Consider the following 60,948-nt stretch of genomic DNA (forward strand, 5'->3'; position numbering starts at 1 on the left):
CCAATGGTCATATGACCATGTTCTGACCAGTGGGATATGATCAGAAGTGATGTGTGCTACTTCTGGATCATTTCCTTAAACAGAAGTTGCTTTCTCTTTTTTTTCTTCTTCTATATCCCCTTTCCTCCTTCCTGGGGACTGCTGCCAATGAGCTAACTTTGGCAGTAGGAAACAAGAAACAACAAAATATAAGGAACCTCAAATTCTGATTGATCTTAGAGGCCACTGTATATTTAATTCTTTGTTGTAGCTGTTTAGTCTATTTGATGCATCATTTTTTATGATGTGGTTAATTAGTACAATGTAATATGCAAAAAAGATTTTAGATGTCATATTATTTTGTCTGGTAACAGTCTGTTCGTTATTTTCAATCCGTGTGGTTCAGGTAGGGAATACCTCATCACCAACCTTTCCTACAGGGATACCAAAAATCCAGCTCTGATCACTCAGGGCATTGCATCGTGCTGACCAGCATGAATGTTTCATGGCTGGATACATGGCCTGCATCAGGCCCACAAAATCTCTCCCCGCTTTTTTTTTTTTAAACTATCAGCAAAAAGATCCATCTTCTCCTTCAGAGTTTAAAAGCACTAAGTACTAAGCAAGTTTGGATTATTGATGCTCTCTTGGCCACCCAAGTGGGGAAAATGTGCTTAGAAATAAATGCAACACTAAGAAAGCCAAGAGAGGAAGAAACAGGGGGATCTTGATATTATTTAAGCTCCTGCATCCAGCTGTGCTAAAGCTACATGCATTCTGGGCTTCCTACTTTTCTGGGCCAATAAATTCCCCCTTATCATTAAAACTAATTAAAGTTGGATTTTTTATAATTTGCAATTAAATAACTCTAGTCATAGCTGTTAATTATAGTCATTTTAATTGACAGAAAATATCAAGTCTTTTCATCTAAAAATAGTTCTTAATTTCAAAGTCATCCCCATGTTCCCAAGAATATCAGTAGGAGATTGTTGCTAGTCGTCTTATTTTACACAATCATTCTGGCTTATTAAAAGCTAAATCTGTGACATTTTCAACCTGATGACACCAACTCTGATTTGCAGTTTCAGCCTATTCTCTGCTGTCATCCAGACATACAAATACTCTCTAACACATAATGCCATAAACAAATAATTATAGTAGATAGAATATAATTTAATAATATTATCATTTGAATTATACTTCTTTTGGTAATATGTAGTACTTCTATCCCTCATTTTAGGTAATGAAAGAGATATGAGATATATTTGGAAGAGAATTTTCAAACTAAATTATATAAACATAAATACATAATTGGAACCTATTTTTGTCCCAGTCTATATGGAGTGAACAAATAATATATAAATTCAAATAGGCTTTATTACAAATTGGCAACACAAATTCGTTCCACTAAGTTAAGATTTGCAAGTCTTGGCTACCTCTAATCACTGACAATTCATTCAAGAGAAAGTATTTGAGCACTACTCCAGGCAGCGTTCCAAGCATTCAGAATACTGCACTGAAGAAAACAGTCAAGTTCTTACTTCTTAAGTGGTGAATTGAGTTTTCTTACATGTATTGAATCTCCTTACACCATCTGATGAGAGGGTTCTCTTCAGGATTCATCCAATCACAGTCAACATTGACTTGAATGCCTTTCTATATCATGAATCCTGAGAAAGAACTAGTGCTTGCTTGGACACATATACTAAAATTGGAATGATACTGAGGAAGAACTAGAGTTACAGATAGTTGGCCTCGTTGGACCACTCATACCACCTGAGGCCTCTGCCAGTCTCTACTTAGAACCTTCAAACCTGGGGACATTAATCCCATTGTCACTGTTTATCCAGTCTAGCATAACATTCACACCCTTTACTGACCTTTCCTTTCATCTGATACCTACCTCAACACTTCTTCAATTTAACTGCCAATGCTTTTGTCTTTCCCAATGCTTTCCTTTATACACGCTGGAATTCTTTTTTATTGTTTTGTTTTGTTTTGTTTTGTTTTGTTTATGTAACAATGAATATTATTTATGGCAGAAGGCAGTGTTAAGCATGGATTTAAGTCTTTGTTGTTTTACTGAGCAAAACTGGTTGCATAACAATGTGGTATAGGACAGATGGGAATGGAAGTTTTGATATTAGCAATATAACTCAACTATTTGCACTTCTTTCAAGTTTATGCCAAAAATCACATGGTGATCTATTATCAAAAAGTATATTTTAATGATCTATTAACTTCTTCAATTGTTTTGAAAGCAAAGAATTAGAAATGCCTTGACTTTCAAAAGCATTTGTTTTTGAGCCATTAGAGACATTCTCTTTCTTATCATCAATACAAATTTTCTTTTTGTTTGGTGTTCCAGGAACTTTCACACCCCGGGATGATGAATACCAGATTGGATATAAGGTATGATTTTGTTTTCTAAAATGAGAGAAGTTTGGGGCTCCTGGGTGGCTCAGTTGGTTAAGCGACTGCCTTCGGCTCAGGTCATGATCCTGGAGTCCCGGGATCGAGTCCCGCATCGGGCTACCTGCTCAGCAGGGAGTCTGCTTCTCCCTCTCCCACTCCCCCCTCTTGTGCTCTCTCTCTCTCTCACTCTCTCTCTCAAATAAATAAATAAAATCTTTAAAAAATAAAAATAAAAAAATAAAAAATAAATAAAATGAGAGAAGTTTGATTACAAAAGGAAAGTGGGAAAAAAAGACATGCATGATGTTTTAACTGAAGTTCTCAGGCCGATTAATATTAGGAAACAGTAAGTATGGGAGTTGAGTATGTGGACATTGAATCTCTTAAAATTCTATGCCCATGAACTTTGTAAAGTTTTTGTGGACTTCAAGAGTGCATACATCAGTTTGAAGATTGCTGATCCACTGCCCCATAAGTCCCACGTTTAAGTCAGCTGGCTTTAGCAAACACTGAGTAACATGTTCTCTTGCTCCCCTTTTTTTAATATCCATAGTGCATCAGAATGTAGTCCACAGTCTGTATTCACTATCTTCACTTTCTTACCTCCTACTTATTTCTCAGCCTACAGTAAGTATAGACAGTAATTCATTCACATAGCTCCACTGAACTAGCTCATGTAAGAGTCACAGACAATTTCCTAATTTACAAATCCATCTACTTCTTTTATTGCTCAAATGGCTGGACTTACTTGCAGTATTTGACCTTAATGACCACTCCATTTTTCTTGAAATTCACTACTCTCTGGGCCTGCTGCTTTCTTCCTCCTTTTCCAGCCTGTTTTCCAAGACCCTGTTATACTGTTGGTCCTAAAATATTGTTCTGCAAGGTTTCTGCTTTTTCTTTCATTGAACAGCTCCACCTGGATGACCTAGTTTACCTCTCTGGCCCCTCCTACACCATAACTTCTGTATCTCCAGCTCAAACTTTTCCACCAAATGCATCTGTTTTACAGCCAGTGCTTGTCTGACAGCTTCACTTTGCTGTCTGCTACACTGCCTCAAAATGGTAAAATCTGAATTCATTATCCTTCCTGCCAAATTTGTGCCTCTTCCTGGAGTCTCAAACTTTAATGAATGCCACCACCAAGGCTTCTAAAGCCTTAGAAAACCCCAAGAGTTCTTCTCAATTCTTCACACTTTACTTCCATGAGTGACCAAGTCTTATTGATCAAATCTCTTACACATGTATCTTCTCTATTCACATCTATTAATTTGTCCTTTTAACAAGCATTTATTACACACCTATTATGTTCTAGGTACTATTTTAAACATAATGAGCAGAATGTAATGTACATTCATTCTGTAATGTACAGAATGTTCCTTGTATTTTTAGATGTGTGTGTGTATATATACACATACATATACATATGTATATATGTATACATATCCTCCACTTTAGATTTGTAACATATAAAATTTCTTTAATCTAAATTTTTAAGATTATTTTGCCAAAAAAATAAAAAATAAAACAGATCAATGAAACCAGGAGCTGATTCTTTGAAAAAAAATTAATAAAATTGATAAACCCCTAGCCAGACTTATCAAAAAGAAAAGAAAAAGGACCCAAATAAATAAAATCACAAATGAGAGAGGATAAATCACAATCAATACCACAGAAATACAAAAAATTATATAAGAGAGTATTATGAAAAATTATATGCCAACAAATTGTACAACTTGGAAGAAATGGATAAATTCCTAGAACCATACAAACTACCAAAAGTGAAACAGGAAGAAATAGAAAACTTAAATAGATTAATAACCAGCAAAGAAATTGAATCAGTAATCAAAAATCTCCCAATAAACAAAAGTCCAGGACCATATGACTTCATAGGAGAATTCTACTACATTCATAGTGTGTTTTTTTTAAAGATTTTATTTATTTATTTGACAGAGAGTAGTGAGAGCAGGAACACAAGCAAGGGGAATAGGAGAAGGAGAAGCAGGCTTCCTGCCGAACAGGGAGCCAGACGTGGGGCTCAATCCCAGGACCCTGGATCACGACCTGAGTGGAAGGCAGACGCTTAACAACTGAGCCACCCACGCGCCCCTCTACTAAACATTTAAAGAAGAGTTAATACCTATTCTTCTCAAACTATTCCAAAAAAGTAGAAATGGAAGGAAAACTTCCAAATTCATTTGATGAGGCCAGCATCACTATGATACCAAAACCAGACAAAGACTCCACTAAAAAGAGAACTACAGGCCAATATCCCTGATAAACATGAACACAAAAATTCTCAAATACTAGCAAATCAAATCCAACAGTACATTAAAAGAATCATTCAACACAATCAAGTGGGATTTATTCCTAGATGGCAAGGGTGGCTCAATATTGGCAAATCAATCAACATGATACACCACACTAATAAAAGAAAGGCTAAGAACCATATGATCCTTTCAATAGATGCAGAAAAAGCATTTGACAAAATACAACATCCATTCATGATAAAAACCCTCAACAAAGTAGGTTTAGAGGGAACATACCTCAACATAATAAAGGTTATATGTGAAAAACCCACAGAAACCATCATCCTCAATTGGGAAAAAAGAGAGCCTTTTCCCCAAAGTCGGGAACAAGACAAAATGTCCACTCTCACCACTTTTACTCAACATAGTACTGGAAGTCCTAGCCACAACAATCAGACAACAAAAATAAAGCATTGAAATTGGCAAGGAAGAAGTCAAACTTTCACTATTTACAGATGACATGATACTCTATATTGAAAACCTGGAAGACTCCACCAAAAAATTGTTAGAACTGATACACAAATTTAGTAAAATCACAGGATGTAAAACCAATGTACAGAAATCTGTTGCGTTTCTATGCACCAATAATGAAGCAGCAGAAAGAGAATTCAAGGAATCAATCCCATTTACAATTGCACCCAAACCATAAGATACCTATGAATAAACCTAACCAAAGAGGTAAAAGTTCTGTACTCTGAAAACAATAAAACATGAAAGAAATTGAAGATGACACAAGGAAATGGAAAGATATTCCATGCTCATAGATTGGAAGAACAAATATTGTTAAAATGTCTATATTACCCAAAACAATCTACACATTGAATGTAATCCTATCAAAATACCACCAGCATTTTTCACAGAACTAGAACAATCTTAAAATTTGTATAGAACCACAAAAGACCCCGAATAGCCAAAACAATCTTGGAAAAGAAAAGCAAAGCTGGAGGCATCACGATTCCAGACTTCAAGCCATATTAAAAAGGTGTAGTGATCAAAACAGTATGGTACTGACACAAAAACAGACACATAGATCAATGGAACAGAATAGAAAACCCAGAAATGAACCTACAACTATATGAGCAATTAATCTTAGACAAAGCAGGAAAGAATATCCAATGGAAAAAGATAGTGTCTTCAACAAATGATATTGGGAAAACTGGAGAGCAACATGCATAAGAATGAAACTAGACCACTTTCTTGCACAATGCACAAAAATAAATTCAAAATGGATGAAAGACCTAAATGTGAGATAGGAAAACATCCAAATCCTATAGGAAAACCCAGGCAGTAACCTCTTTGACATCAGCTGTAGCAACTTCTTACTAGATATGTCTCCTGAGGCAGGGAAACAAAAGCAAAAATAAATTCTCGGGATTTCATCAAGATAAAAAGCTTCTGCACAGTGATGGAAACAATCAACAAAACTAAAAGGCAACCTATGGAATGGGAGAAGATATTTGCAAATGACATATCTGATAAAGGATTAGTATCCAAAATATATAAAGAACTTATAAAACTCAACACCAAAAAAGCAACCCAGTTAAAAAATGGGCAGAAGATATGAATTGACATGTTCCCAAAGAAGACATCCAGATAGCTAACAAACATATGAAAAGGTGCTCAGCATCGCTCATCATTAGGGAAATGCAAATCAAACTACGAGATATCACCTCACACCTGTCAGAGTGGCTAAAATTAACAACACAGGAAGCAACAGGTGTTGTCATGGATGCAGAGAAAAGGGAACTGTCTTACACTGTTTTTTGAATGCAAACTGATGCAGCCATTCTGGAAAACAGTATGGCCTTTCCTCAAAAAGTTAAAAATAGAGCTACCCTGCAATCCAGCAATTGTACTACTAAGTATTTACTGATTTGAAGGGATACAGGCACCCCAATGTTTATAGCAGCATTATTAACAATAGCCAAATTATGGAAAGAGCCCAAATGTCCATCAACTAATGAAAGGATAAAGAAGAAGCGGTATATAATGAAATGTTACTCAGCCATCAAAAGAATGAAATCTTGCCATTTGCAACAACGTGGATGGAGCCATAGGGTATTATGCTAAGTGAAATAAGTCAGAGAAAGACAAATACCATAAGATTTCATTAATATGTGGAATTTAAAAACTGAAACAGATGATCATAGTGGGGGAAAAAAGAGAGAGGCAAACCGTAAAACAGACTCTTAACTATAGAGAACAAACTGAGGGTTGCTGGAGAGGAGGTGGGTGGGGGATGGGTTAAATAGGTGATAGGTATTAAGGAGGGCACTTGTGATGAGCCCTGGGTTTTTTATGTATGTAATGAATCACTAAATTCTATACCTGAAACCAATGTTACATTGTATGGTAGCTAACTGGAATTTAAATAAAAACTTGGAAAAAAGAGATTATTTTGCCAAAAATAGGAGGGCTTTAATATTATCAATTCACCTAAAATGTCTCTGGTCTCTTTCTGTACACTATGGAACAATTTAATATCCCTAAATTTCTATAGTTTGTATTGTTGGGTATTGACTTTTTATTATGTGATTAATATCATGAGTAAATTGACACTGAAAGTAAGTCTTTTATTATGAAGAAATAGCATGAACAAGTGGAATTTCCTGTGAATTTTGAGGAAAATTTTCAAAGAAAAATTTCAGATTATAACTGAAAATTACTTAGTGAGAGACTCATAATACTTCATTAAAGTCAAAATACATTGCCAATGAGTATCTCCCTATTGCTTGTGGCTAAAAACTTATTAAAATATTGACCACGTTACAAACTACTCAAAATGGCACACTTAAAACATTTTTATGTACTGTAATTTGAAAAATACTTCAACATGTCATTTTTTCCTTTAAAATGTTAACTTTTGTGGGGTGCCTGGGTGGTGCAGTCAGTTAAGCATGGGACTCTTGGTTTCAGCTCAAGTAGTGATCTCAGGGTCATGAGATGGAGCCCCCCATTGGGGTTGGGCTCTGCACTCAGTGAGGAATCGGCTTGGGATTCTCTCTCCTGCTGCCCCTGCCCCCCATGCGCTCTCTCTCTCTCTCTCAATCTCTCTCGTGCTCTCTCACATGTGCTCACTCTCTCTAAAATAAATAAATCTTTTTTTAAAATGTTAACAGTTGTGGGACACCTGGCTGGCTCAGTCAGTAGAGCATGAGACTCTTGATCTCGGCGTGGAACGTACTTAAAAAAAAAAAAAAAATTGTAAAATGTTAACAGTTCTATTAAGCAAAAAATTTTTGCATACTAAGGAAAATAGAACTCATATGAAATAACTTTCATGAATATTCATGTTTTTACTATTTAATATAAGATGAAGCTTATGTTCTAACAAATCAGGGTCATGCCAACACAAAGCCAAAGCCTCTGATGCTACATTGGGTAGTCAGAGAGGGAAAAATAAGTTAAAAATATCTAACTTATGAATTACCCAACACGTTCTCTTAATAAGAAAGCTTATCAGTCAACATGGTACTAAGCTAGTCAATTACTGCTCATATCCTTTAAAGCATATTTATAAACTAGATAACACAAGGGGGAAATGTTATACTTTTGATCTTTCTATTGGCTGAATGTCTTTCATAACTTACTGACTGAAAACCCAAAATACAATGCAGGAAATACACTCATTGCTATCATTCCTGTGTGTGATTGTTTTCTTTTTCTATTCTCTTGATGTAGATTAGCACCAAAGCTTAACTAATTTAATCAGCTGACATTAATTTGAATAGGTACAATAAAAATGAACATTTGGGTAGACAGTAATTCTTATAATACACAAGAGATTATTAAATCTAAATGTCACATCATCATCCTTGGAAAGATAAATAAAAATAGGTTTGAACAAGCAAGGATTTAATCCTTGGTCACCCAACAACGTTCAAATTCACAGTGTTATGCTGACATCTAGTGGAATGAAAACAAGATCCAAGTGCTGCTGAGCTCTTCACTCTGATTTTTATACTTAACTTAACCTATAGAATAAATAATACAAATACACACGATACACATATTCTAAATATATGACAAAAGACAATATAGCTTTGGGGCCAATTTGGTAAGAAGTTACTTAAAAGCAATCAGATGCTATTAGATCTCAAGTAATAAAATTTCACCAAATTCTATGAGAATTAAATTGTTTAAAAGTAGCCATGGAGTTTATTTTATTTTGACCCACGTTTTTTTACACACCAACCACATTTTAAACTTTTATTTGCATATTTTAAAAACTGTGCATTCCAACAATTAAAATCATCTGAAGAAAAAAAATGGCACTCTGATTAAACCACATTGTAGAGCCTGCCTGACACCTTGGACCAATTTAGTTTTTACTGGTCATCCCCACCCAGCTTCTTCCTTCACCAGATTCTATTCCTTCCCCGCCAGCCAGACAGGCAGACGGGAGAGGAGACTCCGTGTTTATGGTCAGTAGTTCAGATTCTTTGATGAGAAAAGGGGCAATAGCCGTTTAACTTGATCTACGCTCTTCTCATCTCACACAGTTAAACAGCTCACAGAAGTAAAGTAAGAAGGCGATGTTTGTGGAAGGTACAGCACATATTGGCGGCCTCATTACGATTCGCCTGCTTGCTTCTCTGGTTCAGCCGTTTCTTTTGAAGGCGTTTCTGTCTTCCTCAATTACGATTTATTGAATTTCTCAGTCTCAGCCATATCGTGTTCATCAGACATGGTTGCAGAGGAAGCGAAGTCTCGTCTGCATAGTAGAGGCTGCAAGTCTTTATAAGAGCTTTAAACGAACATAGTTTAAAGAATCGATGCTTGTTAAGACGAAAGTGGCCCGTGGACCCTCTACACCCATTCTCCTTCCCCCGCAGCAAATAATTTAAAGTATTTTGGTTGATTTTTTTGTGTCTATTTTTTTTTTTTTATCTTCAAACAACTTCTTAATTTTTCATTTACTTCCCACAATGGAAGCTAAGGATTTAACTTTTTCTCACCTCTACCTCACCACACACGGTCACCCTTCCCATTCTCTCATTTTCCCAAACCAGTTCCATCGTGCTTTCAGTTAGGTCACTATTCGGTGTGTTAAAATGTCATCAGTAGGTAAACACCAATCAGAGTAATGCTATGATTAAATTTCAAATTTCTGTACAGTATTTTTATTCCTAGAACTGATAATTGTTGAGGAAGTATTTGTTTGCCCCTAAGCCTGGGTTCCCTAGAAAAGAGTACCTAAGGTAAAACTTGCATGCCAGTCTTTTACTGGGGGGTGAAAACCTTAGAGACACAGGAATAAAGGGAAGGAGAGAGGGGCAGGAAAATATGAGGGGCAGGAAAATAGTGCAAGCGTATATGAGGGAGTGAATAACTGAATCAGTCTCCATCTGATATCAGGTGCAGCTGATTGCTCCATCTTGCGGGACCATCTTCAGAGTCTGTATTTCAGAAGGACTAGAGTGGGGGCAGGGAGGCAAATTATCCACCAGTTCTGGCCTCCCATTAGTCTTCCCAGGGATGTTAAAGTCCCAGCATTTCCAAGCCCTAGTTGTAATGGTTTGCCTGTGGTTTTACCGGGTTTAATATTGAAAATCCCACCTGCCAGAAATCCTGCCTCAGTTCTGGGGGAGCCAGGATGGTTGGTCACCCAAAGGACTCACACCTAACAGCAACAGATCAGCCTGAGGAATGGAAGGCTTTGGCTGAGGTGCTGGCAGGTTGGACCCACGTTAGGAAAAAATGCCCAATGGCCACCAAAAAGAGTTGTGACCAAGATAACCTGAGATGGTTATATTAAAGGTCTGTGACAGATTATTTCTTAATTTTCTGTCCCTTAGGATTCATTCACCTAGAAACTCTGAATATCATGCCAAAAATATCTTAAAACTTTTAGGCACATCACATATTCATTCTATCAATTTCATTTTCTTGAAGAAACAAATCTGCTGGAGTTGTCTGAACTGCTCCAGTCTGGACTATTTTTCTTCTTCTTTTTATCCTGAAGATTCCTTTCACCTATATCTTCTGTTAGATTTCCTGTGTAGTGTAGCTCGTGTCTCTTTGTTTACTTCTGTATTTTGGTAGAGCACATACTCCAGTAGCTTCCTGAGGAGGGACAGATTTGATGGAAAGTAAGTATTTTAAAACCTTGTATGTCTGAAAATGTTTTTATCCTATCTGCATACTAACTTTGGCTAGGGATGGAACTCTAGGTTTGGTATCACTTTTCCTAGAATTTTTAACACATTGCTCCATGCCTTAGAGCTTCAGTGTTGGTGAGAAGTAAAAAGCAATTCTGATTCCAGATCCTTTAGTGTCTCTATCTCTCCCCACCCCTATCCAAACATACAATATAGAAAATTCTTCTGTCCCAATGATGATGAAATTTCACATTTCTGAGCCTTAGTGCTAGGCACTCAGGGACACCACATAAAAGCATACAGATGTGCTTTGCACAACTCCACCTATGTATACAGGGTGCCCCCTTGGAGTGGTTCAATGCCCAACCATTACACCTACCTTAGCAGATTGGTTACATTTGATGAGCCCTTTCCAGTTGGTTAATTCATGCCTTTCAGTTCCAGAAAAATTTTTTGGAATTATTTCTTTAATGTTTTCTTCTCCTTTCTTTGATCTATTTCTGGAACTTCTTTTAATTAGATATTAGACCTCTTGTACTATGTCTTAAGGTTATCGTCTCACTTAAACACAATCTGTTTCTTGGTGGTGGTGGTGGTTGTGACTTAGGTTTTGTTGTGTTTTTACTGTGTTTGTTTTATTTAGGGAGAGATTTCTTCTGCTCTTATAGTCCTCTTGAGTTTTCTTCTGTCTTATTTTGAATAACTAAAAGCTCTTTTTTGTCTTCTTACTATTTCTGTATTGTAGCTTTTTGTTCTTTTTTATTATTTCAATAGACTTAACTCTCTAAAAAGTTTATGTGAAATGTTTTATGTTTTCTTCCCCCTGCAGAGTCTCTGTTTCTTCCTCAAAGTTTTTTTGCTTTTGGCTGTTTGATTTCTATTTTTATGTTAAAGACCTCCCTTAGGTTTCCTATTTTATGTTCATATTTACCAATTCATTATTGAGTGGGTGATGGAAAACCTTAGTTCAAAACTCTGAGTATGTAAGTGGGGCTTGTTGACTCTATCACTACAAGTGATCTAACCAGGCCATGTCATTGTCATCGGGAAGCCCGTATTGTATTGTATTGTATTGTATTGTATTGTATTGTATTGTATTGTATTGTGTTTAGGTCTTTTATCTAGGGCTGAGCAGATTCCCTAGAAAAGATTCATCCTTTTTTCTTCTTCAAAAGTAAATGCCTGACAACCAGTGATCTAGTTGTGGATAGAGTAAGGCACTGGGATTCAGCCTCTAATGTTCATATGTTTACTTAATACCTGTTTTCAGTATGATGCAAACATCCTTGATTATGCTCAGGGTTCCCCAATGTAGAGCCCTTCATGTAACCTCCTCCAGAGACTAAATGTCTGCTGATTACCTGGGTGGAGTTATCTAAGTGTTCATAAAGAGGAAGTAGAACTGGGTCTATAACTCCCTCCTAAGCAGGTTTCAATCAAATTTTTGTTTATAATTTTAGAGTATCATCCCACTGCACCTTCCAACTGCCAGAGGTAGTTGAGCCTAAATCCTTAGTCTCTTGCAATTCTTCAAAGTAAACTGGACTAATTCTCACCTTTTACAACACAAGCTCGGTATACAGCTTTTATCAGTTTGCTACAATGTCTGCCACTCATTGGTCATTTCATTTTCCAAAATTATGTTGCTGTTGTCTCCACTTTCATCTTTTGTATTTGTGAGTTCGTGTCTTTTAAAATATTCACTTCCTATAGCCCACTGGAGTTTTGGAAGGTAATTAGATTTGTATCTTTAATTCACCAAACAGCAAACTTATATATCTGTACAGTTAATAGATTTTTTTTTTTTACCACTTAGGTCACTAAGAAGAAAAGCCCAAATATAATACAGATACGGGTTTATAACTGTTTTAATGCACAGAACCAAAATATTATATCTAGAGTCCCGCTGTCCACCTCCACAACCAAATTATCTGGGAGACATTATAAGTTCATGATTGATTCCTCAAGTTTGTGCCTCCAGAAACACAATTTTATTGCTAGCTCATAATTTCTCAGTCCTATAGCAACTAGCTCATACTAATTAAAAAATGACAAAGGACTACTGCATTAAAAAGCATCATAATTTATTAAGTTAAAATAAGAAACATACTATCAATTGAATGAAATATTCAAATTTTATGAATTGCAATTCTATGATCAAAGTGCAGAAGGCCAAAATAACAATAATGAGGTTATTTTAAAAGAATTAAACATTAAGTGGTGCCTGGGTGGCTCAGTTGTTAAGCGTCTGCCTTCGGCTCAGGTCATGATCCCAGGGTCCTGGGATCGAGCCCCGCATCGGGCTCCCTGCTCCGCGGGAAGCCTGCTTCTCCCTCTCCCACTCCCCCTGCTTGTGTTCCCTCTCTCGCTGTGTCTCTCTCTGTCAAATAAATCAATAAAAATCTAAAAAAAAAAGAATTAAACATTATTAATGGTATGATGCTATATTGATGTACTCTTACTATGTCAATTTGCCAGTTAAACCATTGTCAAAATTCTTAATTATAAATAATTCAATATAAAAGAAATTTAATAGCAAATAAGGCTATGGGGGGGAGGCATTGCATTAAGACACGTCCAAACTGATATATCCAACTGTTTAGTATGTATCTCTATTAAAAGTCCAACTGTGTTGCCTATCCCAGTGGGTTGAGATTCATCTTTAAGTCTTCCCTCTATTATCCAAATCCTATTGGTTTCTAAGACATTTTGATTCTATACCTGAGACCCATCATTTCTTTTATATCTCCTCAACCATTAGGTTAATGCAGAACCTGATTTTAGTTACTCATCTGGTCACAAAAAAAGCAGAGACTCACTGAAGCTAATTCAAACAAGAGGATTTATTATAGTGAGTGTTAAAAGATAAACTGAAGCACACCAAAATTTTCAAGAGTTTATTTGAGCATACATTGATTTGAATCAGGCAGCACGAAACCAAAGGTGCTTAGGAGTGCTCTGCCTGTGGGAGCTAGGAGAAAAGATTTTATAGAGAAGACATAGAAGCAAAGCAAGGAAATTATTTGATTGGCTATAGCTTAAGTAGTTACTTTATTTGGGAAAGCTTCGTTAACTGTGATTGGTTGTTCTTAAGTTTCATTTTCTCAGATTTGAGTGGATTGACTCTGCCTTAGGTTTTGGTTTGTATAATGGCCTCCTTGTTTAACTACTTTGACATTAGTGAGTGGGGAATGACAATAATCTGGAAGGAGGGACTATAACAGGGATGGTCCTTGGTGAGATTAGGGCTAGAGAGTAATTTAGATTCATAATAGCTCTGAAGACTTTGGCAACGGGAGTCCACAAAGCTTTACTCTAGTATTCTGCCATTAGTGTAACTATGCAGCACCCTACAGATCTGCTTATTACGATCTTCTCCAGAAACTTCCCTTTGAGTAGTAGCTCAGTTTCCAAAGAGGGAAGCCTAGATCATCTTCATGAACCAGGCCACTAAGTCAGACTTGTCTATGAACCCTTGCTGAATGCAGTGTCCACTCCTGTCCAAATAGCTGTAAATAGGGGTACAGTGATGCATGCTACCCCCATTCATTGGATACTGTAGACAGGAGAATCACTGGGGGGTAGACGTGAATGTACAGTAAAGCCTTCCCTTTTTTTCTTTTTGCCTTATTCATGCTAATATTGCCTAGAGTTATCTAGAACTACACAGTGGAGTTCAGGAAACAACTTTTGGGAATCAAAAGATGGGAAAATATTCACATGACTATTTCCTCCAGGGCATCGTCTCACATTAAGATTTTCCACATGGTTTAGATCAAAGTATCATTTTTTTTTCTGACTATGAAAACACACACACACACACACACACCCCACATTTCATTCATTTTGCTTAGAAATGTAATATTTTTCTATTTATAAAATTCTTATGGCTTTACTCTGAGAATGTCAGGTGTTGTCATTTGTTACAAAGGCAATTTCCAATAACATATTCAAATTATAGATCAGCTGAATTCAGTTCCTGTTATGCAGTTAAGAATAGTGCCAAAATGACATCAGAAAAATTACCATCTGGAGGGTAAAGAGAAGAGACAGACTGAATGTATTTTCCAAGTCAACAATGAAACAATTAAGACAAAAAAAGACACTTTAAAAATGTTAATTTAATTTTTTTATTTACATAGACCCTAATGTCAAATATTTAACCTGGTAATATACAGCCTATGAGGTCCACAAGAAATATTCGCCAATGAATAAGATACTTATATTTATACATCAAATATTCAAAGTTGGGTATATGTTTAGAGAATTCTCAAAATATTTTCATGTTGACTTTCTTTTAGTATGATAACTAAGGTAATATTTCCATTCTCATATTTATAGGAAAGATTCATGCATGCTACTGAAAATTGTATAATAAATCTTAAATTAGACATGGTTTCTATAAGCAAGTGAACAGTGAGAGGCAACTAGCTCAAATAAGCTTTAAAACAACATTAATCTAATAATTACAGACTCTAAGAAAGCAAAAATGTCCCCTAAAGGATCCTTAGAATAATCTTTCACTTCTGCAAGAAAACCTTCTGCGGTATTCCTAGAATATGCCAATTCAGTATGCCTTTAATTGTTTTCTGTGATGGGAATCTTCAAACATAAAAGATCCATTTCATTTTTGGACAGCTAAAATTATCCAAATGTTCCTTCTCATAAGGAGCCAGTCTGCGTCTCTAAAACATCAAGCGCTCTAGAATGACATAGATCAAAGTGATACCTTTCATATGTGTGCCTTTAAAAAGTGTTTCTTCTTAGTGTTCTAAGAACCTCTCATTAGATGTAGTGCCTTAAGACTTCCAGATGCAGTTAGTAACTAAAACAAAGGCATCTGACACTTTTTGACTCCTTTATAGCATAAAGATTAAATAAATGCAAAACAGTAAAAGAAAATCTGGAACACTGATCTGCACTATTTGCAGAGAATTATACCAGAGGAACCAGGGAGATACACATGTAGACTACATTGCTAACCAAAAAACTAGTCTATAAAAATCAATGGCTCTCACCCTGACTACATGAGCTGTAGCAACAGTAAGGAGAACAAAATGATTTCAAGAACAGCTGTTTCAGGAGACCAGAAACAAAGAAAACACACAAAATAAATTATTAGTTGCATTAACATGGAGTTTCTTTCTTTAATATCAAGGTTCTTTGATGCCATGGGGAATAAACTTAGAAAGGAGCTTAGACCATAATGGGTAAAGCCCCTACAAATTGTTTCACAAAACATGAGGGAAAAAAAACCTCACAGAGAGAAGTGCCCAAGTGATATTGACCACAGTCTTAGCTTCTTCCTTAGTTATTCCTGGATCAATGAACCATAAACCACCCCACTGGCCTAAAATGTTAACAGAAGGATTTTAACAAATCCAAGTAGATATTGAGGCAAAACAAGAAGACTCCATGTGTCCCCTGCTAGAGGCAAATACTAAGACTATAAGAAATTACCTCTATCAAGGATGAATAAAAAGAAGAGGGCAACTTAGAAAAGATTCTGTAAGAACAATAAAAAAGGCACACCTTTCAAAAGACATGCTTTTAAAAAGGAAAGTGTAAATAGCAGTGTCTGTTTTAATGCTTGGTAAAATTCACTAAAACATGTTCTCATGTTTTATAAAAAAAAAATTTAAAAAAAGGGTGATAAGATGTCTGCAATCAAAGGAGAAGTGGCTGAGACAAAAGAAAAACTGTATGAAAAATTGGCAGAAATAACAAATGAACTAGAATTTTCTAAACATTGTGAAATAAACATTCAATGACGTAATTTTTAAATGCATTAGGATGAAGAGGGAAAATATGAAAAGCTCTCACAGACCAAGATGACAAGACAGGTTGTTCCTGACTTCATTTCCCCTCACAAGAAATAAAGCTCACAACTCTTCAAGAACAAGAAACCATTGAGAGAATCCTGGAACATGGGGATGAAGCTGAAGCAGCCCCTGCACCACAGAGACAAAGACAGATTGCATTAGAGGGATTAGAAAAGCAGCTACCGGTTGATCACACTGCTCCTCCCTTAGGCCAGCATAGCACCACACAGAGAGGTCTCCACTAAGCCTCCATTCCCCTGGTGGGAAAAGAGAACCCAGCAACCCCCAGCATTGTGGGTTGCACTGTGGGAGCTTCTACTCTGATTTCACACCATGGGGATTGCAGGGGAATCTGTTCAACCAATGGGAATATGACTGTGACAGAAAAAGGAGGAGGGACTTGGAACAACCAGTCTGTAATCTTGGCAGACTGAGTTCATATCTGCATTGCCCAAGTACTGATCCCAATCAGAGGTATTGCTCATCTGCAGAACCAAGCTAGGGGCACACTGATCTGCCTGATTCAGAGGCAGTTTTGCTAGCCCTAGAGCCCAGTTTGCCCACACCCACGCAAGAAGCAGAATCACAGCCCCACCCTCAGTGGAGAGTGTCTTCCAGCCCCACCTGCCCAGAAAGGCTGGTGAAAATTCCTGGAAGCAGTGCAGCCCAGCAATGCTTGAGCCAAGAGGCAGGCAGGCAAGCAGAGCTCATCACCCCTACAAGTAAAGCCAGTACTGAGTGTGGAGCATTTCCATCCTATGCATAGGCGGGGTGGGGGGATTAACTCATGGCCTAGGCTGAGGGTAGTTCTTGGGCCCCCGACCTGGAGAGCCTGTTTGAGAAATTAAGTAGCCTGGAGCAGCCCTCCCCCTTCCTCCCAAAGGAACTGAGACATAGCCCTACCTGCTGTGGAAAGTGTCTCTGGCCCCATCTGACTAGAAAGGCTGGAGACAACTCCTGGAGCTGAGAGGCATGTAGGCAGAGCCAATAGTTTACAAAACATGTCATTGGCTCTGTTCAGTCAGGGAATTTGTGGTGTAGGTTAGCTTGAGTTAAGACAACAAACAAAGAGCCTTACTAACTATAGAGCTGCTTCTCCCACAGCACCTGGGCAGGGAATCTAATTTATAGCCCCACTCATACTGAACACAGCCTTCAGCCTGTTTGACCAGAGCACCCAGCACACAGGAAGCTGCAACGTCCATCCAACAGCACTAGATACAGTGGCACTTGAACAGAATGTACAGCCCCTGGTTTCCCCTGTTTGCAGAACAGAACTAGTGGCCTCACCTAACCAGGGAATTCAGTGCATACTCTGGCCTAATTCAGACCCACAAACAATGATCTATATAGGCCTTGGGTCCTGTCCTGCTGCCCTGCCAGGCAAGGAAGATAATTCATAGCCCGGTCTACCACTGAATATAGTACCCAGTCCTGATCATCTAGTAAGCCTGACCAGAGAATCCAGGCAACCACAGAGCCCATCCTTCAACCTCACTTAGGAAGGGAACAAAGCCAGCAGTCCTTTCCAACTCCTTTGAACCCAGTGGCACACCTATCCCATCCATCTTCTCAGAACTCAAACGGTTGCCTCACCCAAAAACAGACCATAATAGCAGGCCCCACCTGCTCAAGGATGTTATCAATAAACACACGCAGAAACCCAAACTGAGCTGACTGGTGAAGAACTATCTCTGTCAAAACCTGTAAAGTTTGGAAGAAGAGCCTGATTACTCAAAGGGAGATACTAACATAAGGAATCAAGGATCACAAATAAATCAGGTAAATGTGGCACCACCAAAGGAAACTAATAAAACTCCAACAACTGACCCGAAAGAAATGGAGATCTACGAACTGTCAGATGAAAAATTCAGAATAATGCTCCTAAAGAAGTTTAGTGTACAAAAAAATACAGACAGACAACTAAATGAATTTAGGAAAACAATGCATGAACAAAAAGAGAAATACAAGGAAATAGAAACCATAAAAAAAAAATCAAACAAATCCTATAGTTGAAAAATAGTTGAAAAAAGAATTGAACTGAAAAATTCAATAGAGAGTTTAAAAAGTAGAAAGAAGAAAGAAGAAAGAATGAACTGTCTGGAGGACAGGACATTGGAAATTACATGGTCAGAGATGCAAAAAAGGAATAAAAAGTGAAGAAAGCCTGTGGAAGTTATGGGACACAATGAAAAAATAATATTTGCATTATTGGAATTCCAGAAGGAGAAGTGGGAAAGGGACAGCAATTATATTTAAAGCAATAATGGCTGAAAACTTTTTGAACCTAGAGAGAGAAATGGACGTCCACATCCCTGAGGCCCAAAAAACCTCAAATAGGTTGAATCAGATAGGGCTAACCTGAGACACATTATAATTAAATTGTCAAAAGTCAAAGAAAGAATTTTAAGAGCAGCAAGAGAAAAGAGAAAAGCTATATACAAGAAAAACCCTCATAAGACTAGTGCATTTCTCAACAGAAAATTTTTCAGGGCAGGAGAGAATGGGATGAGATATTCAAAATACTGGAAGACGATAACTGTTAACCAAGAATTCTAAACCTAGTAAAGCTGTCCTTCAGAAACTGAGAGATAAATACTTGCCTAAACAAACAAATACTGAGGGAGTTCATTACCACCAGACTGCCTTATAAGAAATGCTAAAGAGGGTTCTCCCTTACAAGAAATGCTGAAGACAGTTCTTTGAGTGGTAAGTAAAAGAACTCTAATTAACATCATGAAGTGGTAAGTAAAAGAATTCTAATTAACATCATAAAAGCTCAAAAAGGTAGCATTAATCTATAATCTAATAGTAAATATATAATCATAGTTAGATTCTACAATATGATAATAGTGATGCATCATTCATTTACAACTCTAGTTTAAAAAGAAAACAAACCATAACTATAATAATCTGTTATTAGTTACACAATAAAAACATGTAAATTATAACAGCAATAACCTAAAATGTGAGGGGGAGGAGAAGTAAAAGTATAAAGTTTACAAATTCTATTGAAGTTATCAGTTTTAAGATAGGATGTTATAAGTTTAAGATATGTTCTGTAAGCCTATCAACCACAAGAAAAAAAATCCTGTAGTAATTACATAAAAGAACATGATAAAGAAGTCAAACATACTTAATAACAAAAGAAACCAAAACACACACAAAAAAGACAGCAGGATAAGAAACAGGGAAAAACAGATCTACAAAACAACCAGAAAACAATTAACAAAATGGCAATAGTAAGTTCTTACCTATCAATAAATACTCTAAAGCAAATTAAATTCTTCAATTAGAAGATATAGAATGGCTGAATGGATAAAAAGAAAATCCAACAATATGCTGCCTTTACGAAACTCATTTTAGGGGTGGGTGGCTCATTCAGTTAAGCATCTAACTCTTGATCTCAGCTCAGGTCTTGATCTCAGGGTCATGAGATCAAGCCCCGTGTTTACTAATAAAAATAAAAATAAAAATAAAAATAAAAATAAACACACTTTAGCCTTAAAGACATATAGACTGAGAGTGAAGGATGGAAAAAGATACTTCAGGCAAATGGTAATTAAAAAAAAAAAAAAAGCAGGGGTAGCTATGTTTATACCAGATAAAATAGACTTCAATTTAAAAGTGGTAAAAAAAAAAGTCATTATATAATGATAAATGGGTGAATACATCAAAAAGGTATAACAATTTTAAATATTTATGCACCCAACATCAGAACACCTGAATATATAAATCAAAAATTAACAGAACTAAAAGGAGAAATAAATAATAATACAATAATAGTTGGGGACTTTAATACCCCACACTCAACAATGGATAGCTCATTCAGAGAATCAATAAGGAAATAGTGGATTTGAACAACACCATAGACCAAACGGACCTAACTGACATATACAGAACATTCTATCCAACAACAGCATAATACATATTCTTCTCAAGCACACATGAAAGATTTTCTAGGATGTTAGGCCTGTTTTCTATGATATTAAGCCATGTTTCTAGGATATGTTTGGCCACAAAACAAGTCTCAGAAAATTCAAAAAGATTGAAATCATACAAGTATCTTCTCTGAACACAATGGCATGAAACTAGAAATCAATAAGAAGAGGATAACTGGAAAATTCATGGACAGATGGAAATGGAAAACTCATGAAATGATCCTGGTTGAAGTCTTAATTATAAAGATTTGTTTAAATACATAAAGAATAAAAAATTAGACTGGTCTCAGAGTTATACCCTCTATATCATGGATCACCTGCAAAATATATAGCAATATTTTTAGGGTTAAATGAGAAAGATTTTTATCCAAGTATTTTATAGCCAGCCAAATTGTCATTCACCTGTGAACGCAGTTTTAAGACAATTTAGGTTATTCAAGATTACATCAAGCATGTAACTCACATTCTCTTCCTGTAAAAAGTATTCAAGAAATTATTCAAACCAATCAAGGAATGAACCAACTAAATAAAGAAAACAGAAAAGCTATGTCATAAAAGGACAGGTGTTGATAAATAAGAACCATTTAAACATAAAATTAAACAAAAAATAATAATAAACATAAAATTAAAATGACCCTGATTTTTCTGGTATATATCTTCTAGTTCCGTACTCATTAATCATGCATGGGAGATAAGCTTCTGAGTCCTACTTAGCTAAATATAAACGCAAACAAAAAAGTTGATGCTTATCTAATTTTTGCCTCTTTGTACCTATTTTTTTATTCTGTAAATGGGCTTTCTCATCCTTTAATGTTCTGAAATTTATTAACCACATAACTAAGTATGGTAATAATTATAGTTCATTCATCCTATTTACCACTTGATAAGCTCTTTCCACTTGAAGGTAAATTCCCTCAGTGGTGGGAATTTTTTTTTTTTTTTTGGACAATCATTTTTTTAAAACCAAAAAGCTCTTTCTGATTCCCTGATTCCTCCTTTTGGCTGGCCAAACTACTTTTACCTTCCTCTCTTGGCCATTTTTTTACCTGTCCAGTTTTTTTTTTAAAACCACCTTTCCATATTTCCCAGATTTTTTTTCTTTTGGCCTCTAGATTATAACACATTACTAGCTTCTGCCCAGACCTGAAAGGCAGAAGTGAAGCTCTTGAGAGCATGAAGCCCAACTAGCAATTCCAGTTATGAAGTTTTCTGCAACGGTAGTAGAGGTGCTAATGTCTGGTCCCTGGCTTCTTGAGTGACTTAGAGGTATTTCCATTGCAAAAAAATCTCAGGGTATGAATGAACAATTTTCCTGAGTGCCTCACTTTAGTATATGATCAAAGTTTGATTTCTGTGGCCTTAGTAAACATTCTGCAAGCTAACTTATATCCTATAATAAATTACTCCATTACTTAGAACGAGCCAGAGCGATTCTCTTGTCCAACCCAAGGCTGGCAGATAATGAGGAGTAAACTGTTTCATGTTCATACCTTCACTTATTCCCCCTGAGACAGTCAGCACTTTCCATTCATATCTGTTCCTCTAGCAGTTTGTTGAAATTTGCCACCGGCCCCGTATCCATTTGCCAATGGCCCCATATACTCATTTTCTATTGATATTTTAAAAATTACCACAAACAGTGACTTAACACCCATTATTAGGTCACAGATCAGTAGGTCAGAAGTTGAGGCAGACCCAGCTGCGTTTTCTGGTCAGAGTATTACAAGACTGAAGTCCTGGTGTCAGCCAGGATGTACTCTTATCTGAAAGCTCTAAGGAAGAATCTGATTTCAACTTTATTCAGGTTGCTGGCAACATCCAGTTCCTTACTGCTATAGGTCTAAGTCCCCCATTCCCTTTCTGGCTCTCCACCAGAGTCTACTTTTTTCTTCCAGGGGTCCCCAGCATTCCTGGCCTCCTCCATCTTCAATGCCAGCAAGAAAACTATGCTTCGTTTCAGACCTCTCCTTCTGCCACCAGCCAGAGAAAACTCTGTGCTTTTAAAGGAGTTGTATGTTTAGATCAGGATGACCCAAATTATCTCCCATTTAATTAACTCAGAGTCAACTGACAGCAACCTTAATTATATCATCAAAATCTCTTTTGTCATGTGACATGACATAATCACAGGAGAGGGAATTATACAAGGGCAAAAGTCATTGGGGTCATTCTTAGAAGTCTACCTACCTTTGTCCTCTCTAGTTCTTTTCAGTATCAGAGATTGCAACTTTTTACTTTTTTTTTTTATTATTATTTTCATAGACTCTTCAGATGGAAGAGAACTGACATTATCTACTCAGTCTGACATCTTAAACTAAAAGTCCCGATCACACTCACAGTAGGTTGCAAATTTATTTATATTACACTTGGATGTGCAAAAACCTGAAGTATGTTTTCTCTATAAATGGTCCAATCACCTTTGCTACCTACTACTCCCCTTGATAACAAGAAGAAGAAAAAAACTTTAGTAAACTGTAAGTTTAGTCTGATTTGATAATATTTTTTTAGATGAATGGTATCTATTACCAAAGAAAAATTGCCCTGGACAGGGTTAAACCATCAAGGAAGACTTTACTCAGGATGATTGCAGTAGGGAAGAGAGAGATTGACTTCAACTACATTGAAACAAAAGGAGCGTTTTGAAGCCCGCAGTAAGCTAGTGGAAAAGTACTGGAGGACATTAGGAAGGAGGTTTGTTAAAGTGACTGCTTATTGGTGGTCACCAAAGTTAGGTTCCACACTGCCACAAAGACTAGGAGATAGGGGCACTGTCTTTCTTGATGATTCCACTTCAAAGAGCTGTTTCCAGGTCCTTCAGAAATACACTACGGTGTAAAATTAGCAAGAGCCTGGAAGAAAGATGATTTACATCTCAAAGGGACAGAGAAAAAAATACAATTTAAAGTTTTCTAGAATAAATGCTCTAAGAAAATGGAGGTCAGGGACCTATAGTCAGGAAGAAACCCATCTAAAGTTTAGTCAAGTTGAGGGGAATGTTAAGTCTGCCTTAATCACTAGTAAAGATAAAATGCCTAGCATTTCAGATTTCCACCCATCCCCTATTTCTCTCCAAAAAGGTATATGAGCATATGAGGAAAGCGAAGCTTATATAACCATATGTCTGATGACAAAAGATGATCTTGAATCTGCACAATGTCCACTGGATTCTTCCTGGTCACTTCTGCAGTGGTCAGTCTGAACTATTCCCTGTTGGTGATCACTGAGTTGTGACTCACTCTATTTGACTTTAATATTTTTTTTTAAAGGAGGTCTCATCTTGAAGCTCCCCACTGGAGTCCTTGGTTCTATTTGCTTCTATTGTCTTGAAATTGTTGAGTTCTGCATCACCTTAAACACTAGTATTCGGCCTTTTGTGCCCACTTTTAGATGTAAACACAAACTCCTATATTCATTGTATGTCTTTAATTCTTCAGAACCAGGACATTACAAGCAGTTGATTTACCTATCTGTCTTCAACTGGCACCTCCACATATTGCTCACTCTGTGTTAGGGGACACTAGGCCAAAAGCTAAAGTTTCCCAGCAACCTGCACCTTTCTGACACTATTCCAGAACTAAACATCATGATACCACACACCTACCCTAGATGTGTTCTCAGTCTTCCCAAACCCATCTCAATGTTTCAATCCATCCCTCCACATACTTCCACTCTCACCCCAACACGAATATACCCATGTTGAGATTAGCAGCTGACGTCCTCCACTGACTTCTGTTAGTCTTCTTCCCACCCCCCCCAGGGGCATTCTCTTCCACAATCCCAAGGTCTAATACTACAGGCCCAACTTTTTCTATCTTAACCTATATAGTTAAGATCGATTGATAAAATTTATTAATTCCTGTCTTTTATGGCTAAATTGAATTGCTAAAGAGACTAAAACTTAATTCATGAAACTCAAAGCTTATCAATGACTCATTTCTAGTAACTAACCACTTCCCTCATCTCTGGGGCAATATGCTTCAAAATGTAACTTGGAAGGGAACACAACAAACTTAAGGGAGAAATTTAATTCCTTTATTTAATATTTGCAAATATTACTCATGTCATATACTCTTAAGAGATGAAGCAAACATATGGGATAGTCACCTGCCTATAAAAACATTTTAAAGTCTTAACTGACAGATATAAAAACAAATGTCTTACATCTAGACTGAAGTTCTGTCTAACAATCTGTGCTGTCTCTTTTTAACTTCCATGAAAGCATGAATATTCCTACTTTTATCACTCCCCAAAATGGAATTTATGAACCTACATTTAGTTTACATAAAGACTATTGTGTCTTAAACATGTAACCTTTCTGAAAATGATGTTTATCACTTACACATGGAGCAAGCATCATCTAATTATAATAAGTAAAACATAACATTTTTAATAATTACTTGCTATTGTTCATTTCTTAAAGTTCTCTTCAAGGCAATTCTTAAATAACTGTATTACTTCATATTCACATAATATAGCGAGATATGTTATATGGAGACATATATATTTTGTGTATATTATACATATACATATATAGGGAAAGAGAGAGAGAGTGACAGTTGAATAAAATGCCTTCACTCTGAACCCAACTCATCTTGTTATATAGAAAGCGTAGATTGTCAGTAATTTATTTTGAATTTTTTTAATTATAAGTATCAACAAATAAACTAAGTGAATTCAATTTATAATTTCTTTTGGTTTCAATATGAAGTTTTTCCCTAATGTATAATGTTTTACTTTAGCATCTAATACCATTAAATTGACAGCAAAGTTGGGATTATGGTTGTATGTATGTTAGTTGTTATTTGTCAGAATAGGAAGGTAGTAATAAAATTTAGTAAGTTAAAACCTTAGACCTAGGATTGAATGATGTTTATCTGCCCGTCTCACATGTGCAAGCTGCCATTTCCACCATCTTCTCTCATAGCATGGCCTTTGCCATTTTCTCCTTTCTGCTCTTGACATAATCTAGTTGTGGCTTCCACCAATGATAAAATGGGACAAGTATCCTCCATCTTTGCTTATGTTTCTGGGCCACCAAGTATCCATTTCCTGATTTCAATTTCTTAGAAACATTCTAGTAACATGCTTCTTTACTTGACTCAACTTTATTACAGCTCTCCCACTAACATGTGGTAACAAAGCTCATAGACAATTTGAATTATAATCAATGTTGCATACCTCAAAAATCTTATTCCTTAGAACAGACGTTGTGGATTTAGAGGACAGAGTCAATGGATTCTGCCCTATGCCCCAACACCCATCCCTACCCAAATATGCAATTTAGCGATGCTCCTCTTGCTTTAAAACCACACCCCTCCACACACACACACATCCGGATTTAAGGATCTAGCTTCCTAGGGATTAGATTCCTGTCTTTCGCATTTTTGATCTTCCCCCAGCGACTCGCTCAGATTATGTACATAGTGAGCACTTGGGAAATGTTGGTGGAATATTTTTGAACAAAAACAATCACTCTGGGCTTTCTGATAAAGATGATGAATCATCACAGGATAATTTTAGCATGCAGAGCCCAAACAGTAACCAGGTTGTGCGACTGTCCTAATACACGAATTCATTCACCAGCCCTGCCTGCGAGGAACCAGCAAAAGGAACGTGAGAGATCTGACAGCTATGCCTTTGGCCGCCAGCTTTTAAATTAGCTCTTCTCAGCCAGGAACGTCACTTCAGGAAGGAGTGGAGGCGGCTGAGAGCTGTGGAATCGACACCCTTCTCCCCTCGCACTTTCGTCGCTAGCTCTAGCTTGGCGCAAGGCACGCTGGGACACCAGGGAGCTCAACCACCATCACCAAGGCAACCCGCCGGCACGCGGTTGTCATGGAGACCGGCGGGCACCTCGGAGAGTCTCGCAGAGGGGCTGCCTTCGCCCGCACCCAGGCAGGATGCTTCGCCGAGGCTATAAAGCCTCTGAAAGGCGAAGACACTTGAGCGACCACCTCAGCTGGCAACAAGACCAGGCGATGAGCAGCAGCATCTACCTCCTACGAGAGATGGGCCCCACTGGCTTCCTGCTGAGGGAGGAGGAGCCGGAAAACAGGGATTTCCGAGTAATTACCGCCCCCGGCTCCCTTCTGCTCCAGCCTGGCTCCCCCCCCCCCGCCTGGTCCTCCTGGGCCTGCCTGGTGTCTAGCCACCCTCACAATCCCTGCGGATTCTCTCTGCCACACCCACCCCACCTGCACGAGTTCCAGACTCTAAAGATGGGCAGATTGCAGAGGGAAATAGTATTTGTTAGAAAAGTTTCGTTTTTGAAAGTCAGGACTCCGAATTGCATCCAACTCTTGTAATATAATGGCCCTTGCTTGATCTTTAGGCTTGAAAATGTGAGACGTTTTATTTAAATCTAGGGTTTACATTGCGTGCATCCTTAGATCCGGTGTTAGCAGTCACTAGCCCTGTAACTCAAATGAAATGAAAATCCTATGACCTACTTACATACCGTAAATATTTACTAAATAAATAAAATCGGTTTTTCTTTACTCTTCAGTTACTCTAAAACTCCAAGAAGATCCTTTTAAAGTACTGTTTAGATGATGATGCCTTGGAAAGGTCTTAATAAAAATTCTTTCTAATTTTGCTGAAAGACAACAGATACTTTATATTTGATATCCCACTCTCGCCACTCAAAAGTCAGCCACCATCCATCCCCCCTCCCAGCTGTTGACTTGGAAAATTTTAATTTAGTGTCCTGCATTTTAAGTACTGAATACAAACTACTAGCCTGTGCTTATTTAAGACATTCTTTTTTTTTTTTACTTTCTCCCTTATAACACTTACTGTAGTTAATAAATTGTTTCATTCAATATAGATGTGGTGAATAAAATTAGTCTTCTCAAGTAAAATTATATGCCAATTTAAATGTACAAAACAAACGAAAATCCAAGGTAAGCTAGTTTACAAAAGATCTTTAGTTCCACTGCAAGGCAGAATGAATTTTCGGTAAGAAATGTATAGAATTTTTTCTTTTAGCTTTTAAAATTAGATTTCTTTTCAGCTGCCTGAGTGTAGGTCATCTAAAAAGAGTCTTAACTGATAATGCAAATTGTTGACCAACACAAAGAATATGAGGCGACTGGTGTCAAGATTTAAGATGTCTCAATAGATTATATTCAACCTTTGGAGTCACCTAAACTAAATTACTTCTTGAAATCTCTTTTAATCCTATTATCTATTAAATTAATTTTATTCTAACTCTAAAAATTAGCTGGAGGGTTTTTTTTTTTAAGTATGCATTTTTCTTTTAAAGGTTTTTTTAGGAAATCCTCATGTTTGTAACTGTTCCACATTTCTGAAAGGAGGAGAACTTTGTAAGCATATATGCTGGTAAGTAACTCTGTAATAAAGATCTGCCACAAAGGAGCATCTTGGTATATTGCCTTTTTCATGATTTGAGTACTACAAGATTAAAGAAATTTGGTGTTGGGAGAATATAAAAGTAAAATGGTTGTAGTTTTTCAGTATATTTTGGGATATTTTATTTCATTCTGAAAATTAAGTAAGGTTTAACTTGAGAAACATACTACCACCTCTACAAGTTTTGAATGTTAATGTTTTTAATAAGAAAAAAATGACTTCCTAGGCTCTCATTATATACAAATGTGAAATCTAACTCTAAAGAAAAAGAAAAACCTCCCTGATTCACATCACTAATGATAATTATGTTCTCACTACAGGATTTCTATTTGCTGTTAGTTAAAAATAAATCTCCAAATACATTTTTATTTTTATGCTTTCTAATGGATGAATTGTTTTCTTTGTAAATGCAGTACAACAAATTATTTAATAACAAAATAAATCATTATAATTTTTATTATGATATATATTCTTTTTATTTTATTATGTTATGTTAATCATCATACATTACATCATTAGTTTTTGATGTAGTGTTCCATGATTCATTGTTTGCATATAACACCCAGTGCTCCATTCAATATGTGCCCTCTTTAATACTCATCACCAGGCTAACCCATCCCCCCACAGCCCTCCCCTCTATGTGTTATTTTTGTTTTCAATAAGCGTTTTACTATGAATCTTTCAAGATAGTAGTAGGACTCCACTGAAGATTACTTCTGACAAATCTGAAATTTTACCTCTAATGTCAAAACCTATTTGTAGGGGAATCCCAGAAATTGAAATTAAAAAAACTCTTTCCATTTAGTGTTTGGAAATAGTCTGGAATTCTTTCCATTTTTTTCATTCTTTCAATTCATTTTGTTTTACTCATCTATATTTATACAAACAAATCATGAATTATACTATTATAGAAAGTTTGATTGATATTTGAGAGTAAAACAAATCAAACAAAAAATTGAGAGAAGAGTTTGTATCTTACATTTTGAATGCTTTTCTTTATAGGTTAAAAAAACAAAACAAAAACAATGTATATCTGTCATTTCCAGAGCTTTTATTTACTAAGTTTTTGTTGTTTTGTTTTGATCAGTTTTTATTCAGCATTGCTAATAAAATTTGCTGTAGTTAGCATAGAAGATATAAAATATGGTCCTTTCAAAACTTGCAGTTTGGTTTTATTATTAAAAATAATAAATTACATTTATTAAAATAGGTTTTTTCATTTTTTTAGTGCTAGCTTCCCCAGGGCAAAGGCCTTCTATTCTCATTTTTATATAATATAACTCATTTTAAAATATATATATACCAAACTAAATGGAAATATGATTCAAGTATTTAATATACTAAAGTATATTTAATATATTTATGCAAGAATTTTGTATATATTTCTCACTTTTTAAAAAAGCCATATTCCAGTTTCATTGGTTATATTTGAAGTATTTTTATTGTCATACATTAAAGTGGTATATGGAGGAAAAGTCATTTAGTACTCTCCAGAAAATTACTCCATTTTCAGGAGTGAGAAACTTCTAGGTAAGTTTAAAGGAAGTACTATGAATACCTCAGTTCCTTCACTAACCTATCTCTGTGAACAAATGTATATCCTGAAGAAATTCATGGACTCTCTCTAGCAAATCTCTTTATTATAAATGTCTTTTATTTTCATTTATCACACTTTTTTCACATGTGCTTACTTTAAAACATATATTTAACTACTGTTTTTTGTGTGAGTTTTTTATTATAATTTCAATATAGTTAACATTTAACTACTATTGTAACAGAAAACTGGTAAGAGTGTTGTTTATTTATAACACTGTCAGCAATATAAATTCTATAATGCTCTTCCTATCTTAAAATTAAAACAAAATATATCTTTTTAGGTTATGTCAAAAATAAATGTTTTATTTTGGTTTTCTGCCTGTGAATATTAGGGTCTTGTTGAAAAAATTCAAGCTTCCAAGGAATCATGAATGTAAGTTGTGTTTTTTCTTTTATTATTTTGAAGTTAACAATTTTAGTAATTTTTTGTTTGGACATATTCTAAATTTAAAAAATTATTTTCCTAGACAATCTGACAACTAGCTATGGCTCAGTTTGTTCATTTAAGACAGCTGGAACATTTTTCTTCCTTAATAAAAAAAATGTAACTTTATATGTCATTTCAAACTCAATGGCATTTAATTTAAAAAGGGATGAAACAATGGCCAGTTATTCTGAAGACAAAATTTTCCTCATGTGCTCTAAGCAAAGATTCACAGTGGTTTCTATATTCAAAATTATTTTAATTACAGGAAAAATAAGAAATGTAATTGTTTAGATCCCATCAATAGGCAGTTGACATAGCACATAATTTCATTCAAAAATGTCTACTGACTGACTTATTTGTATGCCAATATATACATAAATATATTTTAAAATCTATAAATATATTTTTTTAAGAATAAAATAGTTTTTATCTCAGTACTTAAATTGTGTTTGGAGTCAAGCATATAGTTGTGTAACTTTAAGCTCTGGAGTACTCAAAATTAAAAGAGAAAGAAAAATAATTTTGTTATACGTCATTTAGATTTGTAGATCTTATAAAAAAGATATTGTCATTATGGAATTGTTCCTGTAGTCATGTGGTTATTTGGCCTGCAATAGACCCATCTAAGAATTGCAATGACATTTTAAAATTTATTAGTAGATGTTTATAATGTTCATAAAGAAAGTAATAATCAGTTTTCAATTTTTTTTTTTACTTCTAAGAGTATTGGTTTTACTCAGCCAAGTTCAATTCCCCCCAACTATCATATAAGTACAATTATAATAAACATTTAAAAGTTGTACTAGGTAATAAATTAATATTACTGTTTCACAGGCATTTTTCTTTTGTACTCTTCTCCCATTTTACACATTCTCTTAGAAATGTCTCGCATTTTCTATGTCTGCTGTTACCTCTATACCAGTGATTTCAACATCATCAACAGAGCAGTATTCCCGCTGCCTTCAGGACAGCTCAGTTTTGGAGGACCCACGGGCATTTTAAATACCAAATTTCTCCCCATTTGTGCTCCCATCTTGTATTCCTTTCCTCATATATTGGCTTTCCTTCTTCTTTAGTCTCCAAAACTAGAAACCCTGATTTTTCTTCTTCCAATTTCTTCCCTCATATCTCTAGTCATTCTATAAATCCTGTTTACGTTACATCCTGCCTTCTTCTCAACAGTGTTCTCATCTCTCCATCCTCATTCTCACCTTTGTCCACCTTCACAAGCCCTTAATAGTATTCTTTGTAGCCTCCTTCTTTTCAGTGCCTGCACTTTGTTGCTTCCTCCTTCACATTGTAGACAAAATGTTCTTTCTGAAATGTTACTTAATTCTCTACTTCATCTTCTCTCCCAATCCCTTCATACACAATGATTAGGTTCTATGATATTATACGTATTGTTTTCTTCTCTATTTCTTCATTTTATCCGCTTAAAGTTAAATGTTCACATCCTCTCCAAGTCTTATTTGATCTCCTCACTACATATCATTTTCACAAGCTTGTATACTAGTGTTGTCCAATAGAAATATAACGTAAGCCACATATGTAATTTTCTAGTAGCTGTATTACAAAAAGTAAAAAGGAACAGGGAAAATTAATTTTAATATGTTAATTTAATCCAATGCATCAAAATATTATCACATCAACATGTTATCAATATAAAAATAATGCGATTTTTTTATACTGTCCTCAAAGTCTAGTGTGTATTTTCTACTTACAGAGCATCTCATCTCAGATACTATATTTTCATTGGAAATATTTTTTCTGCATTTAGATTTCAAAAAGTAATCAGTTGGAAAAAAGATTCATGTAATACCCGAATTGTTATAAACATACTCATAAATTTTTCGGTAACTATCAATTATCAGCTTTCAACTTAAATTTAAATGAAACAAAATTAAAAATTTAGGTTTTCAGTCACATGAGCCACATTTCAAGTGATCAGTGGCCACATGTGGCTAATGGGTGGCTACTCTATTAGACAGTGCAGCTCTACACAACTGAACTCAACAAATATTTATTGTACTGCATATTAGCCAGGAGCCTCTGCTAGGTATTTTTTATAAATCAAAACATGTGAATACTAACATTTGTGGAATTCTTCATTTACAAAAATAGCAATTTCATATGGACCAATGTAATACTTAATATTGTGTTATGATTTGTACTTCTTGAAGACAGAAACCATGTTTTGTTCTTTTTATAAATATCAGTCTACAATAGGGAAATTTTTAAATGTTTAATCCTATACATTAATTTTGAAAAATGTATACTTCCTACTAAAATAAAAGATCTTGCATCTCTCCTATATTTAAAAGAAGTTTTAGTCAACACTGAGAAAATCCTATTTGCACATCTTAAAATTTATCATTTAAATGAAAGCTAGAACAAACATATATAAAAATTAAAGTAATTTAAAGAAAGCTATAAACAGTTATTCATTAAGATTATGTAAAGTATGTACGTAATGGAGGAGATGGTTAATAGTAATGAGGGAAGAGTATTTTGAATATCATTCCTAGATTCTTCCAAAACACATCAGGAAACAAATATTTACACTCTAATGCTGCATATCAAAAACATGAGACTTATTTTTGAGGACTTACAAAGATGATTACACAGGAATTTTATAATAAAGATATCAGTTTTGAACACCGAACATTCTTTTTCTTATCACCCACCAAATGTTTTACAGCAAAACCTGCATTTATCACCTAATAGTTCCTTCTAACTACAATGTCTATTTTTTTTTTGATAGTTTACTTTTTAATAGAGAGCTGAGGGACAAATAACTAAGAGTTGAAACTTATCCCTCTCTTCATTTTATAAATGTTGACATTAGAGAAACTTTTAGTTCATCCAACTCCCCTCTCTTCTTTTATAAGGGAGATTCTAAAAGTTCCAATGCTAACAGCAGACAGAACGCAAAGTATAAAGTAGACTTTTTGAGCTCTTCTCTTCTCCTCCCTTTCCTCTTTTTCTTTTTGTCTAGTTAATGCTGTCTGTTCCTTTTTTAGTTAAATATTTACAGATCAAATAAGAACCACATTTAAGGAAATTTTTTATAATTCCCACTATAAAGATAAAATAAACTTTTATGCATTCTTACTTCCTTTTTGAGTTTATATTTATGTATGCCTAATACTCCATGGGAATTCTGTCTTCTGCTTTTATCACACACTGTTACTTTATAAGCATTTTCAATGCTGCGTAATCTCTGTAATTAAAGTCATCGATGGCTAACATTATTCCACTGGATACGGTATATCATAATTTAGTTAACATTCTTCTATTGTTAGTCATGTAACTTATTTCAAACTACTTGTTATATTCTTTGTACATGAAGCTTTCTCTTCTTTCAATTATTTCTTTAGCATAAAGTCTCAGTAATTGGATTTTAGAGTAAAAGTATTAATATTTTTATGTCTACCACCCATATGTATTACCAAATTGGTCTTTAAAATACTTTTGCTGATTTGCAACTTCAGCACTGTATCAATTTTCTGCTAGTTTTGCTTTGGGATTCATATTAGGTCATATTATTACTTAATCATATAATGAAAGACATGAACAAAATACTTAAGTCCCCAAAGAAAATAATTTAAAAATACATAGAAATACTTTGAAATATTTTTTTTTTTAAAGATTTTTATTTATTTATTTGAGACAGAGAGAATGAGAGAGAGAGAGCACATGAGAGGGGGGAGGGTCAGAGGGAGAAGCAGGCTCCCTGCTGAGCAGGGAGCCCGATGCGGGACTCGATCCAGGGACTCCAGGATCATGACCTGAGCCGAAGGCAGTCGCCTAACCAACTGAGCCACCCAGGCGCCCGAAATACTTTGAAATATTAATAATATTTCTATAGTTTTAGAAAAAAGGCTATCATACAAAACATGAAACAATACCAGATACAAGGGTCATTATAATCTATTCATTCCTAGTAAACTTAAATAAGAAAATAGTTTCCATTCTCCCATACATCTAACATACCCTTAGAAGATCTAAAATGCCTTCATATAACTTAAATAAATACAAAAAGAAATAGCATAAGGGAAACAACATTTCATTTATTTATCACTGCTTATTCAATAGCAATATTTATTCTGTGTCTGTGCCTCAATCGTATTTCAACTCACTTTTCTTTGATGTTAATGAAATTGAACATCTTCCATTGCCTTCTGATAGGTTAGCTGTCTTGCCTTCTTTATAAAAGAATATTCTTTCATAGTTTCATACATTAATTTTTCCAAATTATCTCAGAAGAGTTTGTTTCTCCCTTGCATTTTCCAATTCATATTTTACCACATAGGACAGTTTATGGCCAGTTCCTCTTATGAACGTTTATGTTTCAGTAATTCCGCTGCCCTAGAAAATCTTTATTCCCAAAAGCACAATTTTTGTTCTTCGTTTTCCTCCCCATTTTTTTAGAGAGCAGATGTTGCTCTGTCTGTGTGACAAATAGCCCCTCATCCTCCAAAGTAATGGTTAATTAAAGTATGTTACCCTCTTACATTCCACCTGCCACCCCACCTCATACAAGGAACAGAGTTTTCTGTATTGAAATGTATCTATGATGTTTTCAGTATTTTTAGTGTTTAATTGGGAGACTTTCCAGAAAAATGAAGCTTTTCATTATCTTGCAAATATTTTTAAAATTTATTAAAGAATGTACTAAATGTATTAAAGGATGTATAAAATGAATAGAATTCAGGGGTACCAATAACCGATGACATTTAAATTATGGCATGTTAAGGAGAGAGAAAAGGAAAAGAGCTGGGATGGGCCAGGGAACAAAGAATCTAGGATGTCCTGATCAAAACTATATGTATTAGAAAATAATTTCTTATAAAGACAGCAGGATGTAGAAAATTCATAATTCAAAGAATGCACATCCCAAGGTTATAAACAACATAGTTTGTAATAGATTGTCCTGAGGAATACTAACCAAATCTGTGAAGGATGTGGCTACCAAGACACTCTTGTACAAACATAAAACCAAGACAGGAGAATAGGCACAATTAATTGAGTCTTGCTCTCCTCTTATCCATTCATTCATTATTCATTTAACAAATATTAATTTTACTAACTACTCAAATATCCCTGTTTCCCCTTTATGTTTTGCCCATTTCTTCTGATCCTATGTTGATAAAATATTTGTTTATGGGCAAGTTGAACAGATCAATATGTAAGACATGATTATAACACCAATCCAAGGATGAGCACTATCATATAATTAATCCAAAATCTTTATAAAATGCAATATTTTCACTGACTCTTTTCAGTTACAAGAAAAAAAGGTAACTTCCATTCTTTTTATAAATGACTCTTTCCTGACCTTTTGGTTCTGAGAAAGTACAAAAAGTGGTAAATGTAGGTGTAGTAATTGAATCAAAACTGTCTTTCTGATATTTTATCTGATAACTTTCAGCATAAGTTATTACATTTCTGTATCTCCAATTTTGCCACTGAATTTTAATACTTTGGGATTTTTCACTAGCTGCTTTGCAGTTAGGTCTTGTGGAAGGAGAAATCAGTGACTTACTTCGAGGGATACATCGAGTTCAAACTCCCCAACAAGGAACAAATAATGAAACTGTGCATGTAGAAGAAGATGGGTACATTAAACAGAAGGAAATTGGTTCAGATGATATCTGCTCAATTTGTCAAGAAGTACTTTTAGAGAAAAAGCTTCCTGTCACGTTTTGCAGGTGACATGTTTTTTCTTTCTCTTTTTTATTGAAGTATAATTAAAATATAGCATTATATTAGTTTCAGGTGTACAATATAATGATTCAACAATTCTATACATTACTTAGTATTCAAGATAAGTGTACTCTTAATCCCGTTTATCTGTTTCACCCATTCCACTACTCATCTCCCCTCTGACAACATCCAGTTTCTTCTCTGTATTTGAGTCTGGTATTTTGGGCACCTGGGTGGCTCAGTCAGTTGAGCATCTGCCTTCAGCTCAGGTCATGATCCTAGGGTCCTTGGATGGAGTCCCATGTTGGGCTGGGGCGTCCCCTGCTCAGCAGAGAATCTGTTTCTCCCTCTCCTTCTGCCCCTCCTCCCCACTTGTTCTCCTCTCTCTCTCCCCCTCAAAAATAAATAAATAAATAAATAAATAAATAAATAAATAAATAAATATCTTTTTAAAAAAAGAAAAAAGTCTGGTATTTTGCTTGTCTTTTTTCTTTGTTCATTTCTTTTGTTTCTTAAATTCCACATATGAATGAAATCATATGGTATTTGTCTTTCTCTGCTGATTTATTTCACTTAAGAATATACCTTTTAGGTTAATCTATGTTGTTGAAAATGGCAAGGTCTCGTTCTTTTCTATGGTTGAGTAATATTCCATTCTCTCTGTGTGTGTGTATGTGTGTGTGTTCTGTGGCTGATGTCAAAGAAATTACTATCTATGTTTTCTTTGGGGATTTTTATGGTTTCAGATTTCACATCTAGGTCTTTAATCCATTTTGAGTTGATTTTTGCATATGGTGTAGAAAGGGGTCCAGTTTCATTCTTTTGCCTATAGCTGTCTAGTTTTCCCAGCACCATTTGTTGAAAAACCTGTCTTTTCCTCATTGTATATTCTTGCCTCCTTTGTTGTAGGTTAATTAACCATATATGTGTGGGTTTATTTTGGGGCTCTCTATTCTGTTCTATTGATCTGTGTGTCTATTTTTGTGCCAGTATTATACTGTTTTGATTACTACAAGTTTGTTTATATCTTCAAATTTGGAATTGTAATACCTCCAGCTTCGTTTTACTCACTCAAGTTTGCTTTGGCAGTTTGTGGTCTTTTGTGGTTCCATACAAATTTTAGGATGATTTGTTCCAGTTCTGTGAAAAATGTTTGTATTCTGATAGAAATTACATTGATTCTGTAGATTGCTTTGTGTAGTATGGACATTTTAATAGTATTCTTTCAATCCTAGAATGTGGACTCTTTCCATTTGTTGTGTCATCTTCAATATTTTTCATCAAAGTTTTATAGTTTTCAGAGTACAGGTCTTTCACCTCCTTGGTTAAATTTATTCCTAAGTATTTTGTTCTTTTTGATGCAATTGTAAATGGGATTGTTTTCTTAATTTCTCTTTCTGCTACTTCATTATTAGTATAGAGAAATGCAACAGATTTCTATATATTGATTTTGTATCCAGTGACCTTACTGAATTTATTTATTAGTTCTAGTATTTTTTGATGGAGTCTGTAAGGTTCTCTCTATATAGTATTATGTTATCTGCAAATACTGAATGTTTTACTTCTTCCTTACCAATTTGGATGTCATTTATTTATTTTTAGCCTGATTGCTATGGCTAGGACTTTCAGTACCATGCTGAATAAAAATGGTGAGAGTGGATATCCTTGTCTTGTTCTTGATCTTAGAGGAAAAGCTCTTAGTTTTTCACTATTGAGTATGATTTTAGGGTGGGTTTTTCACATATGGCCTTTATTATGTTGAAAAATGTTCCCTCTAAACCTATTTTGTTGAGAGTTTTTATCATGAATGGATGTTGTACTTTGTCAAATCTTTTTCTGCATCTATTGAGATGATTTTTTTGTCCTAACTCTTGTTAATATGATATATCATGTTAATTGATTTATGAATATTGAACCACACTTGTATCCCTGGAATTAACCTCACTTGATCGTGATGAATCATTTTTTAATGTATTGTTTGATTTGGTTTGCTAATATTTTGATGGGGATTTTTGCATCTCTGTTTATCAGAGAGATTGGCCTGTACTTCTCTTTTTTTATAGTATCTTTATCTGGTTTTGGTGTCAGAGTAATGCTGGCCTTGTAGAATTAATTTGGAATCTTTCTTTCCTCTTCTATTTTTTGGAAAAGTTTGAGAACAATAGGTATTAACTCTTCTTTAAATGTTTGCTGGGAATTTTTTGATTACTGATTCAATTTCTTTGCTAGTAATTGGTCTAAATTTTCTATTTCTTATTGGAAGTAGATTCAGTTTGGGAAGGTGTTATGTTTCTAGGAGTTTATCCATTTCTTCTACATTGCCCAATCTTTTGGCATACAATTTTTCATAATATTGTCTTATATTTCTTTGTATTTCTGTGGCATTGGTTGTGGGTTTTTTCCCCTTTATTTCTGATGTTATTTATTTGAGTCCTCGCTCACTTTTTCTTGATGAGTCTGATGAAAAGTTTATCAATTTTATTGATCTTTTCAAAGAACCAGCTCCTGTTTTCATTGATCTATTGTTTGAGGAGGTTTTGTTTTTTTGTTGTTTTGTTTTTTGTGTTTTTTTGTCTCTATTTCATTTATTTCTGCTTTAAACTTTCTTATTTCCTTCCTTCTACTGTCTTTGGGATTTGTTCTTTTTCTAGCTCCTTTAGCTATAAGGTTAGGTTGTTTGTTAGAGATCTTTCTTGCTTCTTGAGGTATGTCTGTATTGTTATAAATTTCCCTCTTTGATCAGCTTTTGCTGCGTCGCAAAGATTTTGGATCATTGTGTTTTCATTTTCATTTGTCTCCATGCATTTTTTATTTCCTCTTTTATATTTTGATTAACCCACTCATTGTTTAGTAGCATGTTATTTAGCCTCCATTTATTTTTGTTCTTTCCAGATTTTTTCTTCTGTTTGATTTCTAATTTCATATTGTTACGGTCAGAAAACGTGCATGATATGATTTCAATCTTTTTTAATTTATTCAGACTTGTTTGTGGCCTAATATGCAACCTATTCTAGAGATTATTCCATGTGCACTTGAAAAAACTGTATTCTATTGTTTTTGGATGGAATGTTCTGAGTATCTGTTAGGTCCATCTGGCCCATTGTGTCATTGAAAGCCACTATTTCCTTGTTGATTTTTCCATCTGGCTGATTTATCCATTGATTAAGTGAGGTGTTAATGTCCCTTACTATTATTGTATCACTGTCAATTTCTTCCTTTAAGTCTGTTAATAGTTCCTTTATGTATTTAGTGCTCCCATGTTGAATGCATAAACATTTACAGTTGTTAAATCCTCTTGTTGGATTGTTCCCTTTATCATTATGTAATGTCCTTCTTTTTTCTTGCTACAGTCTTTGTTTTAAAGTCTATTTTGTCCAATATAAGTATTGGTACCCTGGCTTTTTTTCACTTTCATTTGCATGGTAAGTGGTTTTCCATCTCTTCATTTTCAGTCTGCATGTGTTTTTAAGTCTGAAGTGAGTCTCTTGAAGGTGTCATATAGATGAGTCTTTTTTTTTAATCCATTTACTCACCATCTTTTGATTGGAACATTTATTTCATTTGCATTTAAAGTAATTATTGATATGTATGTACTTATTGGCATTTTGTTACTTGTTTTATGGTTGTTTTTGTAGTTCTTCTCCATTCCTTTCTTCTTCTCTTGCTCTCTTCTGTTGTGGTTTGATGCCTTCCTTTTATATTATGCTTAGATTCCTTTCTCTTTATTTTTTCTATATCATTTATAGTTTTTTTAATGTATGTTTGCCATTAGGTTCACATATAATATCTTATGCATATAAAAGTCTCTTAAAAGTATATATAAGTTGATCACTTAGGTTTGAACCCATCTAAAAGCACTAGGCTTTTAGTTGGGCAGTATTAATAGTCACACTGGATGCTTGCCCTCGTCCTGTCTGTTGGAGCTGCAGTCACACTGAACTGCAGGGCACTGTCTTGTACTGTCACCTGAGAGGCTTTCATTGGTACATGGAGCCAGAAGCCAGACCACATGCCTACCGCCAATCCCTGTTGGGGCTGTCATCACACTGATCTGTAGCCTACTCTCCCTGCCTTGTCCCCTGAGAGGCTTTCATGGGTGGATGGGGCCATAAGTCAGACCTCATGCCTGCCCCCAGTCTGTGTGCCAGTGCTGCAGTTGCACTGATTGGCAGGGCAATCTCTGAGCTGCCAGCTATAAGGTTTGGCTGCAGGGACTGTGGGTGCACTGGTGTGTGTAGTTATCTTCCCCTCTCCTCAGGGTAGGAGTCACTTTGGAGTGGTGCTGGTCCCTGCCAGGACTGCTTACAGAGTGTGTTAGGCCAGCAGCTACTTTCTAGGGACACCTGCTAAGTGGGACAACTTGGTTGGCATGGCTCCACAGCATAATGTGGAGGCAGGAAGCACTGTGAGAGCAAAATAGTTGGAGAGTGTTTGTGCTGGTTCCTGCAAGCATCCAGCTATCTAGCCTCTGGGATGGGGGGAGGATAGAAATGGTGCCCATTAGCTCTTTAGTTCTTGGAGAAGTTTCCTAATGATCCTTGCCCCTCTGGGGCATGTTCTGAAATTAGTAAATAAATCTCCTTCATGATACCCCAGGTGTTTTTCAAACTACTGCTTTTTTTGCTGTATCTCATCTCAGTTATATGTTATGCTGGCTCTTTAAGGGTGGGGAGGGGACTCAGTTTCCTTTCAACCTCTGGCTTTCCTGGAGCTAAGCCCCACTGACTATAAAAACTGGTGATGTTAAGCCCTACTTAACTTGGCTTGGTTTTCAAAGCCAAATGTTATGGAGACTCCTCTTCCCAATGCAAGTTCCCTGGGCCTTGGGTGCCTGGTGTGGGGTCTGATCCTTCCACTTCTCCATGCTTGTGGTGTCCCTCCCATTTGCGGTTAGTCTCCCGGTGGGTGTAGTTCCTGGCCATATCTCTGCTCCTCTCACACTTTTCAATGTTGCACTCGCTCTGTGATTAACTGTGAAAAGTTTGTTCTTCCAGTCAGTCTTCTGGTTGTTTCTGAGTTAATTGCGCTGATGTGGCTATTATGTCAGTGTGTATGTCAGTATTGTGTCAGGACAAGGTGAGCTCAGGATTCTCCTATTTTGCCATCTTCCCAGGCTTCTACATGTTTTTTTCTTTGGATATTTAAAGCTTATGAAAAAATTGTAATTTAATATGTTTGTAATTGATTGTTATGAGACATGTTGATAGAGAAACAACAAAAAGCTTTACCTATTACTTAGTTTATATTTAATTGGCCTTTTGTTTCCTAACATATCTGCTGTGAGAGGTCCTGTTCTTACTCTAAATATTTCTAGGCTACATTATAAAGGGTGAAAATTAAAACTTAACTCCATTTTATTTCCCCTCTCCACTTTAAGTTATTAGAGTAGGATAATTTTCACATTTCTCTTTTATACACGTGAATAAATGCCATGACTTAGACCAGTTACAAAGAATTTTCTGAGAGTAAAGGTAGTACTTTAATATTATAAAAATTCTTTTCAGTGTCTCAAAATTCTATCTTTAAACCTAAGTAATTGAAATGTTTACCTATATGCAAACATTTGTTAAGAGTGTCATATTCATACTATTCTTTGAGGCCCTGTAAAGTTGGACTTGAATATTTGGGCAACCATTTGTTATTGAATTTTTCATTTTCTTACTCCTGATTATTGGCCAAAATTTTAATCCATGTAGTTTTTCATATGGCTGCTTCTATTGCATATTTTTAAATTATTTACTATTTCCCAAAATATTATTTCTCTCAGTAGATATTTGTCAGGTACAACCACATATTGTGTGATTTCTAGAAAAATGAGGTGATACCCCTGCTCTCATGCTTTTTATTTAAAAAACAATAATTATTGTTATAATTTTCCTTTTGTTAAGATTATATTTATTCTCGCTTTTAAAATGAAAAATATTGGGGCACCTGGCTGGCTCAGTCAATGGAACATGCGACTCTTGATCTCAGGGTTGTGGTTTTAAGCCCCACACTGGGTAGAGATTACTTAAAAATAAAATCTTAAAAAAAAGAAAAATATTCTAATGATGCAAAATTGTTTAAACCACCATTTCATTGGAATGAGGGAGAATTTGTTAAGAATTCTAATGTATTAAATTAAAGATGATAGATTAGACAGGTAGATAAGATAGTGTTTATGTGTATAATCAAGCTATATCTGGAAAGTCAGTTCAGAATCTATTTTTATGGGAAATAAAGATGATAGCACAGGAAGTTTTATTTATATAAATATATGTAACTTTGATATATACAAGTGGTAAACTCATATTTTATTTCTAACAGGTTTGGCTGTGGCAATAGCATTCATATAAAATGCATGAAGATCCTAGCTAATTATCAGGATATGATTTCAAACACTTCCATGTTGAAATGTCCTCTGTGCAGGAAAGAGTTTGCACCATTAAAACTTATTTTAGAAGAATTCAAAAACTCTAGCAAACTTGTGACTGCAGCTGAAAAAGAGCGACTGGACAAACACCTTGGAATTCCCTGTAATAACTGTAAACAATTTCCAATTGAGGGGAAATGTTATAAGTAAGTGTCATCAGTAAAATTATAAACATGTATTCTAACTTTTTTTTTTAACTTTAGGAAACTTGGAGCATTGGGGTACTGGTCAGTTAGACTGACTTCTTCCTTCTCTATATAGTGTGTTTGCCTTAGGTGATGGTTGCTTATTTAGGATTTCCAGACTGGTGATTTATGTCAGCCCAGTACCTCAAAAATTCGATTGTTTTATTTTCTTCACTTACACAAGGATATTGGCTTTGTACTCCAGTCTAGATTGAGAGTCTGAAGGAGCATCCTATCCTGGAAGCTCAGGACACAGGCCTAAATGAGTTTCCAAACTCAGAACCCTCAACTTCTAGACCTCCCAACTTCTATAACTTCCTTTGGACCATCAGTGAAATCATTGCCAAACACTCCTAGGATTGAGCTAGAGGGATATTGACTAGATTGACTGAATATGTAATCGAGTTTCCCAAACTCGAAATTGCAATGAGTACATATTTTTTTTTATTTAATCCTATACCTCAACAACAATAAGATAAATGTTAGAGAAAACAGTTTTTGTTACTTTTGTAAATAATCCCCAACTTTCCCAGAATTGCCACACTAAAACATCAATTAATTGCTGTGCTTGGGAAATTTGTGTTTTAACTAAAATTTTAGCTTAACTGTATGTTAAGAAAATAGATTCTTTTTTTCAGTCTTCCTAGAAATACATTATGATGAGCCCAATTAATATATTTTTAGAACCCTCTTATAAAACCATAAAACTTTTTTTATCACTCCCATCAACAAATGGTAACTTTTCTGCTTTGAAGTGTTTTAGTTCTGTTTTCTCTATGTGTCACATAGAATAAAATCAACTGGATCACTATAAGTAAAAGTCTTTATTGGAAAATAACTGGCCTGAGAAGTCTCCAGTAAATTGAAGAAGGGGAAAATTTTTGTAGAGTTTTAGCAGGTGTTCAGCTAGTGTCAGGAATGTTGGTTAAATAGAGTTCTAGAAAAAGGAAGGACTTGATCTTTGGTTTTAGCAGCCATTGTTTTCAAGAGGTATGGATCCAAACAGTAAAGAGTGAAGATAACGTGTGAAAGAGAGGATTGGGAGGAACAGCTATGGGGGATGAGGAAGTGAATTGGCTATGGTGTAAAATTCTCAGTCCTCATTGTTGCCTATTCCTCAAATGATTAGTGTGTGGCCTTAGTAGACTATTTCAAATCTTTCTTTTAAGCATTTTGTTAATGATAGTGCACTCCTCTATTACTCTGAGCTTTCTGACTGCTCTTTCTGTCTTTGAGGATGATTCTTCCTACTACCTCTTGCACAGGAGGAAAAATTTTTCTATCCCTTTCTAGGTTCTTTTATTTGGTCTATTAATTTAACTGACATAAGACAGATTAATAGCAGGAAAAAAAATTTTAATTTGTTCATGTGGGAGCCTCACATTGACATGAGAGGTTTAAAGACTAGCAGTTGAGGCTTATAAGCCATCCTCAGCTAAGAAGAAGAGGGTAGGGGCCTGGGGCTTCAAAGGGAAAGAAGACAATCTATGGGAAGATGGGAAGAGCAAATGTTTGTCATGCCATGAAGAAACAATGGAACACAAAGAGGAATTTGAACAAACAGGCCCCGCTGAGCTCCCTCCAGCTTACCAGACCTAGCCCATACTCTTTGTAGTTATCTTTGGTGATAGCTCTCTTTCTGGACCAGGCCTCTATCTAAATTCCTTTAGGCAGTTGAGGGGGAGATAAAAAGCTCTTCCTGAGTCCTTTAGGCCTTGATTGACTTCAGCTCAAAATAATCTGCATGCCAAATTGGCACTGGGGAGAATTATTCCAAATACAGGCATTCTCCACTGTTTTGCTCCCTGCCCACTGCTCTACACTGTCCTTTGAGAATAATTTATGTTGTGAGGGAAGAGAGGGAATATAATTCCTGTTTTCAAGAAGTATTCTCTTAAGTACAATTCTTTATGAAGCAATTGGAAAACACTGGATAATCAAATGATAGATATCTAATAGGCTATAAATCCTATAGGAATTTAGAGAAAGAAATAAATGAAAGCTAAGATATTGTGGGAACAAATCATGAAAGGGATGTGTGGTAGACAAAATAATGTCCTCCCAAATATGTCTGCATTCTTATGCTCAGAACCTATATATTAGGTTACATGTCATAGAGAAATTAAGGTTGCAGATGTAATTAAGATTGTTAAATGCTTTACCTTGAAATAAGGAGATTATTCTTGATTATCTGGACCCATTGTAATCACAAAGGTTCTTAAAAGTGGACAGGGGATGCAAAAAGAGAGTCAGAGGGAAATGTGACTATGGCAACAGATCCCCTCTAGAACCTCCGGAAACAAATGCAATCCTGCCGACACCGATTTTAGTTCCTTGAGACCCATGTCAGACTTCTATCCTACAAAACTATAAAATAATAAAGTTGTGTTGTTTAAGCTGCTAAATTTATTATAATTTTTTGCAGTTGCAGTAGGAAGCTAATACGGATCAGATAATATGGGTCTTTGTCCTATTTGCCTAGTTCCCAGGAAATTTTGGCAGGAATTGTTCACCAAAACCATCAAAATAATTGAATTTTTTTCTTGTATGTCTTGGCCTTTTGTATTTTTAGGTGTACCAAATGTATAGAATACCACTTATGCCAGGAATGTTTTGATAGCTGCTGCCATCTTTCTCACCCATTTACATTTCGTGAGGTACCATATCCATCTTGAATTTTATATGGTGTTTGTATTTGTCCTATTGTAAATCTAAGTAAAGTAAATCTAAGAATAATAAGAATAGATAACACTTGGTAATAGAGCTGATTGTTTTTTAATAAAAACCTAAGACCAAATTTTTATGAGAACTCTCACAGGAATGTACAAGGTAACCAGTTATCACATTGGTAGTTTACAAAACTAACACAATAACAAACATCTGGTGATATCATACATAAATCTTAAGTACAGGAATTACAGCCACTAAACTTGAATATTCATTTCTTAAAAAAACTCAGTGTTTCAAATTGATCTAACTTATTGACAACCACTTATGGTTTTAAAATTTCTTACATCAACAATAATAAAATGTTGCAATCATTTGAACTGTACACTTAGAAGTGTCTCCTGTTGCTGAATAATAATGCTACCTTCTACTTATTATGCAAGATAAAACATCCACAAAAAAAGATAAAACATCCACAATTACCATTATTGATTAATGTTTTTACCTTAAAAAGTAATGTTATTATAGTAGCTGTGCAACAGTATGTTAGACTCACTAATAATTTGTAATTTTTTAATGTTAAAAAAGGTGTATTTTTAAATGAGTCTTTGTTATTCACATCATGTTAATACACAACTGATTTTAATCCACAAAATTAAAATTTCCATGATTTGCAAAGTAACACCGATTTTTACCTATTACAGAAGAGAAATCAAAGATGGAGATCACTAGAAAAAGGATCAGATGCAATTGCAAAATATGTAGACATTAAAAATGAGATAGAAGAGAAGATGCCACATTTTCAAGGAAAGCAAGGGTGAGATTCTCAGTGAAGCTTACATTTCTTTTATGACTTGGAACATTTAAATAATTTTTCAGTTTAAGTTTTATAAGTTCCTTTATTCAGTAAATATGAACCATATGTTAACATTATTATGCAAGCAAAGAGAAAGACTCTAGAGTCAGACTGCCTGAATCCAATCCTTGTACAACTACAAGTTGGCCATGTGACTTTTGCGCTAATTACTTCACTTCTCTCTGCCATGTTTTTTTCATCTTTAAAATGTGAATAATTATAAAAGCCAATCTCATAGGAATTTTGTGACTATAAAATGAGTTAATACACACAGCAAATATTCAAATAATGTTGTCTATTATTATTAATCCCGCCAGAGATTCTACTAGCTATTAGGGATATAGTAGTTCCCTCAGTAAATAAATGATTGTCTAAATAAATGTAAAATTAAAACTGATATAAGTTATTAAAAAAAATGCAGGGGGATTTGATATTTGCTTTGAAGTGATTGAGCTCCAGGGGAAGGAAGTCTTTTCTTCCTCATTCCCCCACTATTTCACCCTCATGGAGGAAGAATGCTGAGCAGATTGGTTGTATGATTGGTTGTTTATTAGTGGGTAAACCTCCAGATTTTTTGTCATATTCTTCATTAAAGAAAATTAAATAAGCTGTGTATTATTAACATATTGGGTACACTATAAAACATATACAAAAGAGGTCATTTTGAAAGGATGAGATAAAATTCATTTTTAAAAAATAATTTCAGTGAATTATCCAAATAAAAATTGTGCTTGTTCTCATTAACACAAACACACACATGTTTCTGTCCAACCCAATGGATGTTTACCCATGTCTGATGGGCACTTCACACATTTTGTAGACCACAGCTCTTGCAGAGCATAAAATACCTTGCGGGTGTGTAATAAGCCTATGCAAAGGCTCTCCATCTCCATTTCCTCTGGTTCTGGCTAGGTATCACACCAACCCATTAGAGTGACAAATTGTGTAACTAAAGGTTTTGAAGATATTATAGGTAGAAGCAAAAGAACATTAGGGTAGAAAGGCATTCTAGGTAGAGAAAGTGGAATAAATAAAAGGAGATAATTTCAAGATAAAGTATGGTTACAACCTTAAGTAATAAAAATACACAGTTGTTTTTTTAGTCGACAATTAGATGACCTAGGTAAAAGCAATTGTTGTAGTATGATGGAAGTATATCTGTAGAGTGATAAGAAATATAAACTTTTCTGCAAAATATAGGCATGCCTTGTTTTATTGCACTTGACATTATTATACTTTGCAGATATTGCATTTTTTTTACAAACTGGAGGTTTGCGATAACCCATATCAAGCAAGTATCTCGGTGTCATTTTTCCAACAGCGTTTGCTCACTTCATGTCTCTGTATCATATTTTGGTAATTCTTGCAATATTTCAAACTTTTTCAGATTGTTATTATATTTGTTATGGTGATCTGTGATCTTTGACATTGCTATTGTAATGTTGTTTTCATGCCTGCTAACACAACATCCATTCGGCAACCCATGAATTAATGAGTAATTTTGACTTTCAAGTCTTATTATTTAAGAAATAAATTTTTAAAATTTTAATTCCAAGACTTAAACGCAGTTTAACTGTTAAATACAGTGTTGTGTTAGTGTCAGATATACAATATAGTGATTCAACAAGTCTATACATTATTCAGTGCTCATTATGATAAGTGTACTCTTAATCCCCTTCACCTACTTCACCCATCCCACAACCTACCTCCCCTCTGGTAACCACCATTTTGTTCTTTAGAGTTAAGAGTTTTTTGGTTTGTCCCTTTTTTTCTTTGTCCTTTGCTTTTCTTTGTTTTGTTTCTTAAATTCCACATAGGAGTGAAATCATATGGTATTTGTTTTTCTCTGGCTTATTTCACTTAACATTATAACCTCTACATCCCATGTTGTTGCAAATGACAAAGATTTCATTCTTTCTTATGGCTGAGTAATATTCCAGTATGCGTGTGTGTGTGTGTGTGTGTGTGTGTGCGCACGTGCGTGTGTGTGTGTGTATACTTTTTCTTTGTCCATTCATCTATCAGTGGACACTGGGTTGTTTCCAGAATTTGGCTGTTTTAAATAATGCTGCAGTAAACATGGGGGTGCATATATTCTCTCAAATTAGTGCTTTCATATTCTTTGGGTCTGTAACTAATAGTGTAATTACTGGATCATAGGGTATTTCTATTTTTAATTTTTTGAGGAACCTCCATACTGTCTTCCATAATGGGGCTGCACCAGTTTGCATTCCCACAGACAGTACAAGATAGTTCCTTTTACTCCACATCCTCTCCAACACTTGTTTCTTGTGTTTTTCATTTTAGCCATTCTGACAGGTGTGAGGTGATATCCCATTGTGATTTTGATTTGCATTACTCTGATGATGAGTGATGTTGAGCATCTTTTCATGTGCCTGTTGGCCATGTGTAAGTCTTCTTTAGAGAAATGTCCATTCATGTCTTCTTCTGCCCATTTTTAATTTTTTAAATTTTTTTTTTTAAGATTTTATTTACTTAGAAAGGGGGGGAGGAGCAAAAGGAGAGGGAAAGAATCCCAAGCGGACTCCACACTGAGCATGGAGCCTGATGCGGAGTTGGATCTCATGACCCTGAGATCATGACCTGAGCAGAAAACCAAGAGCTGGAAGCTTAACCGACTAAGCCACCCAGGTGCCCCCTGCCCATTTTTTAGTTAGATTATTTTATTCATGTTGAATTGTAAAAGTTCTGTACATATTTTCGATACTAACTATAAGATATGTCATTTGCAAATTTCTTCCTCCATTCAGTAGGTTGTCTTTAGTTTTGTTGGTTGTTTACTTTGCTGTGCAGAAGCTTTTTATTTTGATGTAATCCTAATAGTTTATTTTTGCTTTTTTGTCTCTTGCCTCAAAGACACATATCTAGAGGGGCACCTGGGTGGCTCAGTCGGTCAAGCATCGGACTCTTGATTTTGGCTCAGGTCATGATCTCAGAGTCATGGAATTGAGCCCCACATCGGGCTCCATGCTCAGCACTAAGTCCACTATAGAGTCTCTCTCTCCCTCTGCCCCCTCCCCCCACTTGTGCACTCTCTCTCTCTCTAAAATAAATAAATATTTTTTTTCAAAAAGAGAGGAGACATATCTAGAAAGATGTTGTTACTGCCAATGTCTGAGAAATTACTGTCTGTGCTCTTTTCTGCGATTTTTATGGTTTCAGGTCTCACATTTAGGCCTTTAATCCACTTTGAGTTGACTTTTGTATATGGTGTAAAAGTTTGGTCCAGTTTCATTCTTTTGCATATATATAGCTGTCCAGTTATCCAGACACCATTTATCAAAGAGACTTTTTTCCAGTGCATATTCTTGCCTTCTTTGTTGAAGATTAATTGGCCATATAATTGTGGGTTTATTTCCAGATTTTCTATTCTGTTCCATTGTCTAATTTTCTGCCAGTACCGTACTGTGTTGATTACTACAGCTTTGTAATACAACTTGAAATCTGGAATTGTGATACCTCTAGCTTCTTTTTCAAGATTGCTTTGGCTATTCAGGGCCTTTTGTGGTTCCATTCAAATTTTAGGATTGTTTGTTCTAATTCTGTGAAAAATGATGTTGATATTTTTATATATCTATAAAAATCTAGAAAAATACATTAAGTCTATAGATTGCTTTGGGTAGTATGGACATTTTAACAATATTTGTTCTTCCATGAGCATGGAATGTCTTTCCATTTGTTGTGTCATCTTCAATTTCTTTCATCAATGTTTTATAGTTTTCACCTCCTGATTAAGTTTATTCCTAGGTATTTTGTTATTTTTGGTGCAATTTTAAATGGGATTTTTCTTAAATTTTCTTTCTGCTGCTTCATTATTAGTGTATAGAAATGCAACAGATTTCTACATGATTTTGTATCCTGTGACCTTACTGAATTCATTTATTGGTTCTAATAGTTTTTTGGTGGAGACTCTAGGGTTTTCTACATATAGTATCTTGTCATCTGCAAATAGCAAAAGTTTTATTTCTTCCTTACCTGTTTGGATGCCTTTTATTTGTTCTTCTTATTTGATTGCTGTAGCTAGGACTGTCAGTACTTTGTTGAATAAAAGTAATGAGAGTGAACATACTTTTTTATTATTTTTCATTTAAGAGAGAGAGAGAACATGAGTGGGGAGAGAGGCAGAGGGAGAGGGAGAAGCAGACTCCCCTGCTGAACAGGGAGCCTGACATGGCTCGATCCCAGGACCCGGAGATCATGACCTGAGCCAAAGGCAGACACGTAACCATCTGAGCAACCCAGGCACCCCAAGAGGGAACATCCTTGTCTTGTTCCTGGGGAAAAGGTCACAGTTTTTCACCAGTGAGTTTGATGTTAGGTGTGAGTTTTTCATATATGACCTTTATTATGTTGAGATACGTTTCCTCTAAACCTACTTTGTTGAGAGCTTTTATTATAAATGGATGTTATACTTTGTCAAATGCTTTTTCTGTATATATTGAAATGATCATATGATTTTTATCCTTCATTTTGTTGATGTGGTATATGATGTTGATTGACTTGCAAATATTAAACCATTCTTGCATCCCAGGAATAAATCCTACCTGAGCATGGTGAATAATCTTTGTAATGTATTGTTGCATGTGGTTTGCTAATATTTTGTTGAGAACTTTTGCATCTATATTCATCAGGGATATTGGCCTGTAGTGTTTTTTTGTAGTGACACTGTCCGGTTTTGGTATCATGGTAATGCTGGCCTTGTAGAATGAATTTGGGAGCTTTCCTTCCTCTTCTATCTTTTGGAATATTTTGAGAAGAATAGATGTTAACTCTTCTTTAAATGTTTGGTAAAATTCACCTGTGAAGCCATGCTGTCCTGGACTTTTGTTTTTGTGTAGTTTTTTTTTTTATTACTAATTCAATTTCATTGCTAGCAATTGGTCTGTTCAAATTTTCTATTTCTTCCTGATTTAGTTATGGGATGTTATATGTTTCTACAAATTTATCCACTTCTTAGGTTGTCCAATTTGTTGGCATACAATTTTTCATAATATTCTCTTATAATTTTTTGTATTTCTGTGGTGTTGGTTGTTATTTCTCCTCTATCATTTCTGATTTAGAGTCTTTTTTTTTTATGAGTCCAGCTAAGTTTATTGATTTTGTTGATCTTTTCAAAGAACGAGCTCCTAGTTTATTGATCTGTTCTGTTGTTTCTTTAGCTTCTATTTTGCTCATGTCTGTTCTGATCTTTATTATTTATTTCCTTCTCCAGGTTTGGGATTTTATCTGTTCTTCTTTTTCTAGCTTCTTTAGATATAATGTTAGGTTGTTTATTTGAGATGTTTCTTGTTTCTTGAGGTAGGCCTGTATTGCTACAACCTTCCCTTTTGGAACAGCTTTTGCTGCATCCCAAAGATTTTGGACCATTGTGTTTTCATTTTTCTCCATGTATTTTTTTAATTTCCTCTTTGACTTCTTGGGTAACTGATTCCTTGTTTAATAGCATATTATTTAACCTCCATGTATTTGTGTTTTTTCCAGATTTTTTCTGTGGTTGATTTCTAGTTTCATAGTGTTGTGGTCAGAAAAGATGCATGGTAGACTTCAATCTTTTTTAATTTGTTGAGATCTGTTTTGTGGCCTAATTTGTGATCTGTTCTGAAGAATGTTCCATATGCGCTTGGAAAGAATGTGTGTTCTGCTGTTTTAGAATGAAATGTTCTGAATATATCTGTTAGATCCATCTGACCCAATGTGTTATTCAAAGCTACTGTTTCCTTGTTGATTTTCTGTTTGGATGATCTATCCATTGATGTACGTGAGGTGTTAAAGTCCCCTAACATTATTGTATTACTACCAATTATTTCCTTTATGTTTGTTATTAGCTGCCCTATGCATTTGGTTGCTCCCATGTTGGGTGCATAAATATTTATAATTGTTATATATTCTTGTTGGATTTTTCCCTTTATGATTATATAGTGTCCTTTGTCTCTTATCACAGTCTTTGTTTTAAAGTCTATTTTGTCTGATATAAGTGTTACTATTCTGGCTTTATTTTCACTTACATTTGCATGATAAATACTTTTCCATCCCTTCACTTTCAATCTGCATGTGTCTTTAGGTCTGAAATGAATCTCTTGTAGGCAGCATATAGTTCTTGCTTTATTATCCATTCCATCACCCTATGTCTTTTGATTGGAGCATTGTGTCCAAAGTAATTATTGAAGGTATGTATTGCCATTTTTTAACTTGTTTTATGTTTGTTTTTGTAGTTCTTCTCTGTTCATTTGTAATCTTGCTCTCTCCTCTCACGGTTTGCTGGCTTTTTTTTAGTGATATACTTGGATTCGATTCTCTTTATGGTTTGCATATCTATTACCAATTTTTATTTGTGGTTACCATTAAATTTATATATAACATCTTATGCATATAGCAGTCTATATTAAGTTGGTGGTCACTTAAGTTTCAACCCATTCTCAATGCACTAAATTTTTACTTCTCTCCCTTCCACATTTTAGGGGTATAGTGTCATAATTTGCATCCTTTTATTTTGTGAATTCCTTGGCTGATATTTATAGATATACTTAAATTTACTGCATTTGTGCTTCCTACTTTTCTTACTCCTGCTTATGGCCTTTCCTTTCTACTCAAGGAGTCCCCTTTAACATTTCATGTAGGTCTAGTTTAGTGGTGATGAATTCTTTTAACTTTTGTTTATCTGGAAAATTCTTTATCTCTTCTATTCTGGATGATACCTTGCTGGATAGAGTATTCTTGGCTGCAGATTTTTTTCTTTTACCACTTTGAATATATTATGCCACTTACTCTGGCCTGCAAAGTTTCTGCTGAAAAATTAGCTCATAGCCTTATGGGGATTCCTTTATATTCTTTCTTTTCTCTTGCTGCTTTTAAAATTATTTCTCTTTATCACTACTTTTTGCTACTTTAATTACTATGTGTCTTGATGTGGACCTCCTTCGGTTGATTTTGTTGGGGATTCTCTGTGCCTCCTGGATCTAGTTTTCTGTTTCCTCCCCCAGATTCAGGAAGTTTTCAGCTATTATTTCTTCAAATAAATTTTCTGCCTTTTTTTCTCTCTCTTCTCCTTTTGAGATCCCTATAATGTGAATGTTATTACAATTGATGGTGTCACTGAGTTCCCTTTGTCTATTTTCATTTTTTATTATTATTTTTCTTTCTCCTGTTCAGCTTGATTGCTTTCTATTACTCTGTCCTCTGGATCACTGACCTATTCTTCTGCTTTCTCTAGTCAATTTATTCGCTCCAGTGTATTTTTAATTTCAGTTATTGAACTCTTCATCTCTATTGGTTCTTTTTTATGCTTTCTATCTCTTTGTTGACAGTTCTCACTGAAGTCCTTCACTCTTTTCTCAAGTCCAGTGGTATCTTTATGACCATTACTTTAAATTATCTATCAGGCATATTACTAATCTCCATTTCATTTAGCTCTCTTGCTGTGATTTTCTGTTCTTTCATTTGGGGCATATTCCTTTATCTCCTCATTTTGTCTAACTCTATGTGTCTGTTTCTAAGTGTTAAGAAAGTCAGTTACATCTCCTATATTGAAAGTAGTGGCCTTATGAAAAAGAGGTCCTGTGGTTCCCTGTAGTGCGATGTCCCATGTTCACCACAACCTGGCACTTCAGGGGTATCTCCTATGTGATTGCATGTACCCTATGTTGTGGCTGAGTTGCACTTGTTTTCAGTCCAGTCATCTGCAGTGGTCTGTCTGTTGTGGGTAGGGTTTGTTCCTATATTATTAGTGGGCTAGTCTGGGGCTTCCTTGAGCTTGAGTTGAGTGAGACCAGGCTTTTGCCAGAATTGCATAGCACTGAACTGCATGGTATTTTCCCCGTTTTTATCTCCTGGGAGGCTTTTGTTGTTGGGCATGGCCTGCAGTCAGACCACAGGTCTGCCCCAGCCCACTGCTGGGGCCCAGTAAAACTGGTGTGTATGGTTACTTTCTCCTCTCCCTGGGGCAGGAGTCACTTTGGAGTGGTGCCATCCCCTATCAGGGCTGCTTATACCCTGCCAGGCTTGTGGTCCCTCTTTGGATGAACTCTTGCCAAGGGCTTGTTGGAGGAGGTGAATCCCCAGAGAACACAGGGGCAGGGTGCTGCTGTTAGCAAGGTAGGTGAAGAGTGTTGATGCTGTACCAGTTTCAACACATGTCTATGCATTTAGCTGGGAGGTAGGGGAGGGAAATGATGTCCACCAGCTGTTTGGTTCTTGGAATAGTCTCCCAAAGATCCCTGCCTTTCCAGCACATGCTCAGAGATTAGTAAATGCATCTTCTTCCTGTATATCCAGTTTTTTAAACTGCTGTTTCTATGCTGATCTCAGTGCGACTGTTTGTTTTGCTCTCCCTTTTAGGGTGGAGACTCAGTTTCTTATCCCCTCTGCCTCTCCCAGAACTAAGCCTACTGATTTTTAAAGTTCCAGTTGTTAAGCCCTACTGATTGTAAGGACTCATGTAGTTAGGTCCCTTTTGTTTTCAAAGCCAGATGTTATGGGGATTTGTCTTCCTAGTGCAGATCCCCCATGCCTGCAGTGCCTAGTTTGGGGTCTGGTCCTCGCCCATCTCCACACTGTTGGCATCCTTCCTCCTGCAGATAATCTCACAGGTCGTTTGGCTCCCCACTTGCATCTCTTCCCTCCTTACCCTCTTTAGTATAGACTGTTCTCTCATTTAGATGTTGGAAGTCTGTTCTGCCAGTCTTTAGGTCATTTTCTGGGTTATTTAACCTGATGTAAGTGTTATCTAAATGTACACATGGGATAAGATCAGCCTAGGATACTCCTACTCTGCCATCTTCCCCAGAAGTGAAGAAATACATTTTGTAAGGCTATAGCTGTCACAGTGATTCCTCTGATGGATCTGGGCAAAGTAAATTGAAAACCTTCTGGGAAAAATTCACCATTCTAGATGCTATTAAGAACATTATTCATGGGAAGAGGTCATAATATTAACATTAACTAGAGTTGTGAAGAAGTTGATTCCAATCCTCACAGATGACTTTAAGGGGTTCAAGATTTCAGTGAAGGAAGTAACTGCAGGTGTGGTGGAAATAACAAGAGAAATAAAATTAGAAGTGGAGCCTGAAGATGTGACTGAATTGCTGTAATCTCATGATAAAACTTTAATGGATGAGGAGTTGCTTCTTATGAATGAGCAAAGAAAGTGGTGATAGAATCTTGAGATAGAATCTACTCCTGGTGAAGATGCTGTGAAAATTGTTGGAATGACAACAAAAGATTTAGAATATTACATAAACTTAGTTGATAAAGTAGCTGTAGGGTTTAAGAGTATTGACAAATTTTGGGATCCGTGGGTGGCTCAGTTGCTGGAGCATTCAACTCTTGATTTTGGCTCAGGTCATGATCTCAGGGTCCTGAGATGGAGCCCTGTGTTGGGCTCTGTGCTCAGTAGGGAGTCTGCTTGAGATTCTCTCTCTCCCTCTCTCTCTCTCCCTCTGCTCCTCACCTTACTAACTCTCTCTCTTTCCCTCTCTCTCTCTGGAATAAGTAAATAAATCTTAAAAAAAAAAAAGACTATTGACAAATTTTGAAGGAAGTTCTTCTGTGGGTAAAATGTAATCAAACAGCATCACATGCTACAGAAAGGAAATGTTACTTGATGAGGTAAACTTCATTGTTATCTTATTTTAAGAAATTGCTACAGCCATCCCAGCCTTCAACAACCAGTACCCTGATCAGTCAGCAGTCATTAACATTGGGGCAAGACCAGCAAAATATTACAACTCACTGAAAGCTCAAATAATGTTAGCATTTTTTAACAGTAAGGCATCTTTAGTTAAAGTATGTACATTACGGGGCACCTGGGTGGCTCAGTCAGTTAAGTGACTGCCTTGGCCTCAGGTCATGATCCCAGAGTCCTGGGATCGAGCCCCACATCGGGCTCCCTGCTCCATGGGGAGTCTGCTTCTCCCTCTCCCTCTGCCTGCTGCTACCCCTGCTTGTATTCTCTCTCTGTCAAATAAATAAAATCTTTAAAAAAAAATAAAGTATGTACATTGCTTTTTCAGACATAATGTTATTGCACACTTAATAGACTACAGTATAATGTAAACATAACTTTTATTTGCACTAGGAAACCAAAAAATTCACTTGACTTGCTTTATTGTGATACTTTATTGTGGTGGTCTGGAACCAAGCCCACAATATCTCCGAGGTAGTCCGGTATTTGAATTTTGTTCTGAATGACTTTTGAATAATAGGAATGTGTCTAACCTTTTACCAAGTTTTGTTTTTAATATTTGTTTTATCTGTTTTTTCAGTTATTAATGGCATCACATAGCAGTTAATTTACATTAATCTTAGTTTTGTTGGTTGGTACTTTTGGTACAAAAATGGGGCTGGTACTTTTACAATCACATTAACATAGTCTAACAATACTAAAGTAGTAAGCATGTACCCCAAGGGAGAATGAGTTTCCTCATAGATTCTCATCTACCAATTTATCACAGTAGCCTAGAATATTTAATGTGGCTTACCACGCACCTTACACCCTACCAGATGGCATCATGATTCAGGTTGTATTTTTCTAAACACAAGGAATAAGTGTTGGCTTAGACTGAAATAATTTGAGTATATGGTTCTCATTAAAATTTTGTTCTTATTTCATAGACATTAAAAAGTGCAAATCAAAAAATTTTAGTTTAGTGTTTTTATTTGAAATGACTAAATTTTGTTATTTATGAAGTTGATGTTGAAATTGGGTTCATCTTGTTCAGCATCAATATAATTGATTTATTTGACTTTATAATGTATGAGATTTCTTACCTTCAGTTCAAAAAATATTGGATTCATTTACATTATTTATATGGAGGTTATTTACCTGTGCTACTGATTACTACCTGATCTATAATCACGTATAAACATTAATGTCTTTCTGCTCATTCTCATTCAGCCAAGTTTACACACCAAAACAAGTGGTGAAGTCACTGCCTCTTTCACTGATTACAAAGAATAGTAAGCTGCTTGCTCCAGGCTATCAGTGTCGACTTTGTTTGAAGGCATTTCGTCTGGGTCAACATACAAGATTGCTACCATGTACTCACAAGGTAGAAGTCATATCATGTTAGTTTAACTTTCTTTATAGGGCCAGTTTTTACAAATGAATCGTCAATTTAAGTCTCTACTTTCACTTTTTAGTTGTATTATGTGCAGAGATGTTCATATTGAACAGTATGTGTAGAAGAGCTGCAGCAGAGACTATTGCGAAGGCAGCTCTGTCCCCTATGGATGGATTTCTATTGATTAGGACTCATTTCTGTATATGCTATCCAGGAAAGATAAAATGGCTCTTCAAGTTAGATTATTTTATCTATCTTATCTACTTTCATTACCCATACAAAGAAAAAGCTTATAGAATAATGTGTTTTTGTGATCCTTTGGATGAAACAGAAATGTTTAATTTGACGTAGTTAATTATTATTTCAAATGAATTCACTGGAATTAAAGTCTAATGTTCAATCACTATATAGTTGGTAACCAGTTTTTTTCTGAAATAAAGTTACTTTAAATAAATATTTAGCTTTAGAGTCACCTTTACTTAAAAAGTCTGTTTGTTTTCTTCCCAAGAACGTGATTTGTTATTTTATACCTTACCATCATCAGATCCGTTTCCAACTCTAGTTGGTTATGACTGTTTTTATTATTTAATAAATTTCATTCATTAGAAAGCAACAGTAAAATTAATAGCTTGAATAAGTAGTGGGATTTAACAAGATTACAAAAATGATATCCATAGAAGCCTTTCCATTTTAATGTTGAAAATGGAGATCAGTCCATAACCCATTCCATTTTCGTCTTCAAAATATTTCCATAAAACTTGATAAATTATAATTATCTTCCATTCTTGCTAAATAGTTTTAATAGTAACACAATAATGCAACTGGGAAAAATTTACATAGATGTATACATTATAAACAAGATAATTATATCTCTGATTAATTTATAACCTTTTTTTTAAGTTTCATAGGAAATGTATTGACAGTTGGTTATTCTACGAGTGCAATTCATGCCCTATTGATGGACAAGTTATATATAACCCTTTAATCTGGAAAGATACGGCAGTAAATGGACACACACATCAATCCATTTCAAACACAAACATCACTCATCTGTCAAAACAGGAAGAACCAGAACTTTTTATTCCTGGTACTGGATTAGTCTTAAAACAAAATAGAGTTGGAATTTTACCTAGCATACCTCAACATAATTCTGAAAAGTTGAATACACCTGAAAGTCCAACAGATACCTATCAGAATATAACAATAGATGATCTATTCTCTATCAAGTTAGATGATTCAAACTCAAGAAAATTAATCTATGAATATAAAATTAGCCAACATTTCCCCAGGTATCTTCAAGATTTACCAACTGGATCCTTTGGAAAAATGTCATCTCAAACATTTCTTCCTTCTATTGCTCACAAGAATATTATATGTCTCACTGGAATGGAAAGCCCATGTATCAGTGAAAAATACCACACTGGTCAAAGTCAGAAGATGGCCAAAGACTGTAAACATATTAACCACAATCAAAAGAAGACTTCTGGTACTAGAATAAGAGAAAACAAGAAGAGATCAAATACTTTACTTACAGAAGATTTAAATCTTATTGTCAATTGGGGTACAACTAAAATTAGTTTGTCTAAAAGATATAATAATTGTATGGGAAAAATTAGACAAAAATGTAGTAATCTGTCAAGAAAGCCTGAATCTCATCCTTTAAATACAAAAAATCCTGAGCTATCTTTAATATTGGAAGGAGTTCAGTTATGAAGATGTATTTTTTATTAACATCAGAAAATATTTGAATATTGAACATAAAAATGTTTTATTTGTAGAACATAAACACTGTATACTCCTGACAAATGTATATAGAATTCTTTGTTGTCATTTTGCCTACTTGTCTGTGAATGACTAACTACTCTTAAAAGAAATGACCCCATTCTCTATAAGACTTAAAGCATTAGGTGTTTTGATGAGTATGTTCAGGATGTTGTTAATTATGAATAATTTTTAGAAATTTTATTTCATACTGACTAAATTATTTGTTTTTACTTAAATTAAGGAAATAGATTTTCCTTGTCTTGAGCCACTGTTTTTAAACATTCCACTTGATAACATGTAACATGGAAGGATTCTTTCCAGGACCTTGAATATTTTTTGCGTTTTCTTGCATTAATATTCACCACAAACCTATAGGAAAATCCAGATGGTAGTTGTCTTTTTCACTTTACTTCCTTAAAGGTATTTCTTATACATGAAATGTAAATTAAATATACTTATAATGCTGTAAGTTATGCCACATTTAGAATAATTTCACTGATTTCAAGAAACTTATAAGTACTACAAATTTCTACTATTTCTACTATTTTTGAAGACTATATAAAATTACTTAATCCCCCCATTAAAATATAATATATTTGGGGGCAAGGACCTTGTTGTCTTATTCACTGTTGTACACGTAACATACAGTGCTTGACAAACATGGTTGTTCTGTAATATTGGTTGAACTACTGAATTATGAAGACAAGTGGCCACATAGGAGGGAGGCAAAACAAAAAAAAATATGTGGTGTTAGAAAAACAAAGCAAGAAAATGTAGTAAATTAGTAGCAGTTGGTCAGGTAAGATCAAGACTGAAGAATGCAATTTTGCTTTAGCAATAAGGAGAATATTAGTGACTTTAGCTAGGAGAGTTTAGTGGAGTGGTGGGAGCCAAGTCTAGGTTGGATTGGGTTGAAGAGAAAATGACAGGTGAGGACAAGGAAACAGTATATATATATAACTCAGGACAAGAGATTATAAATGAAAGAAGAGACAAAAGTAACTGGAAGATGTTTGTTCACGGTTTTGGTTTTTTTTTTTTAAGCTGAGACTTGAACCTATTTAAATGTCATTAAAAATATAGCTGGTGTGTATGATAAGTGATATCAGACAGATACAGCTGGTATGTGTGATAATTGTTAATAACAGAAGGATCTAGAGCATAAGTGTCAGGATACCCTATAGTAGGATGCAGGGACTTATCCACTATAACAGAAGGGGGGTATATATTATAGATTTAGATGCAAGAGGTAATGAAATTGTAGTCTAAATCAGCAGAGAATGAGTAAAGAAGAAATGTGTTTGAGGGCGCCTGGGTGGCTCAGTTGGTTAAGCGACTGCCTTCGGCTCAGGTCATGATCCTGGAGTCCCTGGATCGAGTCCCGCATCGGGCTCCCTCTTCTGCCTCTGACCCTCCCCCCCTCTCATGTGCTCTCTCTCTCTCATTCTCTCTGTCTCAAATAAATAAAATCTTTAAAATAAATAAATAAATAAATAAATAAATAAAAGAAAAGAAAAGAAATGTGTTTGAGGTCATTGGAAAAGGATTAAAGAAACTATTTTCTTGAGAGAAGTGGAAAGTGAACTGACTGGTGAAGCATAATAGCATTTCAGGCAATTTTAAGGTCCTTTTAAGTTTGCTAGCTATGAATTTATATAATGTTACCAATCTGACTCATTTGGATGATGTTTAGCTGCACAACACAATCTATGTGCCACTGTAGAGAAGATGGAGCCTTGAATTCATCATGGTTGCAGCTTTGGTAGGTAGTTACAATTAAAGGAAAATAAGCAAGCAAGTTTGGGGCCTCAACAAGGGAGAGATCGAAGAAGAGATAGACTCAAAATCTGAACAAATTAGAAGAGATTATAGGAAAAGGCTGACTCTAAGGCAAGATAAATGAGTAAATGAATTGGAAGACTAAGATTGGTCAAACAGGAGTACTAGGCAGGCATGCTGCAAAAAAATAGGAAGTTTGGGTCTGAGAAAGTAATGCCTGAAGAAGAGATTTCAGAAGGGAGCAGGTTCCAAGTATGGCCATAGGTTGGTAGATGTGGCAGAGAGAAGCCTGCAAGAATGAAAACATGAAGGAAAATGAGAACCAATGGCAATAACTGAATCAGCCTCATAGACATTAATATCCTTCCTCATAAGAGAAGTTAGGGAAGGAAGAAAGTTTGTAAATCTATTGCCAAAAATCCTCGGCTGAATGTGTCTAGAAGGTCTACAGAGGAGGGGGTAGAAAAGGAGAGGAATCAAGAAATGGTAAACCCTGAAGGGAACTGACATTTTTATAAGAAAGTCTGGAGCTATGATCTG

The 60,948-nt window shown here is 35.3% G+C and overlaps 1 protein-coding gene across 1 annotated transcript; it reads left to right on the plus strand.

The window, feature by feature from the left end:
- The first annotated feature begins 26,360 nt into the window (after nucleotides 1-26,360).
- On the plus strand, nucleotides 26,361-58,578 carry ZSWIM2 (zinc finger SWIM-type containing 2). The gene is made up of 9 exons (XM_032418566.1): nucleotides 26,361-26,632; nucleotides 27,832-27,908; nucleotides 29,867-29,907; nucleotides 35,462-35,672; nucleotides 41,974-42,225; nucleotides 44,837-44,921; nucleotides 45,636-45,748; nucleotides 56,700-56,853; nucleotides 57,766-58,578. The coding sequence occupies exons 1-9, from the start codon at nucleotides 26,468-26,470 to the stop codon at nucleotides 58,576-58,578; spliced, it is 1,911 nt and encodes a 636-aa protein (XP_032274457.1). The 5' UTR covers nucleotides 26,361-26,467.
- Nucleotides 58,579-60,948: the final 2,370 nt, after the last annotated feature.

Source organism: Phoca vitulina, unplaced genomic scaffold (genome assembly GCF_004348235.1).
Source record: "Phoca vitulina isolate PV1807 unplaced genomic scaffold, GSC_HSeal_1.0 scaffold1, whole genome shotgun sequence".
NCBI lineage: Eukaryota > Metazoa > Chordata > Mammalia > Carnivora > Phocidae > Phoca > Phoca vitulina.

Excerpts from the sequence above, each read along its gene's own strand:
- ZSWIM2 (XM_032418566.1), top strand. The coding sequence starts at position 26,468 with ATGCTTCGCCGAGGCTATAAAGCCTCTGAAAGGCGAAGACACTTGAGC. Across the intron at positions 29,908-35,461 it reads GCTTCCAAGGAATCATGAAT|CTGCTTTGCAGTTAGGTCTT; the intron begins GTAAGTTGTGTT and ends ATTTTTCACTAG. Across the intron at positions 35,673-41,973 it reads CTTCCTGTCACGTTTTGCAG|GTTTGGCTGTGGCAATAGCA; the intron begins GTGACATGTTTT and ends TATTTCTAACAG.